Raw genomic sequence first — 72,089 nt, 5'->3', positions numbered from 1 at the left:
AGGTTAGGACCAAAGGTGGCTACTTCTCAGGCAGTTATTATTACTGTCACTATGTCGTAATGCAGAGCGAAGAGTGAGAGGGAGAGGATTGAGGAGCGTCTGTGTGTGCTAGCATGGAGGAGGGTGTGGCTGCTATGCTAACATGCCTCTCATTCCTGCACAGAGAGTGAGAGGGCGACCTGAAGCGGTCCTCATACAGAAACATGAGCTTCTTATCACCAGACAGATCTAATACAGATCAGTTTGTTTTAATTACATGGATTCCTTCCTTTCGCAGGGTCCTTACAGCGGAAACAAGTTAGAGTTAAGACTTCTCATGCCACTTGGAGTGAAATGAAGGACCGCCCAACGAAGAAAACTGCATCAACTACTAAGGTTTAAAGAGGCCCTATTTTGTGTTCCGGGGTTTCCTTTTCCTTTGGTTTGTCATATAGGTTTGCGTGCATGTAAATGAGGGGACACATGTTGATGTAGAAGAGACGTGAAGAAGAGGGGACACATGTTGATGTAGAAGAGACATGAAGAAGAGGGGACACATGTTGATGTAGAAGACACATGAAGAAGAGGGGACACATGTTGATGTAGAAGAGACATGAAGAAGAGAGGACACATGTTGATGTAGAAGAGACATGAAGAAGAGAGGACACATGTTGATGTAGAAGAGACATGAAGAAGAGGGGACACATGTTGATGTTGAAGAGACATGAAGAAGAGAGGACACATGTTGATGTAGAAGACACATGAAGAAGAGGGGACACATGTTGATGTAGAAGAGACATGGAGAAGAGGAGACACATGTTGATGTAGAAGAGACATGAAGAAGAGGGGACACATGTTGATGTAGAAGAGACATGAAGAAGAGGGGACACATGGTGATGTAGAAGAGACATGGAGAAGAGGGGACACATGTTGATGTAGAAGAGACATGAAGAAGAGGGGACACATGTTGATGTAGAAGAGACGTGAAGAAGAGGGGACACATGTTGATGTAGAAGAGACATGAAGAAGAGGGGACACATGTTGATGTAGAAGAGACATGAAGAAGAGGGGACACATGTTGGTGTAGAAGAGACATGAAGAAGAGGGGACACATGGTGATGTAGAAGAGACATGAAGAAGAGGGGACACATGTTGATGTAGAAGAGACATGGAGAAGAGGGGGACACATGTTGATGTAGAAGAGACATGAAGAAGAGGGGACACATGTTGATGTAGAAGAGACATGAAGAAGAGGGGACACATGTTGATGTAGAAGAGACATGAAGAAGAGGGGACACATGTTGGTGTAGAAGAGACATGAAGAAGAGGGGACACATGGTGATGTAGAAGAGACATGAAGAAGAGGGGACACATGTTGATGTAGAAGAGACATGAAGAAGAGGGGACACATGTTGATGTAGAAGAGACATGAAGAAGAGGGGACACATGTTGGTGTAGAAGAGACATGAAGAAGAGGGGACACATGTTGATGTAGAAGAGACATGAAGAAGAGGGGACACATGTTGATGTAGAAGAGACATGGAGAAGAGGGGACACATGTTGATGTAGAAGAGACATGAAGAAGAGGGGACACATGTTGATGTAGAAGAGACATGAAGAAGAGGGGACATTGTTACATCATCTACTTTAAAAGTAGAACATCGTGTTGAATTTGAACATGCCTCCTAAACATTGACTAGTCTCTGTATAATTAGTTGAATAAACAACTGTTGTTAAATGTTTGCTTTCCCATGTCGCTAGCTACAGTAAATATTGGTGTTAAAATAAACATTTGCCCAATTATTTAGAGAAATAACAGCAACGTCAGACAACTACTTAACGAAATGTTAAAGACTTTGAAAATATTAATTACAAAAATGAACAAACACATATTATATATATATATATATTTGGTTACAAAAACACTCAAAGAAAGAAAAACTAAGAACACTTGTTTTGTCGAGTGATGGTGAAAAACCTACGAAAGTTATTTGGAAAAACGTTCTTCAACCCAACTAAACCATCGTGAAATGTGTCCGTAAGGAGGTGAGCGAGTCGCCTCCTTACGGACACAGAAGCCCGTAAGGAGGTGAGCGAGTCGCCTCCTTACGGACACGGAAGCCCGTAAGGAGGTGAGCGAGTCGCCTCCTTACGGACACACAAGCCCGTAAGGAGGTGAGCGAGTCGCCTCCTTACGGACACGGAAGCCCGTAAGGAGGTGAGAGAGTCGCCTCCTTACGGACACGGAAGCCCGTAAGGAGGTGAGAGAGTCGCCTCCTTACGGACACAGAAGCCCGTAAGGAGGTGAGAGAGTCGCCTCCTTACGGACACAGAAGCCCGTAAGGAGGTGAGAGAGTCGCCTCCTTACGGACACGGAAGCCCGTAAGGAGGTGAGAGAGTCGCCTCCTTACGGACACAGAAGCCCGTAAGGAGGTGAGAGAGTCGCCTCCTTACGGACACAGAAGCCCGTAAGGAGGTGAGAGAGTCGCCTCCTTACGGACACAGAAGCCCGTAAGGAGGTGAGAGAGTCGCCTCCTTACGGACACAGAAGCCCGTAAGGAGGTGAGAGAGTCGCCTCCTTACGGACACAGAAGCCCGTAAGGAGGTGAGAGAGTCGCCTCCTTACGGACACAGAAGCTACAGCTTGTTTTCTATAAACTGTCAATACAGAAATGTGTCCGGTGGTTCTGAGAGAGATTCATCCGCAGCTAACCTGCAGAGGCTAAATCCCACTTGCACTGTAGAACGTGTGGGTCTAGGTAACTTTGTCTCTTCCTCTCAAAGCTCCCGTAGATGTGATTACGCATTGGGTGTTTTTAAGGTACATTTGATCTTGTGCAATCGTCTCCAAAAAAGCAGCACTTTCCGGTTTCAAATGCAAACAAAAATCAATCCAAGTTTTTTCAGGATCACAATCCGACTGATCCAGTTTCTCTGCAACGGGCTGCGAGAAGAGACGGCAACCGAATACACCAACTCAATACATCATCACGTCTTTACCGTGTGTGCGTGTGCGTGTGCGTGTGTGTGTGTGTGTGTGTGTGTGTGTGTGTGTGTGTGTGTGTGTGTGTGGATAAACTGACAAATGTCCTCGAGAAAATGTTCCCACACTCTCGCTGCTCCCTGACCACAACACTGTGGGAAGAGAAGAATGTGTGTGCGTGTGCATGCGTGTGTGTGTGTGTGTAACACTAGAGGTTGATAATGGAGAGCGCTGTGAGAATATTTCCACCTGGAGCTGCTATCAAACTGTTTTCAAACATTTGGTCAGGAACAAAATCAAGACTGATATTTGTCCAAAACCTGACGACTTTGTTCTGATGTAAATATGCACACACTTAGCTTCATCATTTACATCTCATTTAGGAATACATTTAGTCTTTCAATGCATTGATTTGAGTTCATTCTAGGGATGCCAGCGATTATTCGAATATTCGTTACAGTCTCCATAATCGAATATTATTTTTAAAAATCGATTTTATTTATATATGTTTTTTTTATTATTTATGTTTTTTTCGAATAATCGATTATTATTCGCCAGGGCTGCCGAATAATCGATTTTGATCATGGTCAGTTTCTGGCAACCCTAGTTCATTCTGCTTTTTTTTTTAATACGCATACCATGTGTGTTGTTGTCTGCACTGTGTACTAGTTCGTACCTGCAATTGTGTGAAGTATTCTGCATGGTCAGATTGTTTCCCTTTTAGGAAATACAGTACAAGAGAAACAGCTCGATAAGACTGGAGATTATTGAGATAGTGGGATCAAAGAAATAAGACGGATGTATGAAAATAAGAGTACAAAATAAAACACTTCCACCCCACTACACTGTACCTACCTTTCCTACAAACCGGTTTAAAACCAGCTACCATGATGTCAGAACTGTGCAAATAAAAACATGTCTTTCTCTGGATATCAAGCCATCAATTAGCTCAATGAACGAAAGGTAAAGAAAACAAGAGGAAGCGTCTTACAGAGAGCGGAGTGTTTCTCAGGGTCGACTTTCAGGGTTAACAGTTTAAATGAAAACTTGGATCGGTGTGTCTGCGAGACAAATGCCGACACGAAGTCATCAAGAGAGGCCGGTTATGTAAACAGACAGTGATGAGAACCTAATCCTTAACGCCGCGTTGTGTGGCGTCTCCACACCAGTTTAAACATGCGGTGCATATTTGAAAAGACAGATCTGCGGAACACGTCCGTCTAGAAAACCAAAAAGGGTGAATTTCGTCTCGTTGATATACTGTAGGAGCTGCCAAGCCAAGCGATAATCAAAGCAGGATGTAGACCTAAATTAGGAAGGTGGATCTGTGTTCCTCCACCTTGTGAAATGTGTAAGCATCAGATGAAGCTCACACCATGTAAAACCATTTATATATCAACACATGCAATTAAGCTTTTCTGAGCAAGCTAGCTAGCATAACTGGTACCACACATTGGCAAGAATTGTTTTACTCTCGTCTCTGTTCCCTCACAAAGTAGCTACATTAAGTTTTATATTTTTATATCAAAGATACACTCATCATCAACATCGGGAAAATAACTGTTGGAAACTAAACGCTGAGTAACTGCTCCAAGAGGAACGTAGGAGAGTGCTAATTAAAGCTAAGCTAAGAAAGCTAGTAGCTACGACTAAAGCTAGCCACATGTTCTTGTCTGGAAGTCAAATGGATAAAGTCTGCGAAACTACGATACTTGTTGCTCAAAGTTCATGACATCATTTCCTGAATCTTTAGCATGCCGACGGTGTCGTCTGAACAGAGGACTTACTAATCGTTGTTGCTGTGGTTTACATTCGTCCTGAGACGTATCCAAGAACTGCACAAGAGGAATGTCTTTGTTCCGTGTTGTTTATCTTATGTAACGCAAAGAGACTACAGATGCATGTCGTTGTGCAAACCTGTGTTGCAGAATCACACGACACGACATGAAATAAATTGATTCTTGCTCAAACAGTATTAAGTTTAGTGGGAGAACATAAACATTTAGGGGCCACAAAGAAGCATTCATGAGGTGCAAGCTGACGATATGCAAAACATGGCTGTACAACTGGGACCTGTGGTGACACTGACAAAAGGAGGATTGTAAAGCTTTGCATTCCTGTCGGTTGCCAAGTTCTTCCTCCACAATGGCGATGTAAGTGAACTACAAATCAAATGTATCATCGTACAGAATCTTGTTGATACTTATTTAATTAAAGATTGTACACGTAGTAAACAAACCGTCTGTGTCGTCACCACAATGCGACACTTCTTCTCGCTCCGAGTCTGAATGCTTCACATACCATGCGGCAGTGAGGAAAGACCCTTCAGACGCAGCTGAAGACGGACACAATTATTTGAAGAAGGAATGCAGCTTAAGTTCATCGCCGTTTCTCAGACTCAACACGAGCGTCATCCTCCCTGTGGAAGACGGGCAGCCTCTTTAAGGTGACGGAATCTGTCCTCACAGTAGTGGACATGTCTATCAGCCGCTTCAACACACTTCAACCTGCATGCCAAACAAACAATCTCACACCTTCACTCTCAATGGCTTTGACCTTTGACCCAACTCAAAGTGAACTGTGATGGTGCTTTTGTGGGTTTCCCTTTCCTATACATGTAGTGTGTTATACAGGTTTGTGTGCATGTAAATGGTCTGCAAAGGCTACAATCCCTGTGTTCCCTTCAGGGGGAGTTTCTCTCCCACACACTCCCCTCCCCCCCTGCCTGAAATGCATCCATTGGACTCCTTTGTTTACGTCCAGAACTTAGTGACATCACTATGTTACACTCGCGTATCTATTGGCTCCAACACATAGTACATTATAGGCTAAGAGGCAGGACATCTCTAATGGCGCTTTTCCACTGCAGGGCCTCGCTCGGCTTAGTACAGCATGGCTAGGCCTCGTTAGGCCAGGCTCACTTTATGCTGCGTTTCCATTACAGTTTAGGAACTGGGGTAGTAACTATAGTAACGCAGTGTAGGCGGAGCCGTGACGTCATCTTCAATGCGAAACACAAAACAACACAGCCATTAGCTGTTAGACCTCAGAGCTCACAGCTCCTCATATCTGTTCAGAAACTAGACAGAAGTTAAACAAGTACAAACCACAGACTGTCTGTGGCATGGAGAATACAGTCGCTGCTTTATTTATGTCTGTAGGCCGTTGTTGTGAGTGTGGACGGTCGGAGCATATACTGCGTTAGCTTAGCCGATCTCCATTCAGAAAACACGCATTTTAAAAGGTGTTTCTCTGCCGTCTGTCTGCAGACTTGTCAAAGCATTAATTCATGGTTTTTACTAACCGGTATCAGTATGTTGTTACTTCGGCATCATTTTGAAACGTGTATTACAATTAAATCACGGTCAAATATGTTCATTTTGTTGTAGTTGCCAGCGATTCTTTCACTAGTTTAGCATACTCTGCCCGGTTGTTGGCCCGGAAAAAACCTCGATTTTGGAGAGCCGGAAAACTGTGAAAAAATACCTAAGCCAAGTGGGAACGCAAACAAAAACGGGCCAGGCACGGCACGGCACGCTTAAACCGCGCTGTAGTGGAAATGCGCCATAAGTGGTTAACCAATCACAACAGAGCCGGCCAGCTAACCAATCAGAACCGGCACCCGTGAACAAAGTCACAACATTCCATACATTCAAACGTCAGTATTTACTATTTTATAACCTAAAAATTCCCCCCAAAAAACTGACCTCAACCAGAAAAAAAAAATGAGGGACTAGTTAGCATTTCCAACAATTCGCCAATTACAATACTCCAACCAAATGTCGCATTACAAACAGGAGTAATTCTTATGCAAAGTTTTCATCCACCACTATAACCCAGCGTACATCTGAAGACGCTGAATAAATATGGCAACGTGCCACAGTGATAAGGTAATAAGACCTCACATTGTTTGAGTGAGTGAGTGTGTGTGTGGCCTAGCATTACTATCCCTGTGGGGACCTAAATCTGTTTACACAGTCACGTGTGGGGACTCGCCGCCCTTATGGGGACAAAATGGAGGTCCCCATAAGGGGCATCATTAATTTTAGGGTGAAGACTTGGTTAGGGTTAGGATAAGTCTCCAGGAAATGCATGTAAGTCAATGTAATGTCCCCTGAAGTGATGTATACAATGTGTGTGTGTGTGCGTGTGCGTGTGTGTGTGTGTGTGTGTGTGTGTGTGTGTGTGTGTGTGTGTGTGTGTGTGTGTGTGTGTGTGTGTGTGATAAATATTTTACTACAGGTGCGTTTAGCTTCCTTTTGTATGTGCTGCCCCTTCATGAGGGAGCTTATTGTAGAGAGTAAAATGGGAACACACAATGCAGCTCAATGTTATTATTTAAGAAGAAACATTGTTTCTCTGGAGGCCTGAGGTGAAACCCAGAGCTGTCCAATGTGAGCTTGAGAAGAATCAGTTCAGGAAAGCCGGTTAGTTTACCACACCTTCTACCTCATGTTTTGGCAACATATGTTTGAGTCACTGTTGTAAAAGCAACGACAACGTGCAGTATACAGTATTTCAGTCGACCAAGAGGAAGATCTCCAAAACGATTAGTGGCTTTCTCACAGGGCGTGTAACATAGCATGAATTCTTTCTCAGGCTCTTGATTGATACCGTTTCAATTTCCACATGGAAATAAACTAGCTGTCTTTTGATTAAACTTCATATTCTGACACCTTTTATTTCCTTGCACCTCCTGACTTTGTATGGAGCGTCCCCAACATTTAACAACTTTTGAGTCTTCACCACACACACACACACACACACACACACACACACACACACACACACACACATCACTTCAGGGGACATTACATTGACTTACATGCATTTCCTGGAGACTTATCCCAACCTTAACCATAACCTACACATGCCTAATCCTAATCCTAACCAAGTCTTCACCCTAAAATTAATGATTCCCTCATGGGGACCTCCATTTTGTCCCCATGAGGGAGGCGAGTCCCCACACGTGACTATGTAAAAAGATGTAGGTCCCCACAAGGATAGTAATGCGAGGCCACACACACACACACACACACACACACACACACACACACACACACACACACACACACACACACACACACACACACACACACACACACACACACACACACACACACACACACACACACACACACACACACACACACACACACACACACACACACACACACACACACACACACACACACACACACACACACACACACACACACACACACACACACACACACACACACACACACACACACACACACACTACAAACTAATTTGTGAGAACAAAAACTTCTCATTGCTACTCAAGGAGTTTCGATAGATAAAAGTGTCAGACTGAATTAAACCTGCCTCTCAGGATTCTGATTTACACAAAATGATTAAATGAATCAATCATAAGTTAACATATGAATAAAGATGAGTGTGCGAGACACTCCCTCTTAAAGAGGTGTGGACCACCCGTCACGGTGTGTGTCCTCATACAACAACAAAAGAAACACTCATTAATAGTTGTAACGAAAAAATTACTGCAGAAAACGAACAATTATTACCCAATAATCTGGGAAGACACGTTGACCTAAAATAAGGTGCGACAGGTGCCAATTATCTTTTTACCGTTGCAGAGTCTAGCAATTTGTCTTGACTTTATTCTAAGTTGTTGCAGTGTTATTATGGACCTGTGTGCAGACTTCATTGTTGATTGTTTGAAATGTCTTAAAATCTTTGTGTAACCTCGAGCAAGACGTTCATTTGTTTGTGGGATTGCCCACAGTATTGAGTATGTAAGTCGCTTTGGAGAAAAGCGTCTAATAAATAACATGTAATGTAATTAAAGCCAAGACGTTTATAGATAATCATAATATTTATTAGTTGCAGCCTTAAGGTAACACCTACGCTGCCAAAATAACTTACTTTGAAAAAATGTTTGTGACTTTGATGCCAGGACAAAAAGTCTTCAAAGCTTTAAACCGGTCACCTCCCTGTTTTGACAGCGGCCATTTATACATGACGCCGCAGGTTTAAACTACAGGAATGCAGGCAGCCACAGAAAAAGGCTGGGACACACCCAGCTGAAACACCCACCCTGCATGGTTTGTCAGTGTTGCGACAGTTGACGCGGCTGTGATTATGAACAAAGTGCTGTTGGAAGAATGTGAACATGGAGGCAGGGCGTGGACTGCTCACAGAGACTGGAGCATGCAAGAGCAGTGACTCGTCCCTGGCTGAAAGGAGAGGATTTACTAAATAAATAAATATATAGTACTAATGCACGTTCACACAGCCACCTGTTCCCATGCTGAGGTTTCATTCTGATGGGTGTGTTTCCAATGAACCAGCATATGGACTTCTACACAAACACACACACTTCGGTTTATCTAACTTATTTGAGTTTCTATTTTTAACGAATGTGTGAAAGCAAGAAATGTGCGATTCCATGCAGGCGTTACGATTCGACGTATTGCAATTTCTTCAATCTAATTTGAGGTCATACAGTATGAGAGATACTCTATTTGGAAAAGCTTAGATTAAAAAATGCAGAAGGATGGGAAGTGTTTGATAAGGGACCAGTGTTGAAATATGTTGTAAGATATCCGAGAGATTAATACTATAATTTAAGAAGCTGTTCATTTGTTCTATGTATTCTTGTTTCCCAACATGGACCCTTGACATTTGAAAATAACGTATGCCCCAGTAAGTTGTTTTTGTTAGTGAAATGGAAAAGGGATATGTATTTTATGTATTCTTAAAACCGATCCACAATTACAAAACATTATATTGCTCAATTATTCAGGAGTAACGATATTTCCACGCCTTCTTCGTGTACTACAGGCAGGGTTGGGAGGGTTACTTTGTAAATGTAATCAGTTACTGATTACTGAATACATGGCTCTGAAAGTAATCCGAATACAGTTACAGTTACGTGTCTTAAAAAAGTAATCAGATTACTTTTAGATTACTTTCTTTTTCCATCACGGATGGTATGTTTTGGTGAACAGGAGACACAAAAAGCAAAAGGACACTGAATGTGTTTTTACTGTTGTAATGGCTTATCAAGAGCACACTGAAACATCACATCTGAAACGATGTAACAACATAATACACTTGTTGGGGATGCAGCTTGGGATGTGAGGAGTGAAGGACACGGCTTAGAACGGGCGTGTCGCCTTCTGTCCTGCTAGTGTTGGCAGGACATGAATTAAAATGTCAAACTCGGACTTCATTTTAAGGACATGTCGGCCAGGGGTGTAGAGGTATATTTGTTTAAGCATCGGATCGGCAAAGCAGGAGAGTGTGTACTGTTGAGAGCTTCATAGTATGTTGAATACTTAAAACAAAAGTTAGTTATAATCAAATATAATCAATTATATTCTTGTATAACCCACAATGAAAATGCTTCATATTTTAGGTTTTTCTATATTTACAGTATAAACAAAACACAAGTGGTTTGTTAAGTTGAGTGTAAGACCTATAATGATGTATGCCTTACTCTCTGATAAGAGAGGAGGCAGTTTCTTTCCTCTCCTCTCACAGCAGGGAGGGGGGCTCCTGACGTAAGGAGAAACACATTGAGGCCTCAAAAAGGTGGTTATGTCATAGCCGAGAATAATATTGTTTAAGTCCTACAGGGGTCATGTCCTTTTTACACAAACATGGGAAGGTGTGTCTTATGCCATAAGCTATGGAATATGTCTGGTCATGTCCAGTCCTGTACATCAGAGGCCATGCCCAGTTTGTTTCATTGGTTGGTATGAAGGAGGTGTTTATGAGGGTTTCTAGCCTGTTTTTTGAGAATAAAGGGACAGGCTTTTTGGAGGGAGCGGGGGAGAGAGGGGGAAACCCCTGGTATACTCTCTCTCAGTAAGCTCTGGCCCTCAGAGCTGGGTTAGATGGCTCTCGGTAAGGTATACCCGGAAGGCGTTGTTAGGACGTACGGGGATCTTATAACTAATAATTATATTTAGATCTACCTGGAAGACGTTATTCGGACGTACGGGAAGCTTAGACCTAATAGTATTATTTAGAAGAACCCGGAAGGCGTACGCACGGGAATAAAATGAATATGAATTAAGGTTCTAGATAAAAAATATAACCCCAGCATGATATGTTTTGTATGATTATAATGTGTTAAAAGGTAAAGACTCTGTATTAGTTTGGACCTATTTTTCTTCAAATAAACTGATCTCACCTTTTGGATTGGGACAACTAAAAAGAAAATCTGTGCTCTCCTCTCCTGCTTCAAAGACTGCACCCTGCCACACTCATGTTTAGGTAGGATATCAAAATCCTTCGGGATCGCTTAAACAGATTAAAGAGAGTTGTCTGAATAGAAACAGCAGTTAATTGAACCTGGTTCTTCAGGAGTTGATAGAGGTGAGATTTTGCTGACGTTGGTGGATCTGAGCCAAGCAGTAAACTTGCATAGACTCAATAACTTCGGTCAGGTCAGTTAGTAGGTCAGAGTAATTTCCCGGAATAAATTATCAGGACCTCACCGACTCTAAACAGTATTTGCTGCCCGCAGCTGTGTTATAGAAGGAACCCCTCCTTCACTTCATGAAATCTCTGCAGCGCCAGGAGGCAGCGGGAGGGTTAACTCAGCCTCTGAGAAGACGAGCGCGCCGAGCAGTGCCTTTCACACACCGCCTTTTACGCGCCGCCTTTCACGCGCCGCCTTTCACGCGCCGCCTTCACTGTGTTTACCTTCAGAAATAATCATTAGTACGGCTAAAGAAAGAGCGACCGCAGGCTGATGTGTTTTAACCACACACACCTATACACACACACACGCGATTTAAACGCAGACTTTTGTTCTTCCATGTTTCATTGTTATTGTTTCACTGAGCGAGCGGACCCGCGATTTTTTTTAAACGCTTTTTTGGTCCATCTGCGGCGGTAATAGGTTTTGTGCGCTGTGATGATTCGGCTGTACCTTTAGTAATGAATATTAAATGTTGAGAGGAAATCTTTCCACCAATAATTCCAATAAGTAATCCAAAATGTATTCACTTCAGGTTTACGAAAGTAACTGTAATCAGATTACTCGTTTTTCAAATGTGACGCGAGCTGAATACAGTTACTTGATTTTTGTATTCTGATTACGTAACGCCGCTACATGTATTCCGTTACAACCCAACCCTGGGTACAGAAGGGTTGTACTTCAGACTATGACTCAGTAGGAGGGCTGGAACGAACCACAATGCCAGCTTTGATTCGACCAAAAGAAATGGAGAACTTGGACACTGTGGTTTCCTGAAATTGTCCACAAATCACCAGCTTGCAATAAATGTAAATTGCACGGAAGTAAAAACTGTTTGTGTCTTTGTTTGTGTGTACTTGCCTCCTCCTCAACACTGAACACTGATGAAGACATCCCACTGATGCTCTGAAATAACAGAAAGGGGAGAAAAAGAAGAGATTGTCAGTTTCAGTCCACTTTGTTGAAGCTAGAGCAAATCAATAAAAAAGGTTTGCCCATGACACACACATTCCACACAATTAATATTAGTATATACAGATACATCTTGATTCAGCCGCAACTAACCACATTAGTTACTACCGCATTCAAAACTAAATAATCTAAACTGTGTCTAATTACTCTTGTAGTACTCTTTTTCATACAAAAATGTCCAAAAATGGTGTACTTCAACCTCTCAAATATGTGGGTCAAATCCTATTAAAGTGAATATCTTTGGATTTTTAGCTGACAACTGGAATGGACATGTTTCTACATTTTATAGAGCAACTAACCGATTAAATAAGAAATGTTATTGTTAGTTGCAGCCAATCAGAATTAAGAAATCCTGCAGGGCATGGAATCATTTTAAAACGTGAGATTAGAGACTAAATTAAATCAGTTGTGGGTCCCCTGAAAATGTAAAAAGACAAATGAGGTGAAAGTGAAGCAGTTTACTTCAGCTGTGGTGTCAGGTAGAAATATGTGTTATCTTCAAATGTGAGGGAGTGCCATTTTAGCAGAGTCAGACCAGGTGTGGCATAACGTCTCTTATCAAACACGTCATTTAGCATTTAGCTCGCAATTACCCAAACTGTAAAACATGAACTACATCAAGACAAGAAGCAGGCAAAAGGGAAATCTAGCTGGACCTGACATGCTGCTGCACTCGATACTAGACAGAGATTAAACTAAAGCAGTAGTGGAAGGAATATCTTTGATCACAGAGGAAGATATCATTTGGATGTTGTCAACTGTTTGTAAATCCTCCCGAGGGAGAAGGGCACGGCATTCAGGAAAATATGTTTTATCAGACAGGGTGAGACTCTGGCAAGTGCAGGATTAAGACTGGATCCGAGTGATGAGTAATCAATGAAGAGAAGGAGACGGATCAAGCATGTAGGCCTGCAGCACTGTCTGTATTGTTAATCGCTTAGTTCAGGGGTGTCAAACTCAAGGCCCGGGGGCCAAATCCGGCCCGCGACTTCATTTTATGTGGCCCCACAAGAGCTTGCAAAGAATATAATTATTAATTATACGGTTACGTGCCGCTTTACAGGAGCCCATACATGGAGCACAAAGCATCTCAAATATGCCTTTTTTCTTAGCATTTTTCAAAATGTCACTTTTTTTTTTATTGTGCCTTTTTTTCCAGAATTTGGCTTTTCTGTTTAAATCATTTTGTGACATTCTCACTGAAGAGACTTGCAATTATTTGCCCTAGACTTCTGCTTTCAGACGTAGTTAATTATGAAGTTATAACCTTGCAGAGCCAATAATGTAATATAATACATTATTTTATATATATTATATATGTATTTTTATATAGTCTTAAAGTTACAACCGGCCCTTTGAGTGCAACCATAATGGGAATGTGGCCCGCCATGAAATGTAGTTTGACACCCCTGGCTTAGTTGATATGCAAAGAGCAGGAATGGTGAGAGTTTTCTAAATCCACAAAAACATGTGAGCAGATAATGTGTCTTTGTAAGACTTGAGAAGACTTAGTTTAAATCACACCACATCAAGAACATCTAGAAAACCGGTTCCTCGACTCGACAAAAGCACAAGCTACATTTGCTGTATCATTTTGTATTTTTCAATGTGTCAAATTATTAAAAATATGTTTTGTCTTTTGAACAGCTAGAAAATATTGTACAAGTCCATCACATCAAATTACCCTATCTGGAAAATGTTAAATTAATATTCCTAACTGTGAAATATGTTGTGTTTCTCTAGCATTTAATTGACAGCAGTTGAAATGAAAGGCATGGGGACAGCATTGAGCCCGCAACTAACAATTATATTCATCTTGACTTCATCAGATTTGTACTTTTAATCAACCATTTTGTATAGAAACACATTTAATTCTCTCCTTTCTGTATTAAAATGTGCATCTGGGGTCGTGGCAAAAGTCTTAACATTATCTTGGTCATATATTTATTATATTCACATATTTATCTCTGGCTATTAACTGTAAGAATGTGATGCAGTGTCAGAAGTCGTTCGATGTGGTAAACATGCTCACACTCTGACAGCGGTTACATCATGCATTCAAACCATCTCAGACATGTAGCAGCCCACTGGGATCAGTACCTGGTGTGTGGACTCTCTCTCACACACCAGGTGAATATTCGTGTTCTCATCTCCAAAATGGTATTATTACATATATTTTGAGATACTAACTCAACTCAAAATAATTACTAAGTAGAGCAAAATAAAGACTTAGAAACTCAAAATGATGACTTAGTATTACAGAATTATATCTTAAATTCTCAAAAATAATGACTTCATATAAGAAATATATAGAATAGCACAAAGCAATGACTTAATATCTCAAAATAATGGCTTAGTATTAGAAAATAATGACTTGATTTCTCAAAATACTGACTTAGTATTGCAAATTGATGACTTAGTGTGACATAATAATGACTTAAGCATACAAATAAGGACTCTGCATTTCAAAAAATGACTTAGTATTTCGAAACAATAACTTAGGATCTCATAATAATAACTTAGTACCACACATTAATGACTTAGTATCACCATTTGTTTCCCTAAAATCTCTTAGCAATGAGAAACTGACTGAGATAATGACTTGTATAATGTTGTTATTGTTATTTTGAGATAGTAGACCTAACTTTGCATTATAAACACACAGAATATCAATAATAAAAGCCTTTAATCAGCTGTCCATGGGGCTCACCTCATGCCTGTTGTTCTGCAGGTATATGTGGTCGGTGGTGTCCTGGCTGCTGACGCTCAGGTTGGACATTCCCTGCAGGTACACCGGGAAACCATCTGCTGGATCATGGGCTGCTGCTGGATCATGGGCTGCTGCTGGATCATGATGTACTGCTGCTGCATGCCCTGCTGCACCATGCCCTGCTGCACCGGGATGTAGGACCGCTGCTGCTGCACCGGGATGTAGGACTGCTGCTGCTGCTGCACCGGGATGTAGGACTGCTGCTGCTGCTGCACCGGCATGTAGGACTGCTGCTGCATGCCCTGCTGCATCGGCATCAGGTACCGCATCGTCTCATAGCCGTTCGTCCCGTACGGAACCGGGGACACCGGGGACACCGAGATGGACGAGATCACCGTGTGGCTCACCACCGGCTCCGGGGAGGAGGCCGCTACCTTCACGGTCCGGTAGGTCGTCGTCTTCTGGGTGCTATGCATAGACATCTTGATGGATCCACAAAACCGAAAAAGGCAGCAAAAATAAGAACAACCAAAGAAAGTTTGGAAGTTGGAGGAGTTGGCGAATCAAGCTGTTCCCCTGTGCGTGTTTTTCAGCGGTGGGAAAAGTTAAACTACCTCGGGTTTACTTCCTCCTCTGCTTGGCAAACTGGAGAGGAAAGTACGGTTGGAGGAGTTCTTCCGTGGAGGGAAAGACTGAGAAAGTGAGGGAGGCGCTCCGCTCCTCTGCCCGAAGCTACTGCTGTGGAGGTGGGAGGAGGCTCAGCTGACAGGAAGTCACCTGTTGCACGGTCAACATGGATACTTTTATTATGTAAGCAATTTATCTCTTTTATAACAGTTACAGTCAGTTCATTTAGACATAGAGCAGGGGTGTCAAACTCAATTTCATTCCGGGCCACATCAGCATTATGGTTGCACTCAAAGGGCCGGTTGTAATTGATATAAATATACATATGTAAATATATAATATATATTAAATAATGTATTATATTACATTGTTGGCCCTGCATTGGATTATTATCAGTTCTGGTCATATCTTCCTAAATAACTACGTCTGAAAGCAGAAGTCTAGGGCAAATCATTGAAAGCAAATATTCAACAATTACACCACTTGTATTGTATATTGTATTCTTTGCAAGCTCTTGCGGGCCACATAAAATGAGGTCGCGGGCCGGATTTGGCCCCCGGGCCTTGAGTTTGACACCCCTGACGTAGAGGATCCCTGATTATTAAAAGTTGTTTATGTTGTTATTACATGGGTTTTACAAGGAATTTGCCTCAGTGTACTTATGTGACATAAACATAATAAGTTAAAAAATACAATACAAAAATGAAAAAGTAAAGCTCCCTGTACTACTACCACAACTACTAATACTAATACTGCTACGTACTATTACCACCACAACTAATGCTACTACTACTACTACTACTACTACTACTACTACTACTAGCTACTACTACTACTACTACTACTACTACTACTACTACTACTACTACTACCACCACTAATACTACTACTACTACTACTACTACTACTACTACTACTACTACTACTACTACTACTACTACTACTACTACCACTAATACTACTACTACTACTACCACTACTACTACTACTACCACCACTAATACTACTAGTCTACCACCACTACTACTTCTACCACCACTAATACTACTACTATTACTACCACTACTACCACTACTACTACTATTAATACCACTACCAATACTACCACCACTACTACTACTACTACTACTACTACTACTACTACTACTACTACTACTACTACCACCACTAATACTACTACTACTACTACTACTACTACTACTACTACTACTACTACTACTACTACCACTAATACTACTACTACTACTACCACTACTACTACTACTACCACCACTAATACTACTAGTCTACCACCACTACTACTTCTACCACCACTAATACTACTACTATTACTACCACTACTAATACCACTACTACTACCACTAATACCACTACCAATACTAACACCACCACCACTACTACTACTTCCACCTCTATAACTACTTCCACCTCTATAACTACTTCCACCTCTATAACTACTTCCACCTCCACCTCTATAACTACTTCCACCTCTATAACTACTTCCACCTCCACCTCTATAACTACTTCCACCTCCACCTCTATAACTACTTCCACCTCTATAACTACTTCCACCTCTATAACTACCTCCACCTCTATAACTACCTCCACCTCTATAACTACTTCCACCTCTATAACTACTTCCACCTCTATAACTACGATTGCGTTGTTTGTTTGTTTTTAGGACATTTATTCATGCAGTGTTATTTTGTGTGAGGTTTACATAATGTGAGGTAACTGTATAATTATAGGCTTATTATATCAAATCAAATAGAAAATGCCTACAAATATAATTCTCAAGGAAAGCAAGTACTACAATAAATATAAGAGAGAAGATGAATACAGTCCATATATGAAAATGATGCTTAAAAATAGATAGCATTAAAGAGTTAGTTCAACAACCAGCACTACTGGACCAATGGTAAAGATCTAATCAAAAACCAGAACCAGCCACTAGGTGGAAACAGACAGCCACTAATGATACAGCTCACAGCCTCCTGCTCAGTAACTCATGCATTTACCTTTATTTTCAGTGTCTCCAAATATTTTAAAGGGCCCATATGCTTTTCCGGTTATCACCCGTCCCCTTGTGTTATGAAGGTGTTTCTGCATGTAAACGGTCTGCAGTCACAAACCCTCAAAGTGCACTCTGAGTAAAACTCTAACACAGAAAATATCTGTCTATGCTTGGAGATTTCTCATTTGCCATTGTTTGCTTCCTGGGTTCTGTGACGTGTGCACACCCAAATAAACAACAAATGACCGGATTGGCCCAAATGGACCAATCCACGGAGCCCCTCACTCACCAGGACCCCTTGGCTAACTAACAGGGAGTCCCATTGACTTGCATAGAGCTCCCTGGTTGGTAATAGACGAGTTGGGATGGTGGAGAAATGCTCTCCGCAGACCCGTTCTCACAGCGTTAGAAACCTTTTTCTTTCTCAATATCAAGCCACACTTATTGTTTGTACTTCGGCTGTGAGTGTTTGTGTGCTCAGGGTGAGTTTAGCTTGTTCTCGCTGTATCGCCGACCCGGAAACCTGTCTGCTCCTCGCAGCAGCTCACAGCAGCAACAAGCCTCGCAACGTCCCGACCAATCAGAGCACACTGGGCTCACGGGCTCACTGAGCTCCAACAAGCCGTTTAGGACTGAGAGTGAATACACATACTATACAGAGATGCTGTTTGAGAAACCAATGTGAGTTTGGAAAATTGCACAGTTTAAATTATTATAGTAGACCTCAGGTCTTCAATTAAATTCATCAGAGTGAATCTTTGCACTGTCCGTGGACAACAGCGCACATTTCTGCACAAACTGCCAAATCTAAAATCTACAAAGATCTTTTATATTAATTTAGATTAACATATTTTATTGTAGAATGTTTTTATTTTATTCTCTGAAATATTCAACAGCTAAAGTATTTTAGATTTTATTTTATTTACATTAATGTATGTTATTCAGTCAACCTGTGGTTCTCTTGCTATATGAATACAAAATAAAGATGTAAATTGGAATAACCATTTAATGTGTCCGATAAAATAAAAATATTGTTATTTGCTAATACAAATGTATGTCCTAAAATTACAAAATAAATATATATAATTGAATAACCATGTAATCTGACAGCTAAGGTAAAGAAAAAAATCACACATTATAAAAAAGTAAAATAATGTTGATCTTCACGAGAATATTTGCTCCATCTATCTATCTATCATCGTGTACAAACTCAACTCTCGCGATACTCAACGAGATCAACCAACGTAATCTAGCGAGGAAGCAGCTTTCTTATTTATCGGAAATAATAATGGCTGCTATCCGACTTCTCTATTGTTTTCAACGCGGTCCAGTCGACATTGCAGGGTCACAGATGCCCCAGTCTTTTCTTTGAAGAATCATTTTCTTCTGGTAAGTGAAAACAAGACACACTACGCTGAGAGCATCCTGTTGTCAACCGGTTTTAGTCCTCAAATGATGGGGCATCTTGTTGTCCTCCATCCAGCTCCGACCGGTTCCGCTATCCGTCGATCCTGCATGCTGCCACCAAACTACACTTGGAAAATACACAATTGAACAATGCATATGCTCTCAGCTGACGTATTTAATTAGTAAACCTTGTATTTAGACATTTTGCTTGTGTGTAGTAGACGTCCTTCAATTCGGCATGAGTTAAAATACACCTAGCAGTACCTGTTAAAGGGAAAATGTGTTTCCTTTCACACCAAACAAGCCTGTTGAATAATCTTGAAAATAAATGTGCTATTATGTGATTCATATTTGCAGAATTCACTGGGATATTATGTTGGTTTTTAAGCCACCAGGCAGTAATATAACCATTTCCCCCGTTCTGAAATACCTTAAAATGCCGTTTTGCAAATAGTGTCCCTTTTTTAAAGTGAGTGAAGGAAGAATGTGTTTTATTTTAATTGTATTCTGTGATACAATGGTACAAAACCATTCATGTCAACATACTTGCTACATTTAAATATACCTGTTTTTAGAAAGGGTCGTTAAAAATGTTTAATTGCAACTATTGACAACCAGCCTTGTCTTCATCATGCAATTCCCAAACAACCTGCTTATGTGTAAACTGCAAGGCCTGCTTTATCATCCCAACACGACCTGATGTCAGCTTTTGTTTTGGAGCTCAGGTGTCAGTGGGGCTCCCTGTTGATGCAGCAGCGGTTACGTAATGCAGAAACCCTGCAGTGAGCTGGTTCTAACAGGATGAGCTCCCTTTCAAGAACAATGCAAGTAATGCAGACTATAAATACAAAAAGATAAATAATGTTGTAAGTGACCAAGTAAATGCTGGACTCTATATACATATAAATAGAATTTGTGTTAAGAATATCACTTTATTTGTATTCATGAAAATCACATAAAACAAAAGCTTGAGTTAAATCCTTTTACTCTACCAGTCGGAAGGTGTTTATCTGGGCTATATCATGCAATTGAAAGTGCAACTTAAGCTCGCTCCATTGCGGAGATATTCCCGCGAGAGTGCGGAAAACTTAAATAAATGTATTTATTTCAAATGTGAAATTGTACCAATATACTCACGGACCACTAGGGGGCGCTCGCGGACCACACTTTGAGAAGCACTGAGGTAGAGTATTTAAATCCTTTACTTAAAGCCGCCTCTGATGCACTCGATGGCTCTATCTCACATCACCTACTGCTTAACAGCCCGCTCACATGCCGTACAACCGCTCTTAAACCCCTGCAATCATTATACAAGCAAACACTTAAAATAGCAGATAAGAAATCAGTTTATTCTCATCATTGCCCAATACTCACAAAATATAACTTGTTGAGCTGGGGAAATGTAATGAGATATGCAAATGCTTGCCTCGTGTACAACATAATACACAGCCTTACCTCACCTCCGCTCAGACATGTTACCATACGCACACCTGTAACTAGGGCAACAAGAGGAGACGGCGTTGTTCCATTAAGGGAGAGTTCATTCAGCCAATCTTCTTTTCTCTTAAAGCTGCAGTGGAACTCAATCCCAGTAAAGATTAGAGAACAAACCGCAGTTTATTTAAATCTAACTTGAAAACATGGTTAGTGGAAAGTCAGCTCTGTCAACACTGACACAATCTGCACTGTGTGTACACATGGGCCTTGACCTGTTGCTATCTGTCTGCTTTGTGAATATCTATTTTAGTTTTTATATTTGCTTTTATCATAATATAAGCATCTATGTTGAATGTTGATTTACTTTTACCTGTTATTTGAAGTGACTTTTTTCTGTCCAGAGACTGCAGATGAACAATAGCCTGTTGGCTAACTGGCGCATTTACAGAAATGTTAATCGATGCGCACGGTCCCTGTCAAATACATAAATATGTCATGGCCAGTTCTATGATCATATTTCCATTGTTGAGGTCTGTATAGTGTGTGTATTCACTCTCTGTCCCACACGGAGCTCCAGCACATGCGTTAATCGCGTTAAAATAATTAGTGGCGTTAAAAATGTTTCGTGTTATTATCGCGTTCACTTGACAGCCCTAATATAAACGTTTATTAATAATAATAATAATAATAGACATATCTCTGTATCTTTTTTTTCAGATCCTCTCCCGGTTGATCTTATTCCTCGTTACTGAAATCATGTCTGGCTCGAGGGACATACCAGGTGAGATTTACTTTGGAAGAACCCGCACAACAGATAACATTTCTCCAGCCCATCAATAAATTACCAATGTTTTTCAAAGCTGGTAATGGATGCAAGTTGCAACTCTTCCTACCGTTTGCACATGTTACCAGTGTTGGGTGTTCATCATGTGCCCTGCTCTCGCTGGTTGAACTTTGCTAACTTAACGTTATCCTTTTACTTTTGGCTATTTAATCTTTAACAACAAAATCAAAGCTTCTTTTTAGATTATGTCATGGAGCAAAACGTGCACGTATCATTCACTTTGTCTTGGCACAGAGTCTATTTCTTTTAATAAACCACAAAAATAACTTTTAGCCAATAAAAGCACGCCATCCCTTCTGCACTTCACTCCCTGTGCTGTGGACATGTTCTCCCACTCACCTAACGGCGTGCAGCTGAAGGGTGCGTTGGCAGTTGATGACTGTCCTCGTTGCAATGCATTGATTTCAGTTGTTTTCTGCCTCGCTCTGCGTCACAGTGACGCACTCGGCAACAGGAAGAGAAGATAAAAGCATTCGTTGACTTGTTGTTGTTTGTGTCCACAGCCATCGAGGGCCCCGGGATGGGCGCTATGAGGCTTCCCATCGGGATGACCCGACGAGCCCTCAGCTACGACGATAACCTGGAGGCCCCCATGTCCACGCCCCCCCACGACATCAGCATCAACAACCTGTGGAGACGACCAATCATACCGGAGAGGAAGTTCTCCCGCCTGGCTGAGGTGAGACACACACACACACACACACACACACAAAACAACATCAGTTGACCAAAGGGCTGTAATGTAAATATAAATATAAAATAACACAATAGGAGTACATTGATAAAACAATAATTAAAAAGCACAATAAACTAGAGACATATAGAAGAAACACATAACAAATATCAAAATGTATGTTAGTATTAAAAGCCAGTGCAAAAGGGTGAGCTTTTAGCTGAGATTTACACACACACACACACCAACACACACACACACACACACCATCACACACACACACACACACACACGCACCTATTTTCTAATGATGCTGTTTTGTTCAGCAAGGAGGTATCGTTTAATACAAAGGTCTTGAACGTTTGGGAAATGCCTACATGTTCTCAGTTATGTTTTCAAGGTTAGGAATGTGCCAGAATAATGAATAAACAATAGTTGAAAAGAAACATTCCTATCTTTGTTTTTTTCCCGGTTCACTTTTATATGCTTGGTTACATTTTCTCTCATTAAATAAAATAACTTCCATATTTGGGATAAATAAAGTATCTATCTTATTCATGGTATTTAATGTCTCTTACTGTGTTGTCTGTATACACTAAAGCAGTGGTTCTCAACTGGTGGGTCGCAGATGTGTGAGCGAAGAAAAAAAGTCAAACTTTTATTTTGAAGGCCCGATGTTCTAACGCTGTGCGTGCAGTAGGCGAAGACTGGAAGTACCGGAGACCATAAACTTTTCTGAAAACTTCTGTCACGTAGTGATCATCTTCCCAATAAACGTCTTTGCTGATGTTTTCTCGAGTCTGAATCAAGATTGTTGCCGGAAGTCCCCACGGAGAATAACTTTGCGGTAAAACTATTCTTTATACATCCATGGGTACAACTTCAGATAAAAAGGAACACGTAATGAAATATGACCCTCGGTTTGATGATTGACAGGTCCCAGAACAATGGGGGCTATCTACCCTTACCCACAATTTAAAGTCTCCTCTCTCTCTCTCTCTCCTCTTTGCTCTTCTCTCTGTGAGGAGCAGCAAGCTGTCAGAACTAAGTGAAAAACAAACAATGGCATAACATATTATTAATATGTCGGGTAGTAATAGATGTATTTATTTTCTTCTCAGAGAGTACCAGAATGCGTAGTTTATATGTTAGTATTTCAAAAAATCTCCTGGAGGAGAATCCAACCAGACCCCCCTTCTGGGTTTTCAGCATGAGTGCCTTTTTATGTGATACAGTTCAGCTTTGATTCCATCATCTCATTGAACTTTAGTTCTGGGATATGCACTGTACTTCACTTTAATTCATATTGTATGCTGAAAAGCGTATATATTTTATTTTATTTGAGAGGTTCAACATTTCATGTCACGATTTATTGACAAAGGAAAAAGTGGGTCCCGAGGCCTGACCAGTTGAGAACCACTGCACTAAAGGCCCGGACACACCAAGCTGACACCAAAGAACACGTCCCGGCGGACCCGACTGTTGTGTCGCCTCACGTCTCTGCGTCTTGGCCATGTGTCGCACTGGAACACACCGCAAAGACTTCAGCCGACGGACAAGTTGCAATAACTCTCCTGACCAGCAGGTGGCGGTAGTGTGTATTCGTCATTCAAAAGAGGCAACAACCGGAAGACAGACTGCGTGATATATACAAACAACAAATAGCGTGCGTTCCATTTTCACTCTCGTCCATCAGACTGTTTCACATAGCGACTTATAATCGAAAACATGTTTAGTGCAGTACTGGAAAATGAAAAATAATAGCCGTCTGTGTGTGCCTTCTTCACTTCCGTTTCGCTTCTCATCCACTGATTCGCTAAGCTGAACAGCCAATCAGAGTGATTTCTTTTGCCGACAGCCTTTTCTGACGGCACGACCGAAAAGACACGACGGGGCGGGACACACAAATCTGAGTAGGGCGACACGACGCTCATCGATGGCCGATATAATATACACCAAAGCTAATTCCTTGTATGTAAAAACTGCTGATTCTGAAGAAAATCTGTATTTGATTTTTTTATTGCATCTTATTAATAATTCAGATGTGATAATAAAGGCTTCAAGAATATGGAATGTTTTGGTTTAGGTACCTCTACCTCTAACTACGGTCTTATAAACTCGGTGTGTATGTTATTATAACAGTGTGTTTGTTTTTCCCTCCAGGAGGATGAGGGTGCTGCAGTGAAACAGTCTTCAGTGGCGTACAGCGCCCCCTCCAGGTCTCCAACTGTAGTGAAAACCAAGGCGTCCTCCATCATGAACTCTCTCATCACCAGTATGTTACCTCTTCCTAATTACCATCATATGATATCTAGATATGTTCTGTGTATTTCCCCCAATGCACCAAGGCTGAACATGGGCCACAGTGCCATGAATAAGTCAAATATAAAACATGAGAAATAAGCTGTAGTTCAGCTCGGAACAAACTAGTTAACCAAGTCGGTAACAAGAGTTCTTCATGAAAAGTGTTATCTTCAAGTTCAAACAAAATTTGACAAGTTTCTTTTGATTTTCAGTAAAGTTGTAATCAAAATGTCATCTTGATTGTAACACTCACTCAGATTCAGGAACCATTTAGAAAGCCACCTTCTGAAGCCACAGCGTTTAAAAGTTTGATATCTAAAGATAGATGTGGTCTGTGTCCCCCTCAGAGCAGACCCAGGAGAGCGTGTACAGGTTTGAGCAGCGGGCCGGGCTCACGGACACTAGCTACACCCCCCACAAAGGCCTCACCGCTGAGGAGACCAGGCACCACCACCGCATGCCTGAATCCCTGCAGGTAACACACACTGAAACACACACACACACCACATATGGACAACGATGGTAGGTTACATGATGATGAATACCATGCAAAAGTAGAACTGTGTCGACCGGTAGAGTTTCTGTATTATTGTTTAAAAAAGGTAGCTTTCCTCACATGACCTTGCCATAACACAACCTCTTGTATCCAGCTGCATCGCAAGGTAATTACATTTGAACTTGTCTGAAGCTTGTTGTTGTTGTTGTTTAGAAGCTGCAGATCCAGAGCATGGAGGCCAGAGAGGAGCGTCAGAGCGCCTCGGCTCAGTCCACTCCATCCAACACACCACAAACATCTCCAAAACAACAACGCAGGTACAAACATAACTTTCCCATAATATGATTATTATTTCTTTGAATTTAAATTTAATTTCCACTTTAGATTATTATTAATATTATTATTTTTATTATTATTACAATATATATATATATTTTGTATTATTCTTTTTTTGTATATATAATTATTTATTTATTTATTTATTTTCTCGCCTTTTTCCTCACATTAAAAAAAATGTGTTTGGCTTGAAAGTGGCATACTACACGGCATGTTCTTTTTGTATTCATGCTGAATAATATTCATAAGGAATATTACACTACTACCTAACAAGCATTTTGTGTGTGTGTGTGTGTGTGTGTGTGTGTGTGTGTGTGTGTGTGTGTGTGTGTGTGTGTGTGTGTGTGTGTGTGTGTGTGTGTGTGTGTGTGTGTGTGTGTGTGTGTGTGTGTGTGTGTGTGTGTGTGTGTGTGTGTGTAGTGTGTGTGTGTGGTGTGTGGTGTGTGTGTGTGTGTGTGTGTGTGTGTGTGTGTGTGTGTGTGTGTGTGTGTGTGTGTGTGTGTGTGTGTGTGTGTGTGTGTGTGTGTGTAGGGGCTGGTTCGGCAGTACCAGTTCAGATGTAAGCTCCTCCAACAGCAGTGTGGACCTCGTAGATTCGGGGGTGGGAGGAGGAGGAGGAGGAGGAGGAGGAGGAGGAGGAGGAGCAGCAGCAGCAGCAGCAGCAGCAGCAGCAGGGGGAGGAGCAGGAGCGGTTGAACGTTGGGGCGTGTTTGGCCCGCGGCCGATGGTCCAGAAGTCCACACCTGACCCGGCATCAGACCCTGCAGGTAAACAGCACCTCACTCTGTATTCACGATGTATTGGTTCTTATCCAAATTCCCATGGCATCTTTCTTTGTACTAAACTAACAAACCTTCTAATATACACTTTGTTTGTTCAGACGTGTTTGTTATGGTGTGGGATTTGGTTACCGGGTGAACACATGGACCTTTTGGACTGATTGCAAACACTCACCAAAATGAAAAGCCTTCCCTCGTTGGCTTTTGCTAACCCGACGGTCATTGCATCACCGAGATGTGAAAGGCCGATCAGATGAGTGGAGCTTTAGAGCACAGGCGGCTGCTGAGACTCAACATTACATTTTCCCACGAGGGACGATTCAGTCGATTTGGAAACTATCAAAATATTTGTTCCACGATGACATTAGGTAGGTAACCTAAGGAAAGTAATAGATATTTGTCTGGAGTGGACATTTGCTCAGATTATAGAAAATGGAAATCTGTAACTTCAGAAATTGTTTCTTTATGAAAAAATATTCTAGTATTTTAACAACTGTTTGATATCATTCCAAAAATGGTAAGAAAATAACTGTGCAGTTTTTTTCTGCCAACTTAATCAAAATGGATATATATTTAGATTTGAGGTAAATACAGGGTTCCTACGGGTGCTTGAAATCCTTGAAAATGCTTGAAATTTGACGTGGTGTTTTCAAGGTTGGGAAAGTGCTTGAAATTGAGATAAAGTGCTTGAAAATGTAAATGCTTTACTTTTACAATAAATTGATGTCTGACTGAATAGTTCGCTTTTTAGATTAAAAGAAAATAATTGCTTCGCTTCTACATGAAACAGCTGTGCGCGCGACCTGCAGGTGTTTGTGTTACGTGTGACCTGGGCATTCTGATGAGAGATAGATGACTGTGTGCCAGGACAGGAGGTTGCAGTTTCAACGAGCGTTAGCTAGCAGCAGACAAATACAAGCCATGGCTAAGACGAGGGTCAAGCCCACGAGTAGCCTCCTGCAAAGTTTGCAACATAACGATGGGAGAGTCTGCGCTGACGAGCCACATGAAAGGTACGCCGGAGTAGAGCATTTTAGATTAGGCTAACGTTGCATGTCAGGTTTGTTTAAGCTAACGTTAGCGAGCTGAATAGCGAACTCCATGAGGGATAATAATAATTGCAGGGGACAATCATTTCAGAGGAGCGTTACAGTCGCCATCGTGTGGTGTTCAGAGGATGAAGCTCTCACGGCATTTTGTGTTATAGTCACGGAATATAATCTATTGATTCGACACAGAGCGATTTTGAAAGCGATGTATTTCTACTGGTAGTATGTTTCGTGCCTAAACCAAATGTGACTTGCTCTATCGAAATCAGTCACATTGACCCGAAGACACGTTTTCGTTTGTATTACTGGTCTGGGGGAAGCTCGCGAGTGTGTGTGTGTGTGTGTGTGTGTGTGTGTGTGTGTGTGTGGTGTGTGTGTGTGTGTGTGTGTGTGTGTGTGTGTGTGTGTGTGTGTGTGTGTGTGTGTGTGTGTGTGTGTGTGTGTGTGTATTTTTGCGTTTGTGTACCGGGGAAACACTCACAGGAAACACCGGCTGCTGTTATGCCTGCTGTGACGTTAAATTAGTCCGTTCTCCGCTTGTAATTATGCCGAAGATTCAAAGTTGTATTTATCATCTGAATTTGCCGAAACAAGTTTAATATTCTGAAAGCCAAGACTTTGTTTATTTGAAAACATGAAAACAAACTGTCTTTTATGTAAAATTGAAGTATTATACAACTAAAACTACATTTTGCTTTAATCCCATGTAATTGTAGAATGAACACAGTCTTCCTTTGGAGATGTCTAAGTCAGGAGTCTTGAGTAGAATTACCTAAAATCATTGTTCTACACATTTGTAAATATTATTTTCCACTTGTTACCATCGTGAGTCTATTTTTATGCAGCTCTGCGTGATTTTGTGGCTACAATTCAGACTAATACACAACCAGAGGTGGAGAAGTACTCAGATGTTGTACTTGAGTAAAAGTAGAAGTACTCAGATATTGTTTGAGTAAAAGTAGAAGTACTCAGATCTTGTACTTGAGTAAAAGTAGAAGTACTCAGATATTGTTTGAGTAAAAGTAGAAGTACTCAGATCTTGTAGTGAAATTATAAGTACTCAGATCTTGTACTTGAGTAAAAGTAGAAGTACTCAGATTGTGTACTTGAGTAAAAGTAGAAGTACTCAGATCTTGTACTTGAGTAAAAGTAGAAGTACTCAGATCTTGTACTTAGTAAAAGTAGAAGTACTCAGGTCTTGTACTTGAGTAAAAGTAGAAGTACTCAGGTCTTGTACTTGAGTAAAAGTAGAAGTACTCAGATCTTGTACTTAGTAAAAGTAGAAGTACTCAGATCTTGTACTTGAGTAAAAGTAGAAGTACCAGAGTGTAGGAATACTCTGTTACAGTAAAAGTCCTCATTCAAAATGTTCCTCAAGTGAAAGTAGAAAAGTATTCTCATCTAAATATAGTGAAAGTAGCGACAGTAAAAGTAGTCGTGCAGATTGGTCCATTTCAGAATAATATATATGTTTTATAATGATTGATCATGAAAGTGTTCTCAGAGCTGGTGAAGGTGCAGCTAGTCTGAAGTACTTTGTAGACTGCAGGGTAGCTGGTGAGGGTGCAGCTAGTCTGAAGTACTTTGTAGACTGCAGGGTAGCTGGTGAAGGTGCAGCTAGTCTGAAGTACTTTGTAGACTGCAGGGTAGCTGGTGAAGGTGCAGCTAGTCTGAAGTACTTTGTAGACTGCAGGGTAGCTGGTGGAGGTGCAGCTAGTCTGAAGTACTTTGTAGACTGCAGGGTAGCTGGTGGATTTACTCCAGGTGGAACTAAAGTCTGATTCAACACTTGGTTAGATTTCACATCATTCATCCACATCTGTGAAATAACTAAAGGGATTAAATACATGTAGTGGAGGAAAGTACACCATGTACCTCTGAACTGTAGTGGAGTAGAAGTACACCATGTACCTCTGAACTGTAGAGGAGTAGAAGTACTTCTGAACTGTAGAGAAGTAGAAGTAGAAGTACACCATCTACCTCTGAACTGTATTGGAGTAGAAGCACACCATGTACCTCTGAACTGTAGTGGAGTAGAAGTATACCTTGTACCTCTGAACTGTAGAGAAGTAGAAGTACACCATGTACCTCTGAACTGTAGTGGAGTAGAAGTACACCATGTACCTCTGAACTGTAGTGGAGTAGAAGTACACCATGTACCTCTGAACTGTAGTGGAGTAGAAGTACACCATGTACCTCTGAACTGTAGTGGAGTAGAAGTACACCATGTACCTCTGAACTGCAGTGGAGTAGAAGTACACCATGTACCTCTGACTTGCGTTCACTACCAACAATTAATCAATAATGTATTAAAGTTATTTGGCTGATTGTTGTATATCGGCTCAGCCAGGTATTATGGGAGGCCTAGTCTACGTACAGATCACTCATTTTGAAATAGTTTTCTTTTCTTTAATTTTTCATCCTCGTGTAGAATGCTATCACGAAACACACATTTGGTTGTTTATACTTTATAGCATAAAGAACATCTGATTTAATGTGAGGTAGGGAAATAATCCTTTGAGTATGTGTATATAAATATGTAATTTACAACAGCCGTAAGATGCTGGAAAAGCTGGAAAATGCACCTTGAAAAGTGCTTGAATTGGACTTTGGAAAAGGTGTAAGAACCCTGTAAATATAGTGGCTGATGCAGTAAAGAGACAGACTAACTTCTGTTGAGAGCCAGTGTTCAAATCACTGGATCCTGTTGCAGTTCCTTAAAGCAGTGGTTCCCAACCTGGGGGGCGCACCCCTCTTGGGGGGGCGCCAAAGATCGCAGGGGGGGGCGCCAGGCCTCAGATGATTTGAGGCCAAATATCATATTTAGACTTTTTTTTTATTTATTCTTTAACATATAATTGTAAGGCAATACATGATTGTCACTAAAAGCCTTGTCTCTACATTACAATAAAAATAAATAAATAATTGATTCATTAATTTGAATAAAAATTCAAGTTAGTAGCTAAAGGCATAAAAAGACAGAAATGTATAATTCTTTCTTTGATATAAATGTTTCTTCTGCCCGTAAAGTGTCCAAACCGGGCTTTTCTGGATAAGCGCATCTTAAAACACAGTCATTGTCCATGCCGGTTTCAGTTGGATTATTTGTCAGTTGCTCCGATCAGATCGGTCTCCTCCATTTTGTAGATTATTTACGACTTTTGAATCCACATAAACACATCGGCAAAATCCGGCTTACTTTGAGCGTGTGTTTTAAACAGTTTAATCCCTTTGTGAATTGTTTCCACTTCCGCGCCGTGCTTTAATTTCTTCATTCAGCGGGAATCCAATAGTCCAATAATAATAATAATAATAATAATAATCCAATAACCATCAAAGTCGCTCCATAGTGCTCCTTGATTACGCTTTCATCCTCCTTTAACAACACACTTCACATCCATCCAGTTTGTGACAGTAGTTGTAGCATTTTTGAGACTTTGAAACTTTAATTACCGCTGTTGCGCCCCCCCTTTGTGTGTGTGTGTGTGGGGGGGGGGGGGAAACTTCCAACAGGAGTCATTTGGGGGGGCTCTTGGGAAAAAAGGTTGGGAACCCCTGCCTTAAAGGACCCCCCTATTATACTGTGTTTCATCAATATATCACAGCTCTCAGATATATACAGAGCCTGTCTCTGATTGGCTGAAACACCAAACAGATCATTGCAGCATTACCCATAATCCCCTCTGTTTCAGCCCTGTTTCCAAAGTGTCTGTTACTTTAGATGAAAACAAGGAGCCCCTCCCCACGCCCCTCTGAGAGACATCTGGTTACAAAGAACTCAATGGAGCTCTAGAGGAGATTCAGGTGATAAGGGGGGGGGGGGGGGTTACCTTGGTGCTGATTGGCTAATGGCTACACAAGACAACACATCGTTATGACATCATAAAGTGGCCAAAATCTGATCGGCTCATTTTTAGACAGGTTTTTATAGAAATGGATCAAAAAGAGAGAAAATCTTTGTTCCTGAAACTTTCAGAGTCTCTTTCCACAGAGGGGACACATGTTGATGTAGAAGAGACATGAAGAAGAGGGGACACATGTTGATGTAGAGAAGACATGAAGAAGAGGGGACACATGTTGATGTAGAGAAGACATGAAGAAGAGGGGACACATGTTGATGTAGAAGAGACGTGAAGAAGAGGGGACACATGTTGATGTAGAAGAGACGTGAAGAAGAGGGGACACATGTTGATGTAGAAGAGACGTGGAGAAGAGGGGACACATGTTGATGTAGAAGAGACGTGAAGAAGAGGGGACACATGTTGATGTAGAAGAGACGTGAAGAAGAGGGGACACATGTTGATGTAGAAGAGACATGAAGAAGAGGGGACACATGTTGATGTAGAAGAGACATGAAGAAGAGGGGACACATGTTGATGTAGAAGAGACGTGAAGAAGAGGGGACACATGTTGATGTAGAAGAGACGTGGAGAAGAGGGGACACATGTTGATGTAGAAGAGACGTGAAGAAGAGGGGACACATGTTGATGTAGAAGAGACGTGAAGAAGAGGGGACACATGTTGATGTAGAAGAGACATGAAGAAGAGGGGACACATGTTGATGTAGAAGAGACGTGAAGAAGAGGGGACACATGTTGATGTAGAAGAGACGTGAAGAAGAGGGGACACATGTTGATGTAGAAGAGACGTGAAGAAGAGGGGACACATGTTGATGTAGAAGAGACGTGAAGAAGAGGGGACACATGTTGATGTAGAAGAGACATGGAGCAAAATAAGATGAATCATTGTATCTGTTCTCAGCTGGCTTTGCGCTGCAGGCGTATCGCGGCGCCCAGAAGCCGAGCCCCATGGAGGTGATGAAGTCTCAGGCCTCTCGGCTCGCTGACGCCCCCCCCCCGGCCATGGCCCCTCCCAAGATGGAGATCCCCACGGTGGAGGGCCGCCGGCAGGGGCCACAACCCCACAAGCTCAAACCCCGAGACATGAACATCCTGATGCCGTCCGGCTTCTGAGAGGCCGCTACACAGGCAGGTCTGATGAGGTGAAAGCTTCTCTGTGTTGTTGTTGTTGTTGTTGTTGTGTGTTTGGGAAGAAATTTGCGGGTCTAACTTCTGTCTAGTTTCTGAACAGATATGAGGAGCTGTGAGCTCTGAGCGCTAACAGCTAACGGCTGACGTTGGTTTTGTGTTTCGCATTGAAGATGACATCACGGCTCCGCCTACACTGCGTTACTATAGTTACTGCCCCAGTTCCTAAACTGTAATGGAAACGCAGCAGAAAGTGAGCCTGGCCTAACGAGGCCTAGCCCTACCGTACTAAGCCGAGCGAGGCCCTGCAGTGGAAAAGCGCCATTACTTAGCTTTGCAGGAAAGTCGCGATAGAGAGATGCAGGAATGAGAACACAAAGCGCTGCAAGTCCGTCCACTTTTTAATGGGTTTTTTGGCTAAAATAAGATCTGTGATTCCCCCAGTTTAAGAAATTGCCACGTTTTGTTGTGTCCAAAATATTTCAGATTTTTAAGCTTGTTAAAATGTTGTTGCCCACAAGAGGCTTAATATGACTACAACGGTCGCTACTCGCACATTGTAAACTATTTTAACCTGCTACCTGAAATGCTTCTTTTTTTATGTTTATGGCAAGTTATTCCTTTTAAGCTTTAATAATCAAAAGAGTTGACTACATTTTTAAAGAAACGTTTAGGTATCATTGACTCTTGTTTGCCACGCAGCTTATTTCTTTTATTGTCTTCCAAAAATTGAATGGAAAATCGCAGCAGATTTGTCGAAATACAAAAATGTTTTCCCTTCAGAACGGTATTATCAGAATCCAATTTGCATGCAAGAAACGTGTTAAAACCTGCAGCCCTTAAAGCCATTTCATGGGTTTCTAACTGCATTTCCAACATTTAGATCACCATTGTACTGTCATCATAATTATTATTATTATTATGAATTATTGCCAATAACTCCGGCAGTGGCTCAGTCAGTAGGGGCTTGGACTGGGAGCCGTAGGGTCGCCGGTTCAAGTCCCCGACCAGACCTAAAATATGGCGAGTGGACTGCTACTTGGAGAGGTCCCAGTTCACCTCCTGCCCTGCCGTGGTGCCCTTGAGCAAGGCACCGGACACCCCCCCCCACTCCCATTGCTCCCCGGGCGCTGCCCACTGCTCCTAGTACTAGACTCCTGGTACTAGGGTGGGTTAAAAGCAGAGAACACATGTCGCTGTGTGCTCTGCATGAGAGACCATCCCTCCCATTCTATTCTATCTATCATTGAAAAATAATTTGATAAAACATTCCTTTACAATTTCCAATCTGCGCTGCTTTGAGGTGTACACTGTGTTGCTTATCGCTTTCCCTTCTAATCTGTACATCTAGCTGCAGCATGCTGGCATCAACCAACTCCACATGGACGGGTCATGGGAACGTCGTCCGGCTGAAGGTGAAGAAGATGGTGGAGGGTCCCCTCCCTGTAAATGCACTTTATCCTAACGATTGCCCCGCCTCCCAAACCCTCACGTCACGCAGCCCTCCAGGATGCAAATGACGGCAACGAAACTTCTTCTGCGTTCATAGTCTTAACATCATTACAAGTCAAATGTATTTGTCTTCTTAAAGGGACATTTCACTTAGCAGAGTGGCAACACAAACTCCAAAAGGATTCCTTAAGTGTAGTCGAATCAAACCAACTGAACAAAAATGGAAAATGTTCTCCTGCTCACTGAAACGTTCCTCGTCTTTTTTAGAGATGTTTTTATTTATGGATATTTTATATGCTACCATAGCAACAGATTTTGTTCCCTAGGGATCAGAAGGATCAAATAACGTGTGTGAAAATCAGAGCTACGTGTCGACGGGGCTCACACACCGACACGCTGCAGCGTTCAGGGGTTTTGGATTGAATCAAAATGGAATCTGAGGGTTAATATTCTCCCAGTCGTCGGGGTGCGAGCTCCAGGTTACATGAAGAGTTGTGGTGCTTACCAGATTCCGTTTGTGTGTATGTTGACTGAAGACTAGGATCCTGCAGAAACCTCGTGTCTCTGACCGAGTGAAGGAGCCTTTTGCTTTTGGCATTTCAGTCGAGAAACTACTGGCAAAACGTGATCTTTCTTGCGTTGGACAATTCGGAGATCTTGAGCTATCTTGCTTCCAAAACATAACTTCTTTTAGACCTCAAGAAAACCCAAAATGTTGTATTTTTTATAACATTTTGTAGTTTATAAACATACAAAATATAACTATAATACAAAAAAAAAATCTTAGTGTATGTAATCAACTGGAAGTTTCATGGTGAAATGCATTTATAAAAATAGTTGGACATTTCCCCCTGTAGTGTCTCCTATTAAAGACCAATGCAGTGCTAGAAAGCCTAGCTACGGTGCTAGAAGGCCTAGCTACAGTGCTAGAAAGCCTAGCTACGGTGCTAGAAAGCCTAGCTACGGTGCTAGAAGACCTAGCTACGGTGCTAGAAAAGCCTAGCTACGGTGCTAGAAGGCCTAGCTACAGTGCTAGAAGACCTAGCTACAGTGCTAGAAGGCCTAGCTACAGTGCTAGAAGACCTAGCTACAGTGCTAGAAGGCCTAGCTACAGTGCTAGAAGACCTAGCTACAGTGCTAGAAGACCTAGCTACAGTGCTAGAAGGCCTAGCTACAGTGCTAGAAGGCCTAGCTACAGTGCTAGAAGGCCTAGCTACGCTGCTAGCTCACTGCTAACCAACAGCTGTGTACACAGGGTTTCTGCAGGACGGTGTGTCTGATGCCTCGTAGAGCAGAACAAGCACTATCAAATATATCTGTCAAATGAAATGTAGCACTTGGCTGATTATTATTATTTCACTTTAATTGTCAAGTGATTGAAGTCTGTTGCGTAATGTGACACAGCAGTGGAAGTGAAGTGTCCTCTCCTGTGGTGTCAGTCGGGTGTTCGGATACAAAAGATAACTCTCTAAATATGAAATGACTGTTAATGTTAACGTGTGTTTGTGCTGTTTGTCCCTTTACATTTCTCCCCGACCGAAGTCTCACTGTCGTGTGACTGTCGTGACTGAATTATCTGTTCAACATTTTCCAGTTGATGGGAAAGAGAAATGTTCCTTATTTGAGCAGAATGTACACTTTTTGTTTCTTTGCCAAAAACGTTGATTTAAGAATAAATCTTACATTCTCGTTGGAAAAGAAGTCGGTGCATCAGAAAGTTTTTTTGTATTTCATATGGTTACTCTTTTCTTGACGGTTAAAAGTCCTAATACACAATGCATTTGTAGTCGACCGGACCCAGTGGACACAGACATGAAGAAAGATTCACTGATTACTTTTTAATCTTTCAGGTACAGCGAAAGAATGTTTTATTGCAAAAGCATCTTCATGCAGAGTCGACACTTTCTGTATCTTTATCTCTAAGAGGATCCGACTTCTTGTACACTTTTAACTGTAAAAAAAACGACATCTTCTCCCTGCTTTTGTTGGACTTTCAGTCTCGAAGAAGTCCTGCTCACTTATAAAACATGTCATTTCAAGCCAGTCAATAACTTATTATCGTGAGAAACTGTGAAGCCAGTGTGAAAATGTCCAGTTGAGGCAGAAATCCGTTTTTTAAACCCGAATGCTTCAATTACCATACGCTTGATTATCTTTTAGGACTTTGGTCCTTTGCTGTGTAAAACTAAAGAAACAGACACTCAGTGTAAAAAAGACTGCTGTTGACATTGTCTGCTGCTTTGATTCGATACGTCTGTTTACAACTCCTCACATTTAACAAATGGTGTTGATTTTTCCACATGGAATTCAAACTTCGCCCACACTTGCCAACCCTCCCGATTTTCGCGGGAGACTCCCGATTTCATTGCCCTCTCCCGGTTTCCTCCCGGAGTCATATTTCTCCCGATTTCTGACTAAATCAGATTTAGACTGTTTCCACTCGGACTTTAATACAGCTACACCATTGTTTGGTTTCCATGGTAGCGCGTCTCTTTAGTAGCGCGCGCAACTGAAAGTCTGAGAGGGTGAGGAAGATATATCACAGAAAACAGAACAAGAATCGACAACTCGACCCTCTCACTCCTTTCCTGTGAAATACAGGTCCAGCCCTCACATGCGCTCCATCAAGGATGCTTCAGGCCACAAGGCAGTGCACTTACAACTTTTGTAAGTTTTGAAATTCTCCCGATTTCTGAGGTCTCAAGGTCGGCAAGTTCACCTCTTCTGCAGTCTGTAATTCAAGTTCTCAAAGGCAGTCTTCTCAACGTTGGCAATGATGTTCCTGTTTCAGATACATCGGCGAGGACGCAGACCGAAACCTCTTCAGTTCAAACTGTTCCGAGATGCTTTTCGTTCTTGTCGAAACATGTCACGAATGATTTGACGGTAAACATCTTAAAACATGATAGAAAGAGGGTTTTATCGTAGACAAAAGCAGGATGCGCTTGTTGGATACTCTTATCTCGGATACCAGTCTTAGCATGGATTGCCAGGCAAACGCAGATGTGGAAGGCAGGTGTCTCACCTTGCGAGACATCTTACTCTGACCCCCCTAAATGGGTAAGTCCAATCTTTCAAGGCCGATGTCCAAAACTGCTTTTTTGATTTCAACATTTCTTGCAATTTTTCTGTAAACTGTGAAGTCCTACCAAGTCACACTCACTTCATGACTTCTTCAGTTTGTCTTTTGTATCAGGAAACAACTCAATCTCAGATGTGTCCTGCTGGGTTTGATGCCTTCAAGGTTTGCCTAAAGGACCCATTCAAAGGCCTTGGATCTTCTGTCGCGAAACAACATGCCCTCCCTGATCTCTTTCCATCCCTCAGTCTTTCTATCTTCAGAGAGTCTCGGCTCCTTTTCCTCCTTCACCTCCTCCTTTTCTTTTGACGTCTCCATACATCTGGAAGAAGACGTGCATCTCTTTCTGCAGCGTTTTGTTTCTCTGGTCAGCGTCCACTTTGGCTCGATCCATGTTGCGGATCTTGATCTCGGCGACGCTTCGACTTCGCTTCTGCTGCTCCAGACCGACCCGCAGTATCGCCAGCTGCCGCTCCAGGACGTCATTACAGCGCTCCAACCTGCAGCGGGCCAGAGGGCAAAGTCACAAGTAAGTGTCAAGTATTTGCTTTCAAGTCACAAGTCCGAAGCAGTGTGTCCTGTACAGGTCTTCATGTACTTTTCACTGAATGTATTGCCATATTCGACCCACTCACTGCAATCTGCACCACGTCTTTTGCACCAAAACCTTTTTTTTACAAAATAATTGTCTAACTGGCCCTTTCTAATGTTACAATAGTTCTTCATAGTTCTCTCCTGCAACCTGACGAGATGCTGTCTATCAAACGAGGGGAATTCGGGGTATCAATGTAGACTTGCAAGGAATGAAAAGCGCTAAAATGTGTTGATTCAGGAGAATTATCCCTTCTTTTCTCGAATCAACGTTAATTAATCTGTAATTTAATTTGTCGCTCACAACACTGAGAAAAAGTATTTTAAAGGCTCAAGTCCAATTTAAGTCTCATGTCGTTGTTGTTGAAGTCCAAGTCCAGTTTTTGTATTTTGTCAAGTCTCTAAAGTCATCAAATGAGTGACTCAAGTCAATATCTCTGCAGTAAACACACACACACACACACACACACCATATAGTACATGCTTACTTACAAAAACCATCTAAAGTTTCATTTGTGAAATACCGCTTGGAATAAAAGCGACGTCAGGTATTCAAACAAGTACACATCCTCCTCGTGCCAGTGTCTCACCTCTGCATCCTGGCCTGGTACTCGGCCTTCTGCCGGTTCATCTGATCGCGCAGCTCGGCCAGGAGTGAGTGAACGTCCCCAGGCTGTGAGTCCGGCTCCTGGTGGTCCGGGGGTCCAGAGGGGAGGAACACCTCTGAGCTGCCCGTACTGAGAGGGCTCTCGCTCAGTAACGAACCGGAGACTAGGGAGGTAGGGTGGTGGACGTCAGCATCTCTATCCCGATCATCATTGTCGTCTTCGCGATCGTCATTGTCGCCGTTTTCCTTTTCTGCTGCCTGACTTGAAGGTAACCTCTCGGGAGTCTTTGGAGATGCTTCAGGGCGAACCGCTTCCCCGGCGTCACTGCTCTCGTCCAACGGGAGCACCTCGCAGGAAGACCACGAAGAGGACGAGCCCCTAATCTGCCCAGCTTCCTCTTCACAGGGTCCAATATGGCCGCCTGGTTCGTTGGTTTCCTCCTCCATCCCCGGCGCCCCTTCCATGTTGTCGTAGGCAGAAAGGTTGCTCTCTTCCTGGTCCTCACTGTCGCCCCCGCGAGAGGATCCTGGCACTTCACCATGTTCCTCTGCGGCATCAGAGCTCCAGTAAGCAGCACCAGCTTCTTCCTGTTTAGGCCAGTCTTTTGCCCAGCTCAAGAGCACCTTTCTGGGCTCGGAGCTCTCCGGCAGCTGCTCTTTTAGCTGGAGGCTTGTTGAAGCGTGGCCCTGGTGATAGTCTATGTTGTGTCTCTCGGAGGTACTGGAGGAGGGCAGGGGGTAGAAGCAGTTCTCCGGATGGGAGGAGGTGTATCGATGGCCGAGACGTCTCTTCTGGCCTGAGGACAAGTCGGATTCGGCAGCAGCAGAGTCGATGCAGCTAGAGAAAGAAAGGCAATAGAGGTTAGCCTTTCAAAACGTTCTACTTGTGGAGTGTCTGAATGTCTTTTTGTTCGTCTGCTTTCAGTTCATCTAACAGAAAAACTGTAAAAAGACAGATTATTATATGTTATATATAACTTTTTTATATTGAGACATAGGGCTTTCGTGTAGCGTCCAGCAGCTGCGCGAAGGTGGTGACAGGCTTGACAAAGACTGGATATGTGGACGTGCTGTATCTCTCCGATTGCACGATACAATCTCTTGTAGATTTCTTGCCAATATATAGGATGATTACAAAAATGAGTTACAGGCTAGGAAAATTATTTGCAGCGTCCGTGTTGTTCCCACATGACTTGAAGCTCCTGAACACACCAAAGACACACACTTCAAAAGGTACCATTGGTCCTGGTGGAGGTCTGCGTTTTCTAAATGTTCGAGTTACATCTCAAATCGTTTCCCTGGTAAAGATCACCACCTCTTTGTGTGGTGATTAATCAGGCGAGGTAGGAATACTATATTCTAAACCCTGTCCAGGTCTTCACAGTTTAGAGAAGTCATAATAATAATAATAATAATAATAATATTATGGATAGAGAGTTGAAGAGGTGGGTTTTGAGGCGGGACTGGAACAGGGTAAGGGACTCAGACTCACGGAGGTCTTGGGGGAGGCTCTACTTAATGGCTCTACTTAGAATTTGCCAGAACATCAAGTGCGACTGTCTGTCTGTCAGATGTCGGCATGAGATGTGTGGGTGTTGGGTGTTGGTTAACCTTTTGAGAGCAGGTTTGAGTTACCTGGAGCGTTGCTGGTCTGCGGCAGACTGTCCTGGTTCTCTGGAGCGCTCTACGATCAGAGGCATCGACAGCTGACGGAGGCAAGGCGTCGGGTGGAGGTGAGGCTGCCTCAGAGCGCTTGGTGGTGCATGAGAACCTCCAGGTGGGCGGGCGGAGATAAGTGAAGGGATTTTGGCAAACAGAGACTCGTGTTCTCTGATGAGCTCCAACATCAGAACCTGGACCAGTGCTGCGCCTACGGGGCAACGGGTTTAGGATGTTTTCCTCACAATCGTTTTGGTTGTCTGATGTTCTTGTCATACACAACAACAACATGTTTGTTTAATGCCATTTATAGCTTTTTTAGAAGTCTATGAGAAAATGACTCGACTTCTAACTTGATTTATTACCTCAGTAAACATTAAGTTAAAGAGTTGATGGTCTCAATCTTAAGTTAAAACACTTTTGTTATATCACTGATGCTATCTTTCGCATAATTAAAAGAAATATTTAAAACGATTTTTTTCACATTTTGCCGTTTACCTCCCATGATGCTTTGTGGGTCTTCAGCTTTGGCTCGGAGGATGTTCGGCCCGAACACGGTGGCCAAGTTCTGACCGCTCATCTTGTTACTGCTGGAATAACTCTGGACCTCGTATAAAAACCTGCAAGTCGCACAAAGAAACCCCACTTTGACATAACATCTGAAGTAAATGTAGAAGTCAGTACTTACTCGCTATCGTTTAACACGTTTGAACGATGCAAACATTCAAATGCATTTACAGCCCCCATGTCAAGCATGTACACAAGTTCATGGCTGCAGATTATTTATCTAAACAGCAACACTCTTACTGGCAGATGAAGTTGAGCAGGTTGAAGTTTACTACAGGCAGCTCATGAAGGAGACTCCTCAACTCCCCTAAAACCTAAAAGAGAGGGTAAAAGAAAAGAGGTAAGATAAGACATTAGAAGCGTGCACTTATAGACTTGTGTCTTTTACAAGCTAAGAGGGCAATAGCTATAGAATGGAAAAATGTGAACAAACCTAGTATGAATACATAGTTTAAGGATCTGTCAGTATGTGTCGCTTTAGAAAAACTAACATACATTACTAAAGGAAAGCTGGCAATTTTCGGAAATATCTGGGGGAGCTTCATGGACTTTCTTACAAATAATGTTTGTAATGATTAATAACACCAAAGACCGGGGCGGGAAAGAGGGCAACGGGAATACGATTCTCCAGTGTAGTAGCCCACGTCATATTCTTTCAGATCTTTGTTCTGTATCATCTGTATACTGACCTGTGTTTATTTACATGCCTATTCATTTGATGTTATACTGTATCTGCAACCTAGACTGACCATGTATGTGTAATGTTCGTTATTTTATTTTATGTATGTGTAATGTCCATATTTGAAAACTTCAATAAAAATATTGTTAAAAAAAAAAAAAAAAAAAAAAGATAAGACATTAGGAGTCGAGCTGGTGTGAACATGGATATTCATAATGCAGGTTCGAATAGCTTTGCAAAATGTTTTCTGAAGGTTTTAAAGAGCAACTTAACATCAGCCTCAAAGCACTGTGTTGTTCTTATTCTGTTAGAAGCCGTTGTAGTACCGTATTAGGACCTGTGAACACACCCAGCAGTAATGATTAGGGTTGCCAGAAACTGACCATGATCAAAATCGATTATTCGGCAGCCCTGGCGAATAATAATCGATTATTCGACACATACAATTATTAATACTATTACTATTATTAGCATATATATATTTTGGTTGAAACTAAGCCAGAAAAAAAAAAAAAACATAAATAATAAAAAAAAAATACATATATAAATAAAATCGATTTTTAAAAATAATATTCGATTATGGAGACTGTAGCGAATAATCGAATAATCGCTGGCATCCCTAGTAATGATACACCTGTACATCACTGCAGAGGTCAGTAAAGACTCACATGTCAGGGGGTGTTGAGATGCTCTTTAAAGAGGCCCTATTATTAATGTCTTTGAATCGCCTCGTGTTGAAAGGTGCAATATAAATACACTTGCCTCTAGTTGTGTCACAGGGGTGTCCAAACCTTTTCACCGAGGGCCACATGCAGAAAAGTACACGAAGCGCTGGGCCACGCGCGAGAGGTGAGGTGTATCGGCTCGTACGTTCAGTTAGAAGTTGGACAAATCAATCCAATGTAATTAAATTATTCTTGACCGTTGAAAATACTGTAAGGACAAAACCGCTCGCAGCTCTCCGTAGGGTTTTATTTATTTTGTTAGCAGCTCATTCCTTAAAACAGATTCTTCAGATGGCTGATGAGAGGAAATATGAAGGGTCTATTTCAAGGTTGTTATGTACATTTGTTATTGGGCTTTTTTATTATCAACTTAGATTTGTTAGAACATGTTTTCAACTTTAATTAACTGAATATATTTGAAAATTGGTTACATGAATACTGTGTAATATATTTGAACATAGGCTATATATATTTAAGAAGTACAATATAAGACAAGAAGAAGTTTATTGTACTTAAGTCATTTTTGAATTAGCTGAACTTAAAATGTGGCCCGCGGGCCGTAGTTTGGACACCCCTGCTGGTGTGTGTGTGTGTGTGTGTGTGTGTGTGTGTGTGTGTGTGTGTGTGTGTGTGTGTGTGTGTGTGTGTGTGTGTGTGTGTGTGTGTGTGTGTGTGTGTGTGTGTGTGTGTGTGTGTGTGTGTGTGTGTGTGTGTGTGTGTGTGTGTGTGTGTGTGTGTGTGTGTGTGTGTGTGTGTGTGTGTGTGTGTGTGTGTGTGTGTGAGAATGGTGCTCAGAGATGCGGTTACCAGCGTTCCATCAGTCGCCAGCTTCTGAGCGCACAGCAGGAAGTCCTGGTATCGCCTGTGAGGAACCAGAGGCTCCGGCAGCTGCCTGAGGTAGAGCTTCAGCAGGGACGCCACCGTGTGGACGTCTGTGCTACTGCAGGAAGAACAGCAAGGTTAGACCCTTTGAAGAACAAGTGATGAAGTGATCTGTGATGTTGTCTATTCTACAGAACTGCAATACTACTTAGTACAAGTGTTTATCAACGGCTTTAAAGGTCCCCTATTATACTCAGATATATACAGAGCCCGTCTCTGATTGGCTGAAACACCAAACAGATAATTGCAGCATTACCCATAATCCCCTCTGTTTCAGCGCTGTTTCCAAAGTGCTGATTCTCTGTCTGTGACTTTAGATGAAAATAAGGAGCCCCTCCCCACGCCCCTCTGAGAGACATGTGGTTACAAAGAACTCAATGGAGCTCTAGAGGAGATTCAGGTGATAAGGGGGGGGGGGGGGGGGGTTACCTTGGTGCTGATTGGCTAATGGCTACACAAGACAACACGTCGTTATGACATCATCAAGTGGCCAAAATCTGATCAGCTCGTTTTCAGACAGGTTTTTATAGAAATGGATCAAAAAGAGAGAGAATCTTTGTTCCTGAAACTTTCAGAGTCTCTTTCCACAGAGGGGACACATGTTGATGAAGAAGAGACATGAAGAAGAGGGGACACATGTTGATGTAGAAGAGACATGAAGAAGAGGGGACACATGTTGATGTAGAAGAGACATGAAGAAGAGGGGACACATGTTGATGTAGAAGAGACATGAAGAAGAGGGGACACATGTTGATGTAGAAGAGACATGAAGAAGAGGGGGACACATGTTGATGTAGAAGAGACATGGAGAAGAGGGGACACATGTTGATGTAGAAGAGACATGGAGAAGAGGGGACACATGTTGATGTAGAAGAGACATGAAGAAGAGGGGACACATGTTGATGTAGAAGAGACATGAAGAAGAGGGGACACATGTTGATGTAGAAGAGACATGAAGAAAAGGGGACACATGTTGATGTAGAAGAGACATGAAGAAGAGGGGACACATGTTGATGTAGAAGAGACATGAAGAAGAGGGGACACATGTTGATGAAGAAGAGACATGAGGAAGAGGGGACACGTGTTGATGTAGAAGAGACATGGAGAAGAGGGGACACATGTTGATGTAGAGGAGACATGAAGAAGAGGGGACACATGTTGATGTAGAAGAGACATGAGGAAGAGGGGACACATGTTGATGTAGAAGAGACGTGAAGAAGAGGGGACACATGTTGATGTAGAAGAGACATGAGGAAGAGGGGACACATGTTGATGTAGAAGAGACGTGAAGAAGAGGGGACACATGTTGATGTAGAAGAGACGTGAAGAAGAGGGGACACATGTTGATGTAGAAGAGACGTGAAGAAGAGGGGACACATGTTGATGTAGAAGAGACATGAAGAAGAGGGGACACATGTTGATGTAGAAGAGACGTGAAGAAGAGGGGACACATGTTGATGTAGAAGAGACGTGAAGAAGAGGGGACACATGTTGATGTAGAAGAGACATGAAGAAGAGGGGACACATGTTGATGTAGAAGAGACATGGAGAAGAGGGGACACATGTTGATGTAGAAGAGACACGAAGAAGAGGGGACACATGTTGATGAAGAAGAGACATGAAGAAGAGGGGACACATGTTGATGAAGAAGAGACGTGAAGAAGAGGGGACACATGTTGATGTAGAAGAGACATGGAGAAGAGGGGACACATGTTGATGTAGAAGAGACATGAAGAAGAGGGGACACATGTTGATGTAGAAGAGACATGAAGAAGAGGGGACACATGTTGATGTAGAAGAGACATGAAGAAGAGGGGACACATGTTGATGTAGAAGAGACATGGAGAAGAGGGGACACATGTTGATGTAGAAGAGACATGAAGAAGAGGGGACACATGTTGATGTAGAAGAGACATGAAGAAGAGGGGACACATGTTGATGTAGAAGAGACATGAAGAAAAGGGGACACATGTTGATGTAGAAGAGACATGAAGAAGAGGGGACACATGTTGATGTAGAAGAGACATGAAGAAGAGGGGACACATGTTGATGAAGAAGAGACATGAGGAAGAGGGGACACGTGTTGATGTAGAAGAGACATGGAGAAGAGGGGACACATGTTGATGTAGAGGAGACATGAAGAAGAGGGGACACATGTTGATGTAGAAGAGACATGAGGAAGAGGGGACACATGTTGATGTAGAAGAGACGTGAAGAAGAGGGGACACATGTTGATGTAGAAGAGACATGAGGAAGAGGGGACACATGTTGATGTAGAAGAGACGTGAAGAAGAGGGGACACATGTTGATGTAGAAGAGACGTGAAGAAGAGGGGACACATGTTGATGTAGAAGAGACGTGAAGAAGAGGGGACACATGTTGATGTAGAAGAGACATGAAGAAGAGGGGACACATGTTGATGTAGAAGAGACGTGAAGAAGAGGGGACACATGTTGATGTAGAAGAGACGTGAAGAAGAGGGGACACATGTTGATGTAGAAGAGACATGAAGAAGAGGGGACACATGTTGATGTAGAAGAGACATGGAGAAGAGGGGACACATGTTGATGTAGAAGAGACACGAAGAAGAGGGGACACATGTTGATGAAGAAGAGACATGAAGAAGAGGGGACACATGTTGATGAAGAAGAGACGTGAAGAAGAGGGGACACATGTTGATGTAGAAGAGACATGGAGAAGAGGGGACACATGTTGATGTAGAAGAGACATGAAGAAGAGGGGACACATGTTGATGTAGAAGAGACATGAAGAAGAGGGGACACATGTTGATGTAGAAGAGACATGAAGAAGAGGGGACACATGTTGATGTAGAAGAGACATGAAGAAGAGGGACACATGTTGATGTAGAAGAGACATGGAGAAGAGGGGACACATGTTGATGTAGAAGAGACATGGAGAAGAGGGGACACATGTTGATGTAGAAGAGACATGAAGAAGAGGGGACACATGTTGATGTAGAAGAGACGTGAGAAGAGGGGACACATGTTGATGTAGAAGAGACATGGAGAAGAGGGGACACATGTTGATGTAGAAGAGACATGGAGAAGAGGGGACACATGTTGATGTAGAAGAGACATGAAGAAGTGGATTTTATGTCGTACCAGAACGAAAACAGAGGGATTTACACACCTGTCAAAAGAAGGTCTCTCCCCTGCATCGAAAGCCTCCTGCAGCTCTTTGACCAGACTCGACTGTCCCGGCTGACGAAACAAGCCCACCTCCTGCAGGCCTCGCGCCCGGATGAAGTTCACACACTGCTCCACCACCAGAGGAACCAAACGCACCCCATAACGTCGCTCATACAGCACCGTCTCCTCCAGACGCTGACCGAAGACCCCTGCAAGAGGAAGATCTCAACAGGAGGTCCATCGCATCCAATCAGGAACAAGATGACCGGTACTTTTATACATTTAAAATCATTTTGACATTGCTAAAGGAAGACAACCAGGATGCAGAGGAAGATGTGTACCTGTCACATCATCTCTGTAATGTTTTCATTATCAGAATATCAAGTTTTAGTAGTTACTTTCCTTAAAGGTGGGGTAGGTACGTTTCAGAAACCGGCTCGAGATACACTTTTTGTTATATTCCATGGAATGCTCTTAACATCCCGATAGCAATGAATATCTGAAGTGCTTTGACAACAAATCCATAAAAAAATGTCATCTGTAGAAGCCGTGATACTGTAAAAAGTACAACCTGCCTGTCAGCCTTCCATCGGGGCACACACTTCTCTCGTGCCCTCATTGGTCATGTGCGCGTTCCTGTGTGTTGGAGGAGGGGCTCTGTGAGGAAGTGGCAGATTTTCTCCGGTTATGTATTTTCAAATTCTAGCGATCTCGAGCCGGTTTCTCAAATGTACTTACCCCACCTTTAAGGCTGCGGCCCCACGAGGACGAATTCGGTCGTTTGCGTTACTGTTTAGTGTCATATAGACCGTTCGGCCACACGAGGACGACCGAATACGGCACTAAACGACTGAGGAAACGACAACGGGTCCCAAGGTGGATAGAAATGCATACGCCACTCTCTGGGGGGTCAAACAGCTCCGTGTGTGCGCCCTATACGGACATTTTCAGATCACTGATAGTGATTGCGCAATAGCCCCGCCTCTCCCCACCTCTTCTGCTCACCTCCGCTTACCCCGCGCCAGTGCTGAAGTGTTTCGCCACCAACAACAACAACAATGGCGGATCGCAGAGTTGCTATCGTGCTCCGGACGCTATTGACCATGCTACAGTTGTTTGTGCAACATCTACAGCAATAATGATGAGGCAATAGCCCCGCCTCTCCCCACCTCTGCTGCTCACCCCCACGTCAAAGTAAACTGCACCCTGAATTCAGATTATTTATCTTTCTCTCGCGAGTGAAGTCTAATCTGACAGGACGGAGACACGCAGCTCTGCTCCCCTGCAGCTCCTCCCTCTGCAGCAAAACACACACTTCAAGTCAGATCATCACCCTTAGCTATTTTAATTACCTCTCAAACTCCCTAAACTAGTTATAAATATGTTTATTTTTACAGTCGGCCGGGTCACTGATTACTGGATCAGCTGCTGCATGAGACAGACACTGGCGCTGTCCGAAGAGAGGGAGGAAAAAGAGAGGCTCCATGTATTTTATTATTATATTCTATAGAGTCGTTATTCATTTGTTTTAAAGCTCAATAAATAACAAAGAAGACCTTTGACCGGCACTTTTATAATTTTGTCCGGAAGATTTCAACTTTAATACACGCTGACTGGCGAAAAACTCTGCGCGGTTCCCTCGGCCCCCACCGCGGAGAATAAACAGAAGGGCAACCATGACAACCTTCTTCTTCGCTGCTTTTGTGGAGGAAGTTACAGCGCCACCTACAGGCCCCTGCATGTACTGCAGCTTCTCCAGCGGTTGGAGCTAAACGGAGCGGTCTCGTGTGGGCAGACACTATCCGGATAATTATTGCATGTGGACGGAAGCCGTTTGCGTTAATCCTATGCGTTTAGCCGTTTTCGTCCTCGTGGGGCCGCAGCCTAAATGTGATTATAAACATGTTTCAGGCGTACAAAACCTTCAGAATAATGTGAAAGACACACAGTAGTGCAATATTATACTCTATTTCTACTGTAATTTTACTTACAATCCCCATTGGTGATGACCACAGTAACAACTATTCTTGTACATAAAAGACAAGATAACACATTGTCTCTATAATCCACATGGTGTGACATCAGCAGTACATGTACCTGTGAAAGGGATCCAGACCCCCTTGTTGAGGCTCTTCAGCCACTCGTCCCCCTGCCCGGCGCTGTTAGAGAGGAAGAAATACGAGCCTGGGCTGGCCAACACGTCTCTGTTACCTAGACACACACACACACACACACACACACACACACACACACACACACATTCTCAGTTGTTTTTATATCAAAGTGAAGACGCAAGTCTATTAACGCTGACCGTTACAATGATATAGTCAGTGATAATGTAGTATACTTCAAGGGCATGTCGGGAAGCCTGAGCCGTCCTTGATGCAGATTAAGAGGATATTCACACACAGGCATTTACAGAATCTGAATGTTTAGGAGAAAGGAGACGATTTGTGGGGTTGAACAAAAAAAGAAAAATGCAGAGTGAAGAATCAAATTACTTAGAAGACATTTATTATTATTATTATTAATATTGAGTAATAGATTACACATGTTGGGTTACAAACACAAATCTGGCTACCATCAACACACACTCCCACAAACACACACACACACACACCATACATCCTCTCTCCATCGTCATCTCGTTAACACACTATTCCCCTTCTCTGTCTCATCATGCTTCAATGTATGTCCTTCTCAAAGTCACATCACATTCACCACTCACCACATGTATGGAGCCGCACCATCTCACACACACACACACACACACACACACACACACACACACACACACACACACACACACACACACATTCACCTCTGTCACAGGACCCTGAGTCAGCATTTTAAAGATGACACTGAAGGACGACACACAAAAACACTGCTATAGTTCAAGAGGGATTAACAAAATAATAGTGTGTGTGTGTGTGTGTGTGTGTGTGTGTGTGTGTGTGTGTGTGTGTGTGTGTGTGTGTGTGTGTGTGTGTGTGTGTGTGTGTGTGTGTGTGTGTGTGTGTGTGTGTGTGTGTGTGTGTGTGTGTGTGTGTGTGTGTGTGTGTGTGTGTGTGTGTGTGTGTGTGTGTGTGTGTGTGTGTGTGTGTGTGTGTGTGTGTGTGTGTGTGTGTGTGTGTGTGTGTGTGTGTGTGTGTGTGTGTGTGTGTGTCACCTTTGTGGCCTGTGCTGTCATGTTTCCAGGACTTGAAGCAGCTGAGTCCCATGCTGCAGCACTCCTGCTCCGGTTTGCCCAAAAAGAGCGATGTGAAAGTTTAGAGGGTGAGAGAGCAGCGCTGCATTTCTTATGTTTTGCTTTAACTCATTTCAGACAGACTATCAGTTGGTCAAATGGACTTAGATAAGCTCTTGGTCTTTAACATTCGATAGTTCCTAGAGGAAAGAGGTGTACAGAAAGAGAGACTTTCTTGGTGGATACAGAAACTTAAATACAGGTTCCTGCTGGATAGTTAACTTTAAATTATGGATTCAAGTTTCTTTTGGGTGGATATATTTACAGGGTTGTCCTTGGCAACGTTATGCTCCTGGAGAATGTTGTCTCAGAATAACATTAAAAAAGGAAGTTCTTAGTGGATATAATCCCCCTGTACGAGGTTTTAGAGCATGATTAGATCGACTATTCAAAGATCTGAAAGGGGTTCAAGGTAGTTGCACGGTTCCTGGTTGATTTCGTTAAAAACACGGTATCAGGAAATTCAGCCTTAAAAGATATTTAAATTTGATTTTGCCAGGTTTCAGGGCTTCCCGGTTGTCATGGTAACCTCATGAAGCCTTGACGAGAGGCTCATGGTACCTTAAAAAAAGTACATATTTTGAAAGGTTTCTTATGGCTTAAAAAGTGTCTTCTTGATGCAGATCTCGAAGACCGTTTCTCTCATGGTTGTGGGATCCTTGGCGATGTCAAGTGTTCAAAATAGGTCCCGCGGGGGAAAACAATGTGAAGAGAAGTTCCTGGAAAGAAAAGTCCCAGGATGATGCAGCATTTCCCAGCTCTTCTCTGACTATTCTGAAAAGATTTCCCCCTCTCTCCTTGGAAATCCCCATTGGCAGTTTCAGTTGATTCATTTAGGAAAGTTCAAAACGTACGAAAATGACCCCGACATACATGTGTGATGTCCCACGTTGCTCATGTAGAAACTTCAGAGAGGACGGCTGGTTCCTTTTTGGTCTTTGACGTCAGGATTTACTTAAAAATCATCAAAGGGTGCATCCGTATATATCCAGAGCAACAGACACAAGTGTCCATTCGTCCTTTTGACGGTTTAAAAAAGGAACTCTGAAGCAGAAGGAGTGAGATGTCTGACTTCCTATCTTTGGAGTATTTCATGACGACTGGCATTATTCCAACTTTTTCCTATAATTTCCATTTGATATTTTCTGATATAAAGTCCTGAGGCATCATTTCTCTCTTCCTCGTCTCTTCCAACGTCCATGGAGCCAAAACTACTCCATCGTCCACGAGGAAGGAGACGCTCTTAGTATTCCCTCCTGCATCCTCTCTCCTTCCTTGTCTCCCTCTCTGTCCTTTGGCTTTATTAGCTCCTTAACTCCATCTCTAGAGGACAGTCTACACATCCATGCCTTCGTCCTCCCGTTTCCCTCTTCTTCTTCCTCCTCTCCGTCCCTTCCTTCCTTCCTGTCTCCCCCGTTGTCCCTTCTCTTTGTCCCCCGTCTAGCTCGTCCTTCTGTCTTGTTCTCACTATCCTCTCCCTCTCTCTCTCTCTCTCTATGTCCATTTCCCAGCAGTGTGTGTGCCCCTTGTTGCCCCCCTCCCCATTTACCTCATCAATAACCATGCTGTGTGTGTGTGCATGAGTGTGTGTAGGCTGTGCATTAGGAAAATTGGTTCTCTGCGACGCAGCGCTGTTTTACCAAAGTAATCACAGCTGATGGTGAGAGAGGGAGAGAGAGAGATGATCTGGCTCAAATTCTGCTGCTGCTGAAGTATGGCCTGCTGCAGCACACACACACACACACACACACACACACACACACACACACACACACTGTCACCATCATTCAAGTGGACATAAAAGCGAGAAAGGCTCGTCGGCCATGTCAACTTTTGAACTCAATTAAAGAATAAGGAACCTCTCTTCTTCTCTCAATACTGTCCAATCCAATAAACCTTATTGGCCTAAAACACAGCTCGGTGTACAGTGTAGGCTACAATACAGGCCATCAAGGGGAGACACTACATCGTTGTTCTCTTACTTACTGTATGCTCTGACTAGTGGAATAACATCCAAAATCCACATCCAGGTCTTTATTTGACTTACTTTGTCTTTTTGCGTCTGGAGATTTCTCTTAAATTAACCACAAGCATTCGATAAAACCTCATTTTCAGATTTAAACATAACCTTTGAGAAGACTTGTAATGTTTTACTCTATCATGTAGTGTCTTGCCAAATGTATCTTCATAGGTTTCCTAAAAAATGTTCGTACTCCACATAGGGATGCATATCGTTGACTTTTTTACGATACCGATACCACTGAACGATACCGATACTCAACCGATACATATCGTGATGTATCATCCCACAATTACTCCCATGAAGCACTTTACGATATCGTTGACATGTCAAATTAATATTAAATTCAATTGTGGGACTTCTTGGACCTTTTAGTACTGAACAAACGATGAAAAATACATTAAAAATATGAAGAAACCCGATTATGGAATATCATCAGGTGTGCTGCGTGAATAGCACATATTGTCGATGCAAACAGACCGTTATAGCACCGTTATGATTCATGTTAAACCTGAGATTCGACTAGAGAACAAATACATAATAGAATAAAGGTCATGAGATCTCGGCATTGCACAAACAAACAAACAAATCTCATCTTTAAAATCAACATTTGCCTTCAGTGGTGAGAGAAAACAAATCCCACAGTTCATTTGTGGGACTTTTACCTTTCTAGTATTGAACAAACAATGAAAAATACATAAAATATGAAGAAAAACGATTATGCAATCTAATTTATAACACCCGCCATCACGGGCCACGGACTCACTTTTAAAATTAATTAAAAAAAAAAAAAAAAATTATTTTTCTTTTTCAAAGTATTGAAACCGGATCTGATTTTGGTACGGTATACCGTATCCACCAGTAACCGGTATTTCGGTAATACCGGATACCGGTATGCATCCCTAACTCCACATCAGTAGCAACTGCACACACAAAACGTTCCAATGTCATTCCTAAATATATATTCTGAAGGTTTTTACTGAGAGAATGATATGTGGACTAACCCCTCAGTAAAAACCTTCAGAATTCTATCAAGGATGTAGAATACCTTGGTTGAAGGATGTTCTACCCAGAGACCCAGAACAAGATCTGATTGGTTGCTTTCTTTTCTAACACAAAACCACTGAAATGCGAAGTGCATGGTCCGAGAAGGACAAACACATCAACGTAACACTGTGATATTACAGATCAACAACACGGATACCTCATTTTATTACATTTTATTTATATAATGAAATCGATTTTTTGTTTGTTGTATCTGAGTGTTCCAGGGTGTTCTCTGAATACCTCGAAGGCCCTGACGGTTCGCCGCTGGTCAACACCTGCTTTATGGAACATGTATTCTTAAAATCTTGGATAAAACGGAAAGGGCTTTCGTGCAGTTGGCCGTGTTCCACAGTTAAAGTACGGTACGATAAACCTTCGTTAATCCCTGTGGGGGAAAGCAGCTGTTCACGCAGCAACAGAAATACAGAAAGGCAACTCTCAAAGTGAGCTTATTAAGATATGTTTCAAGACCGGATCAAATCAAAGCAATGGTCAGTGGTTTCAATGCAGAGTCGAGACGTTTATGTTTGGGGGCTTCCAATCCCCCAAACTCCTTAAACTTGACAAACGAAATGTAAGTGATTTAAAGTGTGACTGAAACAGAACCCGATACGCATTAATGCTGCGCCGTATGTTAGCGTGTCATACAGACCGAATACTAATCACAGCTGAGAGCTTTCACATCTGTGTGTCAATACGACACACTCTTCATTACAAAGTGCTGTGTGTGTGTGTGTGTGTGTGTGTGTGTGTGTGTGTGTGTGTGTGTGTGTGTGTGTGTGTGTGTGTGTGTGTGTGTGTGTGTGTGTGTGTGTGTGTGTGTGTGTGTGTGTGTGTGTGTGTGTGTGTGTGTGTGTGTGTGTGTGTGTGTGTGTGTGTGTGTGTGTGTGTGTGTGTGTGTGTTCATGCTCTCCACTAAATGAAATGTGTCTCCTCTTCTCCTCTTCACATGTCTGCAATATATCACACACATGGAAATATTGATTGACCGTCTGTCAGTGTCGAGAAAAATGAACCTCTCTATCGGCTCAGAGTCCATCAGCAGCGCTCCCCTGTGGTCACACACTGTAACACACACACACACACACACACACACACACACACACACACTGAATAGATATTGGAGGATTATGAGAAGAGGGTCCCCAGGAACAGATTTCACACATTGGTGGTGAAGTATATCTCTTCGTGGTGATTTGTTCCCTTGTCATAATCGTTTTGTTTCACTTTGCACCTTTCTTACGTTTCTTTGTAGTTTTTTGTGTATATTTTTACTCATCTTGTGTCTTTGTTGTCTTCATGGTTGTTTAGTGCCTTTTTGAAGTTCATTGTGAATCTCTTTCAAACTGTTTATAATTGTTTGTATTTCTCTTTTTGTATTGTTTGTTTTCTTCTGACTAGATCAAATCAAATCAAATCAAGTTTTATTTATATAGAACATTTATAAACGATTTTTGGTGGAGCCAAAGTGCTGTACATATAATAAAAATAGCCTACAGTAGAGACACTTTACAGCAAATACAACCGCACAGATTGTTCAGAATATCAGTATGAGAAAACGACACCCTCTGTCCTTAGACCCTCTGTTCTTAGACCCTCTGTCCTTAGAGCCTCTGTCCTTAGACCCTCTGTCCTTAGAGCCTCACATCGTACAAGGAAAAACTTCCAGAGAAAACCCACAGTTTAAAGGAAAAAGGGGATCTTGCTTGCTTAAAGGTCCCATGTCATGCTTGTCCGGTTATCACCCGTCCCCTCGTGCTATGAAGGTCTTTCTGCATGTAAACGGTCTGCAGTCACAAACCCCTCAAAGTACACCCTGTAGCGAGTAAAGCTCTAACACAGAGAAGACCTGTCTGCTGCCCCAGAACGCCTCGTTGGACATTTCTCTTTTTCCAATCTTTCTTCCGGGAACCAAGTGACGTCATGCGGTTCCCGGTACCAAAGTGGACCAATCCGCGGAGCTCCTCACACACCAGGACCTTTAGCATTTACATTTTCAACTAACAAGGAGTCCCCGTTGACTTGCATAGAGCTCCCTGAACGCCGGTAATAGACGAGTTGGGGTCGTGGAGAAATGCTCTCTGCAGACCTGTTCTCCCAGCGTTATAAACCTTTGTCTTACTCAATACCAAGCCACTAGGGATGTGCATCTCCATCACTGAGGCCGATACGATGCGCATCTCGATACGCTGCCAACGATACGATACATTAACGAAACACCAGGCGATGCGATACGATTCACCCCTGTTGCGATTCAGTTCGATACGATGCGATTCAACACGATGCAAAATAACGATACTTCAATACGGTACGACGGAGGATTTTTGTTTTATTCCTCATATGCAGCAAATCATACATTAACAAAAAAGTGCTTTACATATTTGGTTCTCTCTACTAGTCCTGCGCATCCCATCATGCTGTTTCTTTTTTACCTGAAACAAACACCTGGACCTTTCACAAACTGGCCTTTTCTCAAGTGTAGTAGTGTTCTCTGTCTCCAGAGTAAAGTACAATGCAATAACCCCTCACAGTTAAACAATCCAATCCAATCCACTTTATTTGTATAGCACAGTTTAAAACAGAGGGTTTGCCAAAGTGCTTCACAATGAACATAACATTATAATAAAATATAATATTACACGAATAGATAAAAAAAGCACACATAAGAATAAAAACAAGGCACATAAAGGCCATGGACAGACAGTGAAAGCATACAAATAGGTATGACACAGCTCAGACTGACTGGTAAGCGAGGGAAAATAGGTGGGTTTTTAGGTGGGACTTAAAAGCTTCAAGAGTGGGCGACAATTTAACACGAGGGGGCAGGTCGTTCAGAGCCTGGGGGCTACCGATGAGAACGCTCGGTCTCCCCTGGTCTTTTTCTTTGTTTTTGGGACTACAAGCAGCAGCTGATCAGCCGACCTCAAAGCCCTTGAGGGGGTGTACACCTGTAGGAGGTCGGAGATGTACTCTGGGGCCAGCCCATTAAGAGATTTAAAAACAAACAATAACATCTTAAAATGGACAATGTAAGGATGAATTGCCTATGATTAACAATGTGAACATAACAGCTACCGTAGTGCCATGCCCATACAGCTGCTGCCTGACGTGCTGAACACTCATCCATAGGCTGACTCACCAGAGAGCAGAAAGCAGTGGGTTCTATAGGAACAATAAAGAATACAAATAACCTTTCACAAACAGCTCTTTCATAACTGCTTACAGTGAGGAAGACATTTAAATTATTATTGGCCGTCACAGGCTGCTGTAAACTAAACACCACTCTCTCTGACAGAACACCTCACTGAGTGATTTAACTCATGTCTAACTTTCAGGTTTCTCTTTTCAGCCGCAGACCCCATGTCGCCTCTTTATGTGCGTCGCTAAGTTCCTCGTACTACTTGTGTACTTTCAAGCGGCTCGGCATCGTTTGCAATTTGCGAGCGATTTTTCAAGTTGTCTGTCTTTCTTGAAAAATCCGAAGCTTTGCCAAACGTTTGATTTGTAGGTATTTTTCGGTGCGCTGTGTTTCTCTTTCTCCTCGACTTCCGTGTGTGTTGATCACTGAGACTCTCGGCCTCCGTAGGGCGAAGCAAAGATCGAAGATCGTCTCTGCGGAGTGCTGACAGGATGAGAGGATATTATATGAATGAATCGTTTTTTTACCGATGCAAAGACAATCGATGCATCGCGAGTTCAACCCAAACTGTAGCCGATGTGCACTCTTTCAACCGGTGCACTCGCATCTTGAACGTTTATGCCGGTGCACCGATGCGAATCAGTGAATCTCAACATCCCTACAAGCCACACTTATTGTTTTTACTTCGGCTGTGAGTGTTTGTGTGTGCTCAGGATGAGTTTAGCGCTGTCCCTCTGTATCGCCGAGCCGGAAACCGCACCGGTAAGCCAGCTCATTGAGCAGCGAGCCTCTCAGCTTCGCGACCAATCAGAGCACACTGGGCTCACAGGGAGGGGGGGGGGGGGCTGGAGCTCCATCAAGCCGTGTAGGACAGAGAGTGAATAGAGGCTTCCTAATGACGTCACGGGATTTCGCGGCAGCCATGTTGGAGTACCACTCGTACCACTCTACTGGCGGAAGCGTTCAAAAATGGCGAAAATGAAAGGATACTACGAATCACTAAACCCGGAGGATAAGACCGTTTACAGAGACAAATGTGCGTCGATTGGTTCGGTGGACCCTTATTTGATTCCCGTTAATGATGACAGCACCGACATAAATTCATGGCCTTCACTTTCCTACTTTGATATCGTGAACTACCTGGTTTTTTCGCCTATTCCATTGTACACCATGGAGGAAATGAAGGACTCGATGCACATAACGAGTTCACATCCGGGTGGATCCGCGACGTTTGCGTTGCATATCAAGGAGATGTGGCTGTAATAGCTGGAAAAGTGAGTAAATATTTCGTGAGGTCCTCTTCAGCTGGCTTTTTAAATATCCCTAAAGTCCCCCAAAATAAAATGGGTGAGGCTGCTTTTATCCACTACGCTACCAAGAAATATCAGAGGCCAACTCAGTGGACATTTTTAAACACCAGCTTTGTATTTATGTTTACTTTCATTTATAGGGATATCGTTGCATCAATAAACTTAGTCTTGTGTCTTATTATTTATTTTTATTATCATACCTTTTACCTCCTCTTGTCTCTTAACCTGTTAAAATGGTATATGTTGTTGCTATGCTGCATGTACCTGTAAAGGTCTTAACATCTGATCTGAGGGGAATTTCTTGTGGTTTATTTTTAACCTGTGATGTGTGCCATTTTGTAAAGCACTTTGAGCTACACGTGCTTTATGAAAAGGTCTTTATAACTAAAGCTTTATTATATATTGCAATATATTTAAATTACAAAAGTTGTGAACCTATTCTTGGTTGTCAGCTTCTGTTATGGGCTACCTAGCATAGGAATATGACAAGAGCTGACCACCCACTGGTTGTGTAAACAATCAGTATTTGAAAGTAAAGTTGGACCAAAATATTGGTGGTTCTAAATAGTCAACAATCCAATAATATTTTTGTATTTCATTTTTCAGGTATTGCATTCTCAGAGTATTGGGCTGCCGCCAACATGTCCGTGGGTACTGATGAAGAAGGATGGTGCAGTCATCACAGCTAACTGCAACTGCAAGGCTGGTTTGGGATCGACATGTACCCATGTTGCATCTCTCCTGTTCTACATTGAAACATCTGTACGGATACGTGATGCCAAGACAGTTACCCAGGAAGAGGCGTATTGGCTTCTACCTGGATCAGTGAAGGATGTAACACCTTCCCCTGTTGCTGACATTGACTTTAGTTCGGCTAAAACCCGAAGGAATCGTTTAAGCCAAGCAATTGACAGTCTTGGTGATGCAGCTAATTTAACAACAACAACACCACTTTTACGTCACTCGAGGGAAATTCCAAAAGCGACAGATGCTGAGCAACAGTCTTTCCTGGCATCACTGAAATCTACTGGAAGGTGGAAGTGGAAGTGTGCAATATTGACAATCTCAGCTCCACACAATGTCGATTTTGTCCCAAAAGTGACTTTGTCAACATTTCCTAAACCGCTTTCTAGTTTAAAAAGTGAGAACTGCCTAGAGATGGACCATAAAGCGCTTACAGAACATTGCCAAGGGATCAATGTAGCTATCACCAAGCCGGAGGCGGATGTCATTGAGAAGTAGTGTTAATTTCGTTGACTAAAACTATGACGAAATATGTTCGTCAACGACCTTTTTTTCTATGACGAAAACGAGACGATGACGAGACGGCACCGACGGCAGTAAACAATAACTGTAACGAAATCATCATACAATATCGTTGACGAAAAGTGACGAGACGAAAATGTAGTTTACTAAATAAAAACTATTCCAAAATCTCTCTTTACTTTCGTTGATGAAAAATGACGAGACGAAATATTATCAAAGATAACGTTACATCTCTGATAGTCAGTTTTTCTCCCAGCAGTTCCACTTCCGGTGCTGCGGCAGAGCAGCAGCTGTTTCTGTGCTGCGCGCGGCGGTACATTTGAATTACACCGGGCAGCGGCACAATATGAACTGTCAGGAAGACTCGGGTCTAACTCATGGTCTAACTAACATTATTCAACAGAAAATAAAATGGCAACAACAGGGTTTAGGAGCAGTGGTCGCGTTAACCGAATACCCCCCCGTCAGCGCGAGTGAGTGATACATTGTGCACTCGACGGATAATAATGGATTATGACGGAAATGTTACGATCCTGTCCGTCAAAATGACTGGCAACGAAAAAGTCTAAAGCCACCACTGCTTGGGAGAAAGAAACGATGTGATATTTGGGCCCTTTTTCGCTACAATGAGGCAGAGAAAAAAAGCGAATGCATTGTTTTATCAGAAGAGAAGCAATGTGGCCAAAACACAGCTGGTAAAAACACCACAAACCAGATACTCTCTGCAAAGCTGCATTCTTAAATCATTCAACCTGTGTTTTTCATCAAATAAGGACAAGATAATCTTATTTATGTATATACTAAAATGACAAATTATTGGTTTTGGCTAGTTTGACTGAAATGTTCTATATAATCTGATGACTAAAAAAGACTCAACAGTTTTCATTGACAAAAAGTAGACTAAAATAATTAGTTTTCTTTGACTAAAATAAGACTAAAATGCTCAGACTTTTAGTCGACTAAAACTTGACTAAATAAAAACAGGATGAAGGTGACTAAATATGACTAAAACTAAAAAGGAAATTTAACACAGGACTAAGACTAAAACTAAATAAAAAAATAGCTGACGAAATTAACACTATTGAGAAGGCAACAAAAACACAGGCCAAATCCAAACTCTGGTATCGATACAGAGCTGGGCGGATTACAGCATCTCGTATGAAGGCAGCATGTTCAACAAGTGCAAGTAAACCATCGCTTAGCTTGATTAAAGCTATTTGTTACCCAGAAGCCACAACATTTAAAACTGCAGCTACTGAATGGGGATGTAATCACGAGAAATCAGCACGTGAAGATTACATTACAATTATGAATCAACATGACAGTTTCATTTGCCAGGATTCTGGGCTCGTGTTATCGCCAACATTTCCATATTTAGGTGCTACTCCAGATGGTGTTGTGTCCTGCAAGTGCTGTGGTGTAGGTGTTTTGGAAATTAAATGCCCCTACTGTGTTGCTGCACCGTCAGACCATACATGTCTGGAATCACGTGATGGACAGGACAGGCTGAAGAAGACCATGCCTATTTCTATCAAGTGCAGACCCAGTTATTTCTATGCGATGTTGAATATGCTGACTTTGTTCTGTGGGTGAATGGAAAGATTCATCTTGAACGCATAACCCCAGATATTGACTTTTGGGAGAAGGTATACCCCAAAGCTCATGAATTCTTTCAGAAGGTCATTCTCCTCGAGTTGAGTGGGCAATTCTTCACCAGAATTCCCAGTGCAACTACACCAGTCTCCATTACTGCACCACAAAGGCCTCTCTGCCTGATACCAGACCCTGCTGTATGTGCCACTCTGACTCAGCCAACCGATACCCAACCACTGGTACCCAAATGGTGCCTTTGTCGTGGAGAGGAAAAGCTTCCCATGATAGGATGTGATAACACAAATTGTGAAACGACCTGGTTTCATTTTGAATGTGTTGGTATAACAGTTGCCCCCAAAGGAAGCTGGTATTGTGACACATGTCATCAGCATGTCCCCTCTCAAAAGAAACAGAAGTATTAATCAATCTGAATGACAGTGTATATATTTATGTGATTATATATATGAGGTGTTTTGCACTTTGTGTGTATGGTTTTGTGAATGTGTTTTGAGAAAATAAGCCCTGCTTTAAAAAAATGTGTTTTAGCATTGACAAAAACTGTAATATGGACACAATGTTAATGTATCTCTGTTATGTGAGGTGATCTCTGCAGCTTACAGTTAAAGGAGCGTACTTGTTTTTCACCCTTTTTCAATGGGTACATTGGAAACCTGTAATAAATATAATACTTTGCCCTTTCAATTGTTTTTTTCCAAATGTATTTACCCAAGCTTGATTATTCTACCAGTACTATTCTAGTGCGCAGTGCAGGTCTGAAACCACATTCAAGCAATTTGGGATGTGTCCAATCTGATAATAGAAAACTTGAGAGAAAAACATTAATCTTCCATGCCTGAAAACATCTTAAATAATTGTTCAAACATTCCCCTAAACAACCAAACTCCAAATCACTTTTCTGATTATCAAGACATTTAATTGACCAAGTACAACATTGACAATAATGTAATAATAATTACAATACAAACATATCATATTTTTCAATCTGATATGGGTTGATTGGGGTGTAACAGAATGTAAAGGCTCAATCAACGGGTATTACAGTATCACACACATTATTCAGGTCGCAGCACACTTCAGCTATTTTATCCATCAATGTAATCCCATCTACATCTTTAGAAAGTAAAAAATACATTAGTAATATATTACAAGCTTTTCTTTTAAGTTAACATTTTCTGTTGTTACATTATTAATTTTCATTTCATTTCACCAGTCAAATCAGTCCGAGTTGCAGTGCCAGTCTCTGGTTCAATCATTCCTTCTTCTTCCCCAGTGGCTCCCAGGACCGGTGCGGGCTCTTCTGGAGATGGAATATCAGACACCATGCTGTAGAGATCAAGTGGTGCGATGGATGACCTTTCTCTGGCGCGTTTATACCTGGCATGTGTAGCAGGGGAAGGTGCTGTCATTTTCTCGTGGCCCAATTTGACAGACGGCGCCCAGTCAGGATGATTTTTTTGCCACTGGTTTACCTGCAAATAAATCAGATTGTAGGTCAGTTATATCCTGGGTGAACTGTTAATTAATACAAATGTGACCTCTTTTGACAGGCGAAGTCAGACTTTAGATATATTTAAAATGCTGGTGTCAAGACATTGGAACATGACAAATAATTGAGGAAACCAAAAGCCTCTGAAAAGGCGCCAGGGACTGTACAGCCTTTACTGTTTACATATAATCAAATGGCCAGTAGGGGGAGGGATTTCTTTAAATTACAGTTAAACGAAGCACTGCAGGGGATTGACAGACTGGTGGGAAGATGACCTGAGCCAAGGGATGACTTTGTTTTGTAGATACTCCACAATCTGATATGTCGATCGATGACACAGACTCCAGGATTCATATGTCCTTATTAAGATACATGTCTTAGTAAGTGGGTTGTATGTTGATTTTGAATGTATGTAAAACCTGACACTTACCTGACGTGAAATGATCCCCACAAACGCGAGTATAGTTGTGGTTGGATGGTTTGAGATCCTCCCGTCCGATCCTATTGAGCCATGTTTCCCGTCGACGCTTTGAAAGTGCATACCTTGCTTCACCCTGGTGTGTTATAACCGCCGGCAGCCTGTAAAATGACTTTGGTCCCCTGTTTCGATCACCTCTGTTGCCGCAGCCAACAATAGCACAGAAGTTCACCATTATATGTCCGATAAAAAACAGGTAGGCTATGAGTATTACGGTGTCTGTTTTGGTACTCCAGTATGGCCGCTGGGCTGACGCCGCGTCACCCCGTGACGTCATATGCAAAGCCTCTATACACAGACTATACAGAGATGCTGTGAGAGAAACCAATGTGAGTTTGGAAAATTACACAATGTAAATCTATTCTAGTAGACCTCAACAATGGAAACATGATCAGTAGAAATGGCCATGACATAGGACCTTTAAAATCAGCACGATGAACCGTACTCTGGTTGTTGTTGAGCCCAACATACGGAAAGACCATTGGTGCCAGGCATTGGAAAAAATACATTGGAAGAGGTAGATTTAATTTTACATTTTGTAAGTTTAACTTTCGGTTTTGTGTAATGCACAACAAATACATCTATTTGCGGTGAAAGATAATTTTAAACAAATATCAAATGTTGATGATGTTTAGAATAAAGCCACACTTTCAGTATAAGTGCTGCCAACATTATAGCAGATAAAGTAATTTGCAATTTAAAAATACAGTTGAAATGTTGAGAAAAAACGTGGTTTTTCAAGATTGAAAAGAAACATTTTCACAAAAATATAATGACTAGTGTTGACCTTATACTGACGGTTTGTCCTTATTAACAACATTTTAAATGTATTCTTTAATTGCATAATAAATACAAAAATCTTCCTCCACCTTTTACCCAGTGCTTTATACTGTTAACGACATGCTGACTGCAGTGGGGTTTGAACCTGTGCTCCCCTGATCCGAACACCAAGGCTCTATCCACTGCGCCACACGCCTCCCATCAAAATAGTATTAAATAAAATATTAAATGTAAAAGTAAATAACCACTTTTATATAGGAGAAGAGCACTCGTGCATGTGATGGTTTCAGCATCTGGTTTCAGAATTTGAGCTATGCTAGTTGTTAAATGTGGAGATATTTTTAATTTTTATGTAGAGGACAGAAATATAAGACGTCGATGGTTGATGTGCGTCAATGCAGCGAGATGCAATCAAACACCTGGCTGTAAAAAAAATGTTTACATCGATGATAAAGTTATAGATCGCATGTTCCCTATCAGCGGCACAAAGATTCAGCAAAAGGTTAATTAACCGTAAAACGTTTCCAAATTTCTGTGGCTGCCCACCCGCATATATTTTTATTTAAGAGAGGTGTATTTTAGAGACTGAGCAGATATTTGCTTTTGAATATTTGTGCTTTTTGGATTAATTGCAGGCTACATTTATATATTTATTATATCTTAGAAAACAAGTAAAAAATGCTATATTTGGGCTCCTTTTCCAAACGGCATTTCCTACAAGATTAACACTAAAACATTATTAATTTCTTACAAATAAACCAGATCTTATTTGAATCGAGCGAATGAAACCAGACAAGTCAAGTAAACAAGACTGGATTTACTATGTAAGGCTAACCGGTTAACATCTTGAAATGTGGTGTTAAAGTTATTATTGGATGCCGTTTTATTGGATGTTCAGTACAGGCTGTTACAGTCGGGCACTTATCACTCGCAGCTGCTGCCAGGGTCGCCTCAATCCATTTAAATATTTGATTTTTAACACTCTCTACTATCGCCACCATGAGGTCACTGCAGGAACTTTGAACTTTGGCAGTTAATAGAAAACCACACATAATATGAAGTGTGGGGATCTGTGAGGCGTCTGACTGCCTGTATGGTCATTTTAGTTGTGTGGCTGAACAGCTAAGGATAGTTTGAGTGTTTTTTTATTGTGAGAACTTGCTCTTTGACTTCCTCTGCTTGGATGTTGCATGCTGATAAGAGGATGTATGGTGATTACATTTTTCGTACAGCTTCCATTGGTTGCTCATCTACTTCACTTTATAGCTATAACTATTTATTTTCTTACCCTTGCTAGAAGATCATACAAATATTATAAATTCACTTTATTATAGCTATAACTATTTATTTTCTTACCCTTGCTAAGAAGATCATACAAATATATAAGTCCTTACGACACCGACAAAATGACTATTAGTATATAAAAAACTCACTCCATGTTATCTTAAATTCTTTAAGAACAACTTTAAGCCAACCGTAAAAAACGACAGCAAGTCCCAATTAATTTAAGCAAAAGTGGGTTTGAGAGCAGAAAAACTATAGGAAAATATCGGTATGCAAACTTTTACACAACTTGAGCAGTTTAGTCAAAGATTCAACCAGCTGAACTACTTCATAAACATGAATTTTCCCTCAAACCTAACTGTTTAAAACACATCAGACTTACATAGACAAGAAGTGCACCTGTACAATCAATCAATCAATGTTTATTTATATAGCCCAATATCACAAATGTTACATTTGTCTCAGTGGACTTCACAGTGTGTACAGAATATCAGTTTGACAATATGACACCCTCTGTCCTTAGACCCTCTGTCCTTAGACCCTCTGTCCTTAGACCCTCACATCGTACAAGGAAGCACTTCCGGAGAAAACCCACAGTTTAAAGGGAACATGGAGAAACCTCAGGGAGAGCAACAGAGGAGGGATCCCTCTCCCAGGACGGACGAAGTGCAGTAGATGCCGTGTGTAAATCAAAGAGATAATACATTTACAAACATAGGTAGACCAAATGTTTGGAAATGCATGTGTCTGTAATAAGAAGATGAATCCATGAGGATGTCAACAATCCTGTGGGAGCCATCAGGGAAGTAGCATGATGAGAGTCTGGCAGGACCACAGAGACAGGTTCAGCCACGACTCGAAGTCCAGGACTCAGATCAGGACTCAGGACTCAGAACTCAGGATCAGCCATGACTCAGGATCCCAGCGTAGATAGACACCAAAAAGAAATTTGGAGGAAGCTGGGTTATTCGGAACATGAGAGTACACAGGTACAAACAGAGAGAAGTAAGGTGTCCCCCGACAGTCTAAGCCTATAGCAGCAAAACTAGGGGCTGAATCTAATCGGCCCTAACTATAAGCTTTATCAAAAAGGAAGGTCTTAAGCGCTCTCTTAAAGTCTAAAGGTTTGGACATTAATAGTAAGGTTTTAGCAAAGACTGCATGAGTTGAATTGTGAAATGTAGTTCTGCTCTTTACTTCAAATTATTTAGACTGTTCCCCTTATTGGATTCTTGGTTAACCTTGGAAGCATGCATGTCAAACAAAGTTGAGTTATTAAAAGAAAAATAATCATTTTGGGGTGAAATATTCTTTTAATAAAAAGCATGTGAGTTTTAGATCAAATGGTCTGTGGATTATATCTCAATGTTTCCTAGTCAAAGCATATCAATGAGAAAAAAACATGGTGCCAGGGTTGAGCTCTGAGGAACACCATATGTAATGCAAAGAATGACCTGCAAAGGTTTTTCGTTAGTGCCAGTGCTACTTTAGGCCTCCAATTTAAATCAACTAAGAAGTGCAATTACAGAACCAGTTTCTGAGATCCTAGCTGTGTCTGAAAGCATTCCCTGGTTCAAAAGGGCTCCTCCTTCTCATGGCATTTATGCTGCAAGAAACCAAGATGGCAAAAAAGCAAAGACTTGAACTCTTCAAAAACCTTAATCCAAAAACCGCGTCATGGTGATTATCCAGTTGTTATATATACAATATATGGATGTTATATGCTCACTTTAACATTTGACAGCACTTAAAAATGGTAAAGGCAGCTATGTGCTACATGTTAAAATGAGTTACAGTACGTGTAGCGGCACAATCATCCTCCGACAACGAGGCAAGAAATCCTCTGAAGATGCACCACATTGTCGCTGCAGATTGAACCTAAAGAGTGAAAACAACATCACACAATCTCCTGCATGATTTTACCTCAGCAGCTCCAGATCAGACACAGTACACTATGTCTTCTCCTGCGGGATGAAAGAAGAGCCCCTACTGGGTCAGGATAGGGGTCGAGTTTGAGCAGATCCCCGTGTCTCTTTTCACTTGCAGCTGGCTGGGTATTTTACGGCCGTGAAGTGCGCAGGAATGTTCACGTCTTGGTTTTCTGTTGGACATAATGTTTTATAGCCCTCGCCACTGTCTCTCCTTGTTTGGCAGCTATTCAGTGCAGCGGCAACAAGTTTTGCGCTGAACGTGCGGAGAGGAGGAGGAGGTGGTGCGAAAAAAGTTGAGGAAGAAGAGGAGGGAAAAATACTCAAAACCAACAGGAGACTAAACAGCAGCGAGGTAGAGGAGAAGCAGGAGACGCCACAGCTTCTGTTACAAAGTCAGGTAAGCACACTTTAACACAGACATTCAAGTCCAGAAAGAGCAGGAATCTCTCTATTCAACCCAGTCCCACGGCATTTCGTGTTATAGTCACAACATTAATTTAATCTATTGATTCGTGTTCACCAACACAATGTTCGCATTTTTTTCGTGTCACACAGAAAAGCAATGTATTTCTATTGGCAGTATGTTTCGTGCCTGCACCACGTCTTTTTGTCCGGTCGGATCTTGGAATACCAGAAGCTGTGTGGTTCATAAAAACATTTTCTTACTCAATATCTTACCCTAACCCTATCCCTTTTACTTTAAATTGTATAATGTCAGAGTTTTTTTGCCGTCTGCGAGGAAAAGAAATGGCTCAGAGCCTCAGAATACTGAGATCTGTATTTTCTGTCATATTTTTTTCTTCTAATTTGTTATTATTTGGTGCAGGCACGAAACATACTACCAATAGAAATACATTGCTTCTAAAATCGTTCTGTGTCAGAAGACTGACATCTGTATTTTTTTTAATCTGTTTTTCCTTCTAATTTGTTATTATTTACATTGCTTTTAAAATCGTTCTGTGTAACAAAATTGCGAAATCGTATTGGTGAACACGAATCAATAGATTCATTTCGTGACTATAACACGAAATGCCGTGAGACTGTGTTGCTCTATTAATCATTGCACAATAGAGACACCTTAAAGTTGGCCTTGTTGTGCTTTTTCAAAATCCCTAACGACCAATTCCACCAATGTGATGGTTTAAATAACTTCAAAATATGAAGTATCTCTAATATTGACAGAATCTAAAGTATTAATCAATTCATTGATTTTAAGCATGGAATGTTTTTATTTTCTGATACTCAGTTATTAGTTTGAGAAAACAAGTCCTTTTATTGCAATATTTATTCAATATTTCTGAGATATTCAATCATTATTTTGGGATATTAAATACAAAATATTCATTTTGTAAGTAATTATTTTTAAATACTAAGTCATTTTTTAATTCTTAGTAAATATTAAGCCATTGTTTTTAGATACTAAGTCAATATTTTAGTTATATAGTGTATTATGTGGCAATACTAAGTCTTTATATGTTGATACAAAGTCATTATGTTGAGGTACAAAGTCATTAGTTTGCCTTTTTGTGCTTTTTCAAAATCCCTAAAGACCATTTCCACCAATGTGATGGTTTAAATAACTACAGCATGTGAAGTACCTCTAATATTGACAGAATCTAGCATATTAATTGAGTCATTCTCACATTGTATTTCATTATTTTTTAGCATATTTGTATTTTTTGCATTAAGTTTGACATTATTTTCTGATATCAAGCTATTATTTGAAAATACTAAGTCATAATTTTTGAGATACGTCATAATTCAAAGTCATTATTTTTTATTTCAAAGTTATATAATAGTAATTATTTTGAGTTACTAAGTATTTCTTTTGATATACAAAGTCAATATTTTCAGATTCTATTTAATTTTGCGATACTAAGTCATTATGTTGTGATACTAAATTATTATTTTACAATACTTACTTAGTCTTTATTTCTCTATTAAGTCATTATTATTAAGATACTAAGTCCTTATCTTATGATACTAAGTCATTATGTTGAGATACAAAGTCATTGTTTTGAGATACTAAGTCCTTATGTTGAAATACAAAGTTATTCTTTTACCATATTAAGCATTTACTTTTAGACACTAAGTCATTATTTTTAAGAAACAAGGCAATTTGAGAAAGTATACAGGTCCTTCTTTTCATTACAAGGCTGATGGTTCATTATGTTTTCAAGTTTTGTAATGTGCCGAAACAAAAATAATCAAATAAACAAGTATCTCAAAGCTGCTTTTGCTCTGCATGTGAAGACAGACCCAGTTAAAGTGTCTGAGTCTCAGCATGCTCCGTGAAATAGTGCTGCACTCAGAGCGTTAGCAGTGTGCTTAGCAGGCATAGTGCTCATTGTTAGAGCTGTGGGGTCTGCTGTTGGGTTTCATCTCAGTGTATTTTGAGCCGTATCAAATGAAGTGTGAAACTAAAACTGATATGGCTAGATTATCCCCTTCAGTATAAAGGGATGTGTCACCTATCTCAACCATGTGGATTGGATTCAATCATTTTCCATTCATAGAAAAAACAAATGATGCCAAAACTTTAAGAATAAGGAATAGGAGGCATTCAGTAGGTTTGTCAGTAAATATATATTATCATTCTTTGAATATATTTTCATGTATTGAAGTGTCACAATTAAGGAAGGCTGTGTTAAGCAAAGAAAAGTTAGCTCGATGTAAATATTAATTATTTGCATTTACAGTATGTAAAACGTTTTAGTTTTATTTTATACCGCTACAGTATACCATTTTTATATCTTACATTTTTTTAATTATATTGTTCCTTGAGTGCACTCTTACCTTTCCTTCCTGTGTTTCAGTCTTATTATTACTGCAGCACCTGAACCGGCTATATCTTATTTGATCTGATCTCATTTTATCTAATCTTACCTGTCCTTATCTCTTCTCATCTCGTCTCATTTCATCTCATCTTACTTCATCTCATCTTATTTCATCTCATCAAACTTATCGTATCTTACCTTGAATATATACGGTATACGTTAATGGTAAATTGATAGGTGCAATAAACACATGTGCATATTAACACCTCATTATAGACACATGGTAGTGAGATGATCATTATTATCTAACACAGTGTTTCTCAAACTTTTCATACCAAGGACCACCTAACCAATAAAAAAACACTCGCGGACCACCTAACTCCACAAATATCCCAAAACACATCGTTTTTTACAAATCGCCTGAAAATGGTACAAACACTGTTCATGTTTCCAGGACTTGAAGCAGCTGAGTCCCATGCTGCAGCACTCCTGCTCCGGTTGCCCAAAAAGAGCGATGTGAAAGTTTAGAGGGTGAGAGAGCAGCGCTGCATTTCTATGTTTTGCTTTAACTCATTTCAGACAGACTATCAGTTGGTCAAATGGACTTAGATAAGCTCTTGGTCTTTAACATTCGATAGTTCCTAGAGGAAAGAGGTGTACAGAAAGAGAGACTTCTTGGTGGATACAGAAACTTAAATACAGGTTCCTGCTGGATAGTTAACTTTAAATTATGGATTCAAGTTCTTTTGGGTGGATATATTTACAGGGTTGTCCTTGGCAACGTTATGCTCCTGGAGAATGTTGTCTCAGAATAACATTAAAAAGGAAGTTCTTAGTGGATATAATCCCCCTGTACGAGGTTTTAGAGCATGATTAGATCGACTATTCAAAGATCTGAAAGGGGTTCAAGGTAGTTGCACGGTTCCTGGTTGATTTCGTTAAAAACACGGTATCAGGAAATTCAGCCTTAAAAGATATTTAAATTTGATTTTGCCAGGTTTCAGGGCTTCCCGGTTGTCATGGTAACCTCATGAAGCCTTGACGAGAGGCTCATGGTACCTTAAAAAAAGTACATATTTTGAAAGGTTTCTTATGGCTTAAAAAGTGTCTTCTTGATGCAGATCTCGAAGACCGTTTCTCTCATGGTTGTGGGATCCTTGGCGATGTCAAGTGTTCAAAATAGGTCCCGCGGGGGAAAACAATGTGAAGAGAAGTTCCTGGAAAGAAAAGTCCCAGGATGATGCAGCATTTCCCAGCTCTTCTCTGACTATTCTGAAAAGATTTCCCCCTCTCTCCTTGGAAATCCCCATTGGCAGTTTCAGTTGATTCATTTAGGAAAGTTCAAAACGTACGAAAATGACCCCGACATACATGTGTGATGTCCCACGTTGCTCATGTAGAAACTTCAGAGAGGACGGCTGGTTCCTTTTTGGTCTTTGACGTCAGGATTTACTTAAAAATCATCAAAGGGTGCATCCGTATATATCCAGAGCAACAGACACAAGTGTCCATTCGTCCTTTTGACGGTTTAAAAAAGGAACTCTGAAGCAGAAGGAGTGAGATGTCTGACTTCCTATCTTTGGAGTATTTCATGACGACTGGCATTATTCCAACTTTTTCCTATAATTTCCATTTGATATTTTCTGATATAAAGTCTGAGGCATCATTTCTCTCTTCCTCGTCTCTTCCAACGTCCATGGAGCCAAAACTACTCCATCGTCCACGAGGAAGGAGACGCTCTTAGTATTCCCTCCTGCATCCTCTCTCCTTCCTTGTCTCCCTCTCTGTCCTTTGGCTTTATTAGCTCCTTAACTCCATCTCTAGAGGACAGTCTACACATCCATGCCTTCGTCCTCCGTTTCCCTCTTCTTCTTCCTCCTCTCCGTCCCTTCCTTCCTTCCTGTCTCCCCCGTTGTCCCTTCTCTTTGTCCCCCGTCTAGCTCGTCCTTCTGTCTTGTTCTCACTATCCTCTCCCTCTCTCTCTCTCTCTATGTCCATTTCCCAGCAGTGTGTGTGCCCCTTGTTGCCCCCCTCCCCATTTACCTCATCAATAACCATGCTGTGTGTGTGTGCATGAGTGTGTGTAGGCTGTGCATTAGGAAAATTGGTTCTCTGCGACGCAGCGCTGTTTTACCAAAGTAATCACAGCTGATGGTGAGAGAGGGAGAGAGAGAGATGATCTGGCTCAAATTCTGCTGCTGCTGAAGTATGGCCTGCTGCAGCACACACACACACACACACACACACACACACACACACACACACACTGTCACCATCATTCAAGTGGACATAAAAGCGAGAAAGGCTCGTCGGCCATGTCAACTTTGAACTCAATTAAAGAATAAGGAACCTCTCTTCTTCTCTCAATACTGTCCAATCCAATAAACCTTATTGGCCTAAAACACAGCTCGGTGTACAGTGTAGGCTACAATACAGGCCATCAAGGGAGAGACACTACATCGTTGTTCTCTTACTTACTGTATGCTCTGACTAGTGGAATAACATCCAAAATCCACATCCAGGTCTTTATTTGACTTACTTTGTCTTTTTGCGTCTGGAGATTTCTCTTAAATTAACCACAAGCATTCGATAAAACCTCATTTTCAGATTTAAACATAACCTTTGAGAAGACTTGTAATGTTTTACTCTATCATGTAGTGTCTTGCCAAATGTATCTTCATAGGTTTCCTAAAAATGTTCGTACTCCACATAGGGATGCATATCGTTGACTTTTTTACGATACCGATACCACTGAACGATACCGATACTCAACCGATACATATCGTGATGTATCATCCCACAATTACTCCCATGAAGCACTTTACGATATCGTTGACATGTCAAATTAATATTAAATTCAATTGTGGGACTTCTTGGACCTTTTAGTACTGAACAAACGATGAAAAATACATTAAAAATATGAAGAAAACCGATTATGGAATATCATCAGGTGTGCTGCGTGAATAGCACATATTGTCGATGCAAACAGACCGTTATAGCACCGTTATGATTCATGTTAAACCTGAGATTCGACTAGAGAACAAATACATAATAGAATAAAGGTCATGAGATCTCGGCATTGCACAAACAAACAAATCTCATCTTTAAAATCAACATTTGCCTTCAGTGGTGAGAGAAAACAAATCCCACAGTTCATTTGTGGGACTTTTACCTTTCTAGTATTGAACAAACAATGAAAAATACATAAAATATGAAGAAAACGATTATGCAATCTAATTTATAACACCCGCCATCACGGGCCACGGACTCACTTTTAAAATTAATAAAAAAAAAAAAAAAATATTTTTCTTTTTCAAAGTATTGAAACCGGATCTGATTTGGTACGGTATACCGTATCCACCAGTAACCGGTATTTCGGTAATACCGGATACCGGTATGCATCCCTACTCCACATCAGTAGCAACTGCACACACAAAACGTTCCAATGTCCATTCCTAAATATATATTCTGAAGGTTTTTACTGAGAGAATGATAGTGGACTAACCCCTCAGTAAAAACCTTCAGAATTCTATCAAGGATGTAGAATACCTTGGTTGAAGGATGTTCTACCCAGAGACCCAGAACAAGATCTGATTGGTTGCTTTCTTTCTAACACAAAACCACTGAAATGCGAAGTGCATGGTCCGAGAAGGACAAACACATCAACGTAACACTGTGATATTACAGATCAACAACACGGATACCTCATTTTATTACATTTATTTATATAATGAAATCGATTTTTTGTTTGTTGTATCTGAGGGTTCCAGGGTGTTCTCTGAATACCTCGAGGCCCTGACGGTTCGCCGCTGGTCAACACCTGCTTTATGGAACATGTATTCTTAAAATCTTGGATAAAACGGAAAGGGCTTTCGTGCAGTTGGCCCGGTTCCACAGTTAAAGTACGGTACGATAAACCTTCGTTAGATCCCTGTGGGGGGAAAGCAGCTGTTCACCGCAGCAACAGAAATACAGAAAGGCAACTCTCAAAGTGAGCTTATTAGATATGTTTCAAGACCGGATCAAATCAAAGCAATGGTCAGTGGTTTCAATGCAGAGTCGAGACGTTTATGTTTGGGGGCTTCCAATCCCCCAAACTCCTTAAACTTGACAAACGAAATGTAAGTGATTTAAAGTGTGACTGAAACAGAACCCGATACGCATTAATGCTGCGCCGTATGTTAGCGTGTCATACAGACCGAATACTAATCACAGCTGAGAGCTTTCACATCTGTGTGTCAATACG

General features: G+C 41.6%; 3 protein-coding genes across 6 annotated transcripts in view; 1 reads left to right on the top strand and 2 right to left on the bottom strand.

The window, feature by feature from the left end:
• Positions 1-15,449, bottom strand: part of pof1b (POF1B actin binding protein) — a 37,907-nt gene extending 22,458 nt beyond the window's left edge. The window contains exons 1-3 of the mRNA XM_071205510.1: positions 15,284-15,449; positions 15,121-15,215; positions 12,300-12,344 (exon numbers count right to left, since the gene is read on the bottom strand). Coding sequence (XP_071061611.1) covers positions 12,300-12,344; positions 15,121-15,215; positions 15,284-15,449 — 306 coding nt within the window. The remainder of the gene's footprint in view (positions 1-12,299; positions 12,345-15,120; positions 15,216-15,283) is intronic.
• A 3,548-nt stretch (positions 15,450-18,997) lies between these two features.
• On the top strand, positions 18,998-35,227 carry LOC117458232 (putative monooxygenase p33MONOX). 4 transcript variants are annotated; one of them, XM_034098578.2, is made up of 9 exons: positions 18,998-19,150; positions 21,323-21,386; positions 21,953-22,128; positions 24,286-24,397; positions 24,774-24,901; positions 25,136-25,239; positions 25,790-26,025; positions 31,848-32,088; positions 33,426-35,227. In XM_034098578.2, exons 2-8 carry the CDS (start codon positions 21,362-21,364, stop codon positions 32,057-32,059), a joined length of 993 nt encoding a protein of 330 aa, XP_033954469.1. In that variant the 5' UTR covers positions 18,998-19,150; positions 21,323-21,361; the 3' UTR covers positions 32,060-32,088; positions 33,426-35,227. The 4 variants fall into 4 exon arrangements, with proteins under 4 accessions (XP_033954469.1, XP_033954465.1, XP_033954464.1 ...); XM_034098574.1 differs by lacking the exon at positions 18,998-19,150 and having other exon boundaries at positions 31,848-32,074; XM_034098573.1 differs by lacking the exon at positions 18,998-19,150 and having other exon boundaries at positions 31,848-32,078.
• Positions 35,228-35,317: 90 nt separating this feature from the next.
• On the bottom strand, positions 35,318-48,698 carry LOC117458867 (rho GTPase-activating protein 24-like). Its single transcript, XM_034099566.2, has 9 exons — positions 48,634-48,698; positions 47,562-47,675; positions 45,466-45,673; positions 42,241-42,373; positions 40,270-40,343; positions 39,961-40,082; positions 39,439-39,673; positions 37,787-38,641; positions 35,318-37,105 (listed from the first exon to the last, which is right to left on the bottom strand). Exons 1-9 carry the CDS (start codon positions 48,683-48,685, stop codon positions 36,865-36,867), a joined length of 2,034 nt encoding a protein of 677 aa, XP_033955457.1. The 5' UTR covers positions 48,686-48,698; the 3' UTR covers positions 35,318-36,864.
• Between the last annotated feature and the right edge of the window lie 23,391 nt (positions 48,699-72,089).

Source organism: Pseudochaenichthys georgianus, chromosome 14 (assembly GCF_902827115.2).
Source record: "Pseudochaenichthys georgianus chromosome 14, fPseGeo1.2, whole genome shotgun sequence".
Classification (NCBI taxonomy): domain Eukaryota; kingdom Metazoa; phylum Chordata; class Actinopteri; order Perciformes; family Channichthyidae; genus Pseudochaenichthys; species Pseudochaenichthys georgianus.
Note: the sequence above shows the minus strand (reverse complement) of the source record. Positions and strands in the feature narration are given on the sequence as shown.

Bases quoted from the DNA above. Each gene is read 5' to 3' on its own strand.
- LOC117458232 (XM_034098575.1), top strand. From the start codon at position 21,773: ATGTTCTCCCACTCACCTAACGGCGTGCAGCTGAAGG. The intron at 24,398-24,773 runs GTATGTTACCTC...TGTCCCCCTCAG, and splicing joins CATGAACTCTCTCATCACCA to AGCAGACCCAGGAGAGCGTG. The intron at 25,240-25,789 runs GTACAAACATAA...GTGTGTGTGTAG, and splicing joins TCTCCAAAACAACAACGCAG to GGGCTGGTTCGGCAGTACCA.
- LOC117458867 (XM_034099566.2), bottom strand. From the start codon at position 48,685: ATGGGACTCAGCTGCTTCAAGTCCTGGAAACATGACAGCACAGGCCAC. The intron at 39,674-39,960 runs GTAAACGGCAAA...GTTGCCCCGTAG, and splicing joins CCCACAAAGCATCATGGGAG to GCGCAGCACTGGTCCAGGTT. The intron at 37,106-37,786 runs GTGAGACACTGG...GGCCCGCTGCAG, and splicing joins TACCAGGCCAGGATGCAGAG to GTTGGAGCGCTGTAATGACG.